Raw genomic sequence first — 72,089 nt, 5'->3', positions numbered from 1 at the left:
AGTGATGCTTGGACTTGTTTAATAGTATTTGGAGGTTGTGCATGTTTTGAGTGGAGCTGCTCATGGCGCTGTGTGCAGCCTGTTACCTGAGCAGTGGCAGCGTCCACCACCTTCTTACTGACGAGGTCAGACTTGTTTCCCACCAGCAGCCGGGAGACGTTCTCACAGGCGTAACGATCTATCTCGTCCAACCACTGCTTCACGTTGTTAAAGGACTCCTGGGGAGGGAAGAGAGAAAGAGACAAAAGATGGAAGGTGGGGTGGGGGGGGGTTCACGTTCAAACTCTCTCCTATTATGTTTCTGATGATGTGACAAAAACACACCGACCTGCTCAGTGACGTCGTAGACGATGATGATGCCGTGAGCTCCTCTGTAGTAGCTGGAGGTGATGGTTCGAAACCTCTCCTGACCTGCTGTGTCCCACTGACACACACACACACACACACACGCACACACACACACACACACACACAGTAAGATGACACTGAGCTCACGTGACACAGTATTTTCTGACTTTTTTTGCTTTTCCTCACCATCTCACCGACTAAACAAACTCTTACAATCTGTAGTTTCACTGTCTTCCCGTCCATATCAATAGTCCTGATCTTGAAGTCGACTCCGATGGTGGAGATGTAGCTCTCAGTGTAGGTGTCATCCTGGGGGGGGGGGTCATCACATATGATCACAACAGGCAGTAAAGTGTTTTGAATAAAGTACGTTTGTGTGTGTGTGGGTGTTTTGTTTTTTTACAGGCCTACCGCAAAGCGCAGCAGCAGACATGACTTTCCGACTCCAGAGTCACCAATCAGAAGAAGTTTGAACAGGTAGTCACTGGAGGAGAAAGCACACACACACACACACACACACACAGATGTACAAACACATAAAAACATCTGACTGTTCAGTGTCTTCCATGAGGATGTAGGAAGGAGGTGTTCATGTTTGTTATGTTCGTTTTATGCTTTAGAAAACTGTATAATTGTAAAACCAGTGGTTCTGAAGATACTCACACCTATTTAACAGATACAGACACAGATGGTGGCATACCGCACACCCAACACAGCCAACATGTTCTCCTCTCCCCTCCATGACAGCCTGATGATGTAGTTTATGTTTCTCTTCAGTCTAATCAGCGTCGTCTTTTATACATGTTTAAGGTTAAGGATTAGGAGCTGTTAGCAGAATGTAAGTCTCGAAAAAGTGAGGAGCGTTCAAAGTGTCTTCATGTGCGGCCAACTGAACTGGCTCTGAGGACTACAATACCCATCAGCCACAGGGGCCCAGTAACTGCAGGTTACCTTGAATGGTTTATTCAGAAAATGAACTAGACTTTTCCTTCTGTGACACTGGACGCCTGATTCGCACTGAAAATCTATTTTGTACTTTATATTCTATACACATACGCTTTGAATTAAAGCAACACATCTAGAGCTAAACATTAGCACTTACACACAAGTTTAGTAATTCAGTATTTAAATATAGGGAAAAAAGACTACAAATATATCTCCCTGAACGCTGAATATCCAGGTCAAAGACAAGCCTCCAGGACGTTACAAGGTCTTCAGCTGTCAGCAGTCGCAGTTAAAGAGCAGATGTCCGTGTCTTCCAGTGGTATACTGTATTATGTCTTGTTGGAACTGAGTATTTACAGCTCCATGACACAGTAGCACACAGCATACAGCAAGAAACAACACTTACTATTCAGGATTCATGATCGCTGAGGTGGCTCCAGGTGACACGACAAAACAAAAAATCCCTGAAATTGAATCCTGAATGTGAAGACAGTGAGATGATCTCAGACTCTGGGATGCTGTGTACTGTTCTGTGTGTGTGTGTGTGTGTGTGTGTGTCGCTGTATCTGTCCTTTGGAGAGCAAATGGCAGAATAAGCCGGAGCTACGTACCTCGCGAGCTGACTGATGAGCTGACTGGTTCAAATGCATTATTTATTAATAAAGACCAGCTCAGCTTACAGTGGGGACAGCACCTGGAACCCACACACACACACACACACACACACACACACACACACACTGCAATGCTGAATACAATCACCCTCTAAGTCTAAACTAAACTTCACCGTCAAATAATTTCATTCTGGTGATGTATTCACTCTGATCGGTCATTGCTGCTGCTGCTGCTGCTGCTGCTGCTGCTGCTGCACCACACTGTTCCTCTGCTTGTGACTGACATCACCTCAAACTGACAGCGTCTCCCGTGCGTCAAACGTCACTGGAGCGACCGCAGCTCTGAAACTTCCAAACAAACAGTAAAGCAGGAAGTCATTCTACTGGAACCACCCAAGAAACTCCAAGTCTTCGATCACTGGGCGTCCTGGTGGACCAGTAATTCTGTAGCACTGCGTTCTCCTTAAACATGCATTAACTGATTTTTAAGCCTGTTGGGGGAGGTGGACACACAAGACTGAAATATTAAGACCTCATGGAGTTGATGGTGAACTTCTTTACGCACGCAGCAGATACAGAGTTCAGGTTCAGTGTTCACTCTCCTTTTAGCTGTTCCTGGTCTCCACCAGCTCTGCCTGCTGTTTGGTGATAGGCAGGTCGAGTACAACTTAAGTACAAATAAGTGAGACAGCAGAGTCGAGTGATGATTCTCTGTGGGTTTGTCACCTCTTTTACATAGAAGTGTAATTTGATCCATTGTGATATGAATGTATTGATTGTAGCAGCTTTATAAAGTCTTATTTCTGTAGTTTTGGCCGTCATGTTTATTGGTTTTCACATTGTTCTCACCGCAGTAACAGCTGAGATCTGGCAACACAGCGACATCTAATAAAAAGTCAGATTGGTTGTCGTCAGAATTTAAACACTCCGTTTGGGTGTAAAACTGAAAGTGAGTGCACCTGAAATGTCGGATGTAGTTCCTCATTGTGCACAAGGTGAAGCAGCTTTTTTTATAGCAACACTGCTAAATAAATACAGAATTCATAGAAAATAAGTCTTCATTTTCAAACCCATACCATAAATCATATCACACACACACACACACACACACACTCAAACCTACACACAACCACAATCTCACTGTTACAAACACGCTAGCACTCGGACACAAAGTGCACTGATGCTGTTACTGTCGACACACACTGTGTCCAATGGTGAGGTTGATTATTCCTCGAATGAGTGGTGAGTTGTTGTTGTTTTCTCGGCCGTGTGTTGAAGCGTGCTGTTAGTGTTACATGATCACTGCACTTGAACTGCTGAACAGAGAGAGCAGTCCATGTTAGTCCGCTGAATCGCAGATAATTGAATATTTATCCATTAAACTGTAATTTATCTTTGATTTTCAGTTTACTGATATTCAGAATCTCTCCTCTGGAGGCTCTAACACACTGACACTAATACAAATCTGCGTGAAAACAATTTACAGATAATGGCTGTTGGAACAAACTATTATCTGACAGACACTTGTTGGTGTAAGTTGGGATATTTGTTTGGATATTTTTTTAGATATTAGTCAGACGTGTCTCTAAATGCATCAATTTCTCTCGACGCAGCTGGAACTTTCAATATATCTTTGTGGAAAAGCTCCCAGAAAGAGACATTACAGTTCATATTATGTCATCTCAAGCTTCTAGTTCTCTGTTCATCACACCCGCTCTGTAAAGTTGTAAACAACAAACGATGCTGCTGGTGATGGAGAAGAGGTGGAGCTCCAGGGTCAGGCCCCCTCATCAACAGAGAAAGATGAAGCTAAATCTTTCATATATATATATAAATATTTGTTATCCCCTCTCTTCTCCTATCCCCTCCTTGTTTGCTTTTACTCTCTTTAACTGACTCCTTTCTTTTCCCGTCGTCTCATCTCCTCTTATCTCCTTGTTTCCTTTCCTCTCCTCTTCTCTCCTCCCTTGTCTTCTCCTCTTGACTCCTGGTTTCTTCAGTTCCTCTTTTCTCCTTGTTTCCTTTCCTTTCTTTAGCTCTCCTCAACTTTTCTTTTCAACTCTTCTTGTCTTCTCTTAATTTCCTTTCCTTTCCTCATCTCCTCTCCTCTCTTCTTACTGTGTTGTCTCCTGTCTCTCTTCTCCTCATTCCTTTTCTTTACCTCTCCTCATCTCTTCTCCTCATCTCTTCTCCTCATCTCTTCTCCTCTCCTCATCTCTTCTCCTCATCTCTTCTCCTTGCCTGCTCTCCTCTCCTCCTTTTCTAGAAATGGACAGAGGACAAAGTGAAAGCGATGCAGTCTCATTCACTGTTGATTCCCGTGTGTGACCCCCTGGTCACGGGAGCGAGCAGGGAGCAGGGGATTGTGGGATATGCGATGGCTGAGCAGCTGTGATGGGGTCAGGGGTCAGCAGCCCTGACGACGGCCTGTTGCCGGGGCAGAGGCGGCGATGCGGTGGTTGCTAGGGCAGCGGCAGTCTTTGTGGTGCTCCCGATGGAGCATGGAGGTGGGAAAACTGGGGGAAGGGACAGAGAGAAAGAGAAGACATAAAGAACGAGAGGAGAAAGAAATTAACAAAGAGAAAGGGTTAGAAAGCAAGAGGAAGGGTGGGAACATGAGAAAAGGAAGAAAGAAAAATAATCTATAACTTCACAGAGATCGAGAAAATGGGAGAAACATGGAGGACAGGGGGAAAAGGGTGTGTTTTGGTTTTAACACACTCCATTTTTAAAAATGAAGTGCAAACTTGTGAAGGCTTTTCTGGCTCTGTGAGAACGTTTTTCGTACTGTACTGTAATGAATGGAAGAGAACGTTTTCTGAAGGAATTCTTACAATCTTTAATAACACAGACGAATGAAAGAAGAAGGGAACCTGCCCCTTAAACATAAACACAAAGGAAACCGGATCAGTCTTGACCAACCTGCACACGTTTTGGTCAAGTCAGTCACATAAACCTCAATCCAACTGATCGCATGTTTCACTGCGGAAGACCAGACTGAAGGCAAAAAGGCACCGAAATAAGCAAGAAGTGAAGATGGCTACTGTACTGGCCTCAAATATTAAATGTGATTACTTTTATACAAGTTTATTTAAAAACTTCAGTCATTGTTTTATTTCAAATGTATTGTGCTGGAGAGCCGACATGTTCACGCTGCCTCTGAACACTATGTCGGCAAAAACACACAACAAAGAGTGTTGATACACAAAAATAATGGACATCGCACAAGGAAAGACCGAAGGTCCAAAACTCAGTTGGTTCTTGTGAGTTTGGTAGTTTTACTTCAGGGACCGTAATGGTAAGATAACCATGAAGTAATAAATCAAGTAAGTATTCAACACTTTACTTGAGGGGACACAAAACAGTAACTTATATATGTTAGAAACAAAAGAGTAATTCTAGTTTTGTGCCACTCGGCAGCCGATTGAGAGTTAATCAGGAACGACTCAGGAGGTCAATATGTAGATTCTCATATATCTAGAAACTCATCGTACGTACTGCTGCAGTGTCTCAAAGTCTGCTCTCAAGTGACTCAGACAGAGAGCATCTAGTGTGTGTGTGTGTGTGTGTGCGCTCAGCAGCAGATGTGTGTGATACTGCATTTGTATGCATGTCTGAGACAGAATGAAGAGTGTGTGAGTCAGGTTATACAAAAACACCAGAGTGTGTGTGTGTGTGTGTGTGTGCGCAGGTCAGTGGATGGAGTTAAACCAGTTATTGTTCCTATCAGTGTGTGTCCCAGGAGACCTGAGGGAGCGGGGATAAATAGGTGCTTTTCACTATTCACCCTTATTTTACCACGCTCCCTGGCTCCTGCATGTGTGTGTGTGTTTGTTTGTCAGCCTGTGTGTGTGTGTGTGTGTGTGTGTGTGTGTGTGTGTGTGCCTTTGAAAATGTAGTGTTGAGTTTGCAAGAGGGTGCCTTAAAGATTATAGCTGGAAATAAACCATGTTTGGTAATAAAATAACACTATTTAATAAAACTAAGCAGATCTTCCAAAACCAAATTTGAGTAAATTGGATTAATGATTGTATAAAGAAATAAATCTCTGAATGCCCTCTTACCGTTTCTTTCTCTCTTTTCTCAAAGTAAAAACTTGCTGATACGTCAGGAAAAAAGCTAAAAATCTAATCTGAGGACTAAAAGTAAAAGCTGACATGGAAAAACTAAAAAGCTTTTTTCAGCTAAAAGCTAAACGCAGAAAGAGGCAACAGGTAAGAAAACTGAGCCGCAAATAAAACATTTGCATGTTGGTGTGTGTGTTTGTCTTCGTCTATGTGTGTCTACTGTTGTTGCTGTTGGCTGAAGATTTATGTGGAGTCACTTTGTCACTTTGCTCTTTTCTCAGTGTGTGTGTGTGTGTGTGTGTGTGTGTGTGTGTGTGTGTGTGTGTGTGTGTGTGTGTGTGAGAGAGACCGTGCAGGGACGGCCCTGAGGCCAATTAGGCGACAGATAATTAACCTCATTGAAACTGGATGTTGAATGAAGGCCTCATTGTAGAGAGAGAGAGAGAGAGAGAGAGAGAGAGAGAGAGCTGGACAGAACAAGAGCTGAATATTTTCAAAATGTCATCTTCATGCAATCATGGCCGAATGTGTTTGTTCACCACTGGGGTGTCCACCGACTCCACTCTATGAAGCTCTATAGTTTGGGTTTGCGGCACATTTACAGTACGGGTCAAAAACACTGCAGCTACATGTTCTCAGGAGCTGGAGGTGATTTTATGTCATGAAATAATATTTGATCTCACCAAAAGTGGACTGAGTGAGTTTGGAAAAACACCTTCTTCACTTTACTATTTGTACCGTCATCATATTCCGTCTATAAAACACTGTCAGTCCACATCAGTGATCTGTAAGTTACGTTTGAGCCACTACTCTTTGATTTAAATGCAATCTTATTTCTTTTGTTTTACTTAACTTCAATCGCATTGAAACAATAAATTAAACTTTGCTTTAGAGGCACTGGACCCAATGACTGAAACTGAAGAAGCTAAAATACAGAAGTTAGAAACTTCTTGGATGAAGTGATCAGATCATTTAAAGTAGGTTCAGATTATTTATAATTAGTTTGATAGTTAGATAGACTTATGTAAGCAATAATACACAGTGAGGTTAGTGTGTTGCATTATGTTTATCTATAGCAAGCTTTGTAGAGAAGGTTGTTAATGTCCAGTTAAACCAGTAAGTCTGTTTTAACTGACGGGGCAGTTTGCAGTGATTTAAATGATGCTGAGGTTTTTCTCTGCTGATTGTAAAGATGGTTTATCAGATCTCTCTGAGCATCCTCTGCTTTATTTCCTCTTTTATCTTTTTGGTGTTTCCTTCTCTCCATGAACCCGTTTTCTGTCTCTAGATGTTTATCTGTTTTCTTGTTCTTCCTTTCTTTCCATCTCTTGGTGTATGTAACCCCCCCCCCCTCCCCCGCTCTCTCTCTCTCTTCAGTGACAGCTGGCCTCTACTTTCCCGCCAACACACCAGCTGTCCATACTAACTAGAGGTATTTGAAAAGTGTGTGTGTGTGTGTTTTACATAACAGGCAGTTCCTTTCTGTCAGTTTCTATGTCTGTCTCTCTTCACTCACACACACACACACACACACACACTTCACAGACAGGAAGCAACATGACACTCATATTAAAAGACATCTCTCTTCTGTGACTGCAGCAAAGAATGAATACACACACACACACACACACACACACAGCCAACAGTATTAAGTTAGCAGACCGTCATAGTCGCTCTGTTAGCGCACCATTAAAGGTAAAGTTGTAGTCCCATCTTGTTCTCCATCTCTGCTAATAAATGTGACTTCCTGTGGGGCTCAGAGATCACCTGTCAGTCACACATCATTGGTTGAACAGTGACATCTTCTTCCTCTCTCCCCCCTGATGTCCTGCTGAGGTGTGACTCTCTGCAGTTGCCGCCCTTTTCTTTGTTGGCCGATGCTGTTCATGCTAACTGCCCAGTTCTTCTTCTACTTGTATCTTTTCAAACCCAAATGTAATATATATATATACAAATATATAAAATCCATCACTTTTGTCCACAAGAGGAATTTTGTGAAGGAAGGCCGACCAGACAGAGAGCGGGTTTTCAAACCTCTGTTGTTCAGTCCAGTTTAATCGGACTCTGCTTCGTTTTCACGCTTGGTACGACTTGCAGTCACAAACAAACTGTGGAGCAGTTCGTCTGTGGTGGGAATGTGATCCGACTTCAGTCTGAAGTGTAACTGTGACTGAGCTGAACGGCTCCCATAGCCAGATGTGCTTGGGATGACGTGGATGAGAGAAATCGACAGCTGCTCGCAGAGAGTGCGTCCAGGTCTGACCTGGACCAGCAACGAAGCACGTGGCCTCATGGATATCTGGGCAGATCAGAGCTTCTTTCTGTGTTTGCTTTCTCACAACCGACCCAGACAAATCTGACCAATGAGCGGAGGGAACGTTCCCACGTGGCTTTTAGTGATGCATTTTGGTTGGCTTGAAGTTTTTTTCTTTTTTCGGACTAGACTGACTCGGACCAGAAGAAGTGAACTCGCCCTCAGACGACATGAACTCTAAGCCATCCCGAAACATTTCATCTGTAGGTGACTCTTCCAGTAACTCCTGATTGTCTCAGTGAGTGTGTATTTTGAGCAAACGCTGTTCCAGATGCAGATGAAAGATTATCACATTGCAGACTTCTAGTGTCATAACTTTTGAAAAACAGCTCTGATGTGTAAAGTTGATTTCTAGATTCTGCAGCATGTTCACACACACACACACACACACACACACAGATACAGTAAACCACATCCACAGTTCTGGTTGTACACTCTAACTGACGGCAGCTGTGTTCGTTAATCCCTCGTCGTTCAAACATTACCACACAGCTAACCACACACACACACACACACACACACACACACACACATACACATACACACAAATGTGCAGAGGAAGCCTCGTAACACCCGTTGTGTCTCGTTAACTGCTCAGATTATCACTGTGAAGCAATGGATTTGGTCAAAGCCAGTTGCTTATCAACACCATGGGACAACACACACACACACACACACACACACACAGACACTGGTTCATGTCAATGGCAGACACATGAAAACACATTCACACAGGGCATAAGGACACAGTGTGCAAGGTGTGTGTGTATGCTTGTGTTTGTTTTTATGTCTGCCACCAAGGTTTGTAAGTGTACTAGACCACCCCTGAAACACACACACACACACACACACACACACACACACTCTGTTGACCCTGTTTCTCTTCCTGTAGTAATTATGTCACCGTGTGTTTGGTCTGCAGACCTGTTGACAGGAGACACGTGTAATTGTGAACACACACACATATGCACTGTTGCTTGTGTATCGTTCTCCCTTGTGTGTGTGTGTTTGTGTAAGAGCAAGAGAGAAGAGAGGTGAGTGTGTGTACATGTTCTCTCTCATGATGTTCAACCTTTTAGCAAGCATGTTGAGGTGGAAAAAGTTATTTTATTGATTAAAACAAAAAGCAACAAAGTGGAATGGAAACAGACTTGACAAACAAATAACTTGCCTGAAGCATGTGTTTTTAAACCTGGGCCCTGTGTTTGCATATTTGGGGGTTTAAATGACTAACAGGCACAAAAGGTTTCGTCTCAGCCGGCAGCCGACGTAATCCTTGTGGGCAACTCCGCCCGTCAAAGTCCGTCCACTGAAAGTGCTTGTGACCGGTGACAGGCTCAGGTAGTTATTCTAGGAGTCTGACGATGTTATGGAAAGGATCCCAACAGAGGCAGACCCTTTAATTAAACAATTTGTCAAGACGTTGACAAAGACATCAGATCTGTGTGGACCGATGAGGAGACTCAAGTCATCCCGTCGTGTCCTCTTCTTCTGCAATGATTTATTGACACCACCAACTCTTTATCTCGATCGATGCGCCCAGCTCAATATTCGCCTCACAGTAGGTAGGAGATATTACTGACCGTCGCAGTAACCAGGTTACCACAGTGCATGTACCTGCATAACCTGGCTTCTCTGAGTAACCTGATTTCTTGAGTGCATGTAAACGTGCCCAGAGGCTGCAGGTAAATCCTCTCCCTCAGCACCGACACCTGGGTCTTTGACGCTCCTCCTCCGCTCTCCACAGTCCACAGTCAAGACCTTTTTCCAAGAACAATAAAACACGGTAACAGTGACTGGACTTGTTGTGGATTAATTTGGGTCGGTGGAGGCCCCCGTGTGGAAAACAAACCAGGAACAATAGCAGTGGAGAGGGAACAGTTCAGTGGACTGCTGCATTAAATCTGTTGGTTTGTATTGTACGAAAAGAGGGCAGGAATTCCAAAGGGAATTAATGTTTGTTATGGTAATGACTCCATTAGTTATGGCTGGATGGCTGCATGCATGAACACACTTATTTCTCAGGCATGCAGCTGATGATGTTGTTGATGCTCTTACTGTAAGTTCAAAAGCACATTATGTTTTAGTTTCTTGTTGGGGCGCTGCATGGAGCGAAATGTGCCTGAAAAGTGTGAACACTGTATCAGGCACACTAGGTCTAACGTTTTCTCATGTTTTATACCTTGTGCAAATTGAAATAAAGCATCCAAATCGTGATGATTCTGATTCTGGAGCTGCCGGTACATGATGAAAAAGTACTAACTAGTAGGATCTTTCGAGATCTTTAGCCACATCAGACTTTTTTCCACAGCAGCTGAATGGGAGACTGACAGGGACAATGAGGCTAATGTTCAAAAATATAAAGGGATGATGACTTCTAACCCCTCTGACCTCATATTATACTGGTGCATAGCCAAAATTCCTACAATACCAGTGCAAGTTCTGCATAATGCACAGAAGGAAAAACTGAAGCTCAAAACTCATTTTGCTTCACGAGCGTTCTTCTTCTTCTTGCAGATCAAGAGTTTAATACCAACGTTTGTCAGAGCAAAACAAGTTGAGATACAGTAAAATAAAACAATGCATCTAGTGTCAGTTTCAACTCTGACTTTGTGTAATACGTCAGGTTCCTGTTTTTAGGATCTTTTTGAGCACAGAAACGTATTTATGACCGAGTTTAGTTCACGGGCCAAACAACTACATGTTCTGAGGTCAAATATAAACATACAGAACAGGTTTTATTAAGTTTAGCATGTAAATCCCATTTTATCAAATCTAATTAAATGTCCTTTCTCGTGCTGGAGGGAAAGTCCAACACTTGGGGACTTCCAAGTCTGTCTCTAAACAAGTCTGTCTCTAGACAGTGTCGCATTCACAAGAGGTTTTGTCTGTAATTCAAACCACAGCGACAGAACAAACTGTACCACGTGTGTGTAGCACAGGTGCCCGTTTTCTTACTGAAACACAACTTCACTCAATTTCATTTTTGATATTTGATGAATGTCGTTGTCAGTATTTCAATGCTGAAGACGTTTTGGTTTCATTTATTTTCTTAGTCTCAGTAAAAGAAACATTGGTCTTTCTTGAGATACTGACTTGCCTTTGCTGCTGTTGCTATTTAACTCCAATAAAACCACTAAAAGACTGGATGCCCTCCTCCTGTCTGTCTGTTCCCGACTATATGATGTAATTCAAAAACAAAAGAGCGTTGGCCACTAACAGCTGAGGGTTCAAGAGGTGCACACACACAAACACACACACACACACACACAAGCGACAGCCCCTGTTAAAATAACATAGCAGCAGCTGCTGAGGAGACTGGTCTCATTTAGCACCAAACAACACCTCTTAGACTCACGCCCAGACCCAATGAGTGTGTGTGTGTGTTACTTCACACTGTATCAGAAGACTGGGGTTGTCTGGAGTGAACAAGGTCCAGTCTGTCTCACACACACACCTTAGCAACCGTCCACCAGTTGTGGCAGTTGACAGTTTGGCATTGGAGGTTGTGTGTGTGTGTGTTTGTGTGTGTGTCGGGGAGGCTGGCATTTGTCCTCACAGACATTTGTAGTGAACATTTGAGAGTCTGCACAGCATCCTCAGCATGTTCTGCACAGTGTCACACTCAGAGACGTTTTCAGCCCTTCAGCAGGCTGCTGTTCACACTGATGCTGTGATGCAGGAGAAACTATTTGCACTTGCATGTTTTAGTCTTTCTGCTTCTTCAACAGTAGTGCTGCCAAACATGAATAAATAATTCTTGATACTTCCAACTTTGACTCGTACCCAGTCGCACCGCCTCCAGGAAGCAGCCATATGAAGCCATATGCTTGCACCCTGAAGGCTTACAGGAGAGACCACCTGGGGACTTTGGGGCTCACGAGACTCGTTCATGTACCAGAGTTACAGTCGGTTCTTTTGTGGCCTGAAAGTTGTGCACCACCAAACACTCAAACCTCCCGGCACAATTCAACATTTTGTTCCAACGTCATGTTTCCAGAAGTTCATCTTGCTAAATGCTAAGTCACATTTCTCTAAACTATTCACACAGCTCTCTCTAACACGCAGCTCAGCACAACAGTTCCTCTCACATCCAAAATGCAGTGATGCAACCAAAAGACTTCACGCACATCTCGGGTTCAGTGTACCAGAACACTAACAACAATAACAGCTAGCATTAGCATATCATTATATGTATCACAACTGTCTTTGAAGTATGTTTTATTTATTCATTTATTTAGTGGGTTCTTACAAAGCAAGACTCCATTGCGACAAAAAGAAAGGCACTTCTGTGTTGCAGGGATTGCGCTACCTTGTATGTCACAGAAATCAGTTTTTAGTTGGGTTGAGGAATGCAGACTAAGGTGGAAGGAAGAGTGACACCGAGGATGAGCTGTAAACCAGTCTGTGACTGGAGGAGATGGTGAAACTCCACATGGTCCCATACAATGAAATCTCCTACCTACAATCCTTTCATAAAGGTCATTTATATTTGCAGTATTAGATGTAAATGTAGCAGAATGGAGAATGGATTTCGGTGGTGGTGGAGTTTGAGTGAGAAAACAGTGCATGAGCTTTGAATGAGGTGGTCGCTGAGTGCATTTTATGACAAAGCATTAAAAGTGATCCACAGTTTAGTCCACATTGACTTCTGTTGTGCTTGTTAGCAATCATAAAAAAAACATTTCTATTTATTCTTCCATAGAGGACCTACTATAGTGCGGAGTAGTACAAGGCTGAGCGTGTCAAAAGTAATAATAAACTTGTTTTATTGTAAATACAAGAAAGCGTTCTGCTGGCTTTCTAATGTGAACGTTCTAATATAAAAATATAGAAAACATCTAAATGTGCTTCACTCAGGTCTTAGTCCAAACACCCCAACTACAGGAATAATAAACCACATGTTGAACATGTTGTGAGCATCAAAAACACTGACAGTCAGCTACAAATAATCTTTTTAGTATTGTCACAGGATGAAAAGGATTCTGCAGATTCTCTGTCCGCCTGTTTTTTAAGGCGATTTCTAAGCGATGTGACAAAATAATGTATGGATTATGTTCCCAGGGATTTGATGAAAGGAAGTCTTTATTAACCAGATGCCCCGAGGGCTTGCTGGTCACTCTGCTGTTGCATCATGGTGAGCAGCTGACACCAAATGGCCTCTGTGTGTGTGTGTGTGTGTGTGTGTGTGTGTGTGTGTGTGTAACACATCGCCAGATTCCAGGAAACAGGAAACTGACTGGCGGGAAAATTACAGCAGCGGGGGGTCCGGTCTTTTGTCAAAACATAATCCAGTGGACGCTCTTAACACTCTGTTCACCACCACCCTCCCCCAAGCATCCTCCCCCCAAACACACAGTCACACTTTCTTTCTGTGGACATGATATTTCTCCAGGAAGCAGAGCCGGCTGCTGCTTCCCTCCTCCAGAGACAACTGAGGAGCCTCTTCCACTGCTGTGACTTGAAAGCAGGGGTCTTCCCGGGTCTAAAGAAGGATCTTTAAACCCAGAGTTCAGAAAAAGTAAAACAAAACACAATTTCCTGACTTGTAGTTGGTTTCAAGACGTTGCAGCGAGTTTGGGTAAATATTTGGTTAAAAATAAATTGGCACATACGTGAAAAACTTCCATTATCTGGTTCACTGAAGCAGTGCAGAGGCCTTTTTGTGTTTATTATTTATAGGTTCCTCATTAGCTTCCACCATTGCAGTTGCTTCGTCCGGGTGTCCAAACGAAAGGGAACAAAAAGAAACTATACATAAGAGATGCATAAAAGAAACGGATTGTAAAAAGAAACAAAAACTAAACAAACTAAATGTTTAACAAATTAAATTGATATCAGAAGCCATGAATGAAATTTAAAGCTGAAAAGCTTCAGAATAAATGAAATGATACCCGTGGCAGCAACAGAGATGAAACAAATGTGTAAATGAAGGTCTCTATTTAAATTGATTGGGGCTGGCTAACTCCTTAAACCCTCTGAAAATTGAAGCACTTCATAAGTAATAGGCACAATCTCGAACTTGATAAACCCACTTTTAAGTCAGTAATTAGTTGCATAATTAGCAGCGAATTTCAGCTGCAACATGCATTGATCATACTACTAAACTCCTCCAAGCTTCTGTTAAACTTTTGCACAGAACAGAAAGCATGGAGCCAAACACCTGTTTCAGGTGACCTACAGTATATTTATCATCTTCTTATCTATCAGACTCACCTGAAGGGTGAGAGGTGGGCGACTTCTCTAAAGTCCCAGGAGCGTTGTGTGAGCAAAGCTGAGGTGTGCGTCTTCATTCAGTAACATTCATCTCCTCTTCCAGTCACTATCATCCTCTCCTTCTGTTTTTACAACACTGCAGATCTTTTCTCAAATCTACAAAGGTGAGACAGAGTGTGAATGTTTGTGTGTGAGAGAACAGAGAGGAGAAGGCAGAGTCATAATAATTTCTGTTAACCACACAGGGGAGCGTGTTTTCTTTATGAAATACAACTGAGAAAACATTTTCTGTGGCGTAGAAGTACAATTAGAAAAGAGGAAGCTGGCTTGATGGCTGGAGCGAGGCCAAAGACAAAGTGAAATATCCTCCTCCAGCAGCTTGTCGTGACACGGTTGTTTGTGCAGCCTCACCGGAGTCAGGTCCCTCCACAGTGATTTATCCACCTCTGTATAACAGTCGCCAGCAGCCTGGGGTCACCATGCATCTATCAGTTTCAACGACATGTTCATTTCTCAACTGTAGTCACCATTAATCTCTATTACATTTCACTTTAATCAGCCCTTTAAAACTGTTTCGCTTCTATCAGGGCTGGAAATATTTTTGGCACCTTAGAAAAGGACCCATAAATCACCAGCTTAAAAGCAGATAAAGTCGCTGTGGTCCTGTGTGCTTTCTTGGCACCAACAGAGTACCGTTTCTGTTGATGTTTTTATTCCCGTGGTACAAAGCGGGCAAAATACTCACTGTGTCCCAGCACAGAATGAGCATCATACATCAGGTTGTTACCAAAAACTCAGTTTTAAAAATGTCTTTTTGGAGTCAGCCGTCCTCACCTATTGTTGATTAGCGTTGGATGATTTAAAACCGATTTTTTTTAAACATAGAAGGTTTACAATAAAGATATATGATTATTATTGTTATTAGTACTAAAATTGTAAAACAGCACACCTAAAACATAACTGATCCACAGTTTAATCACCTCTCTAGGTGCTCAGGTGTGATAAACTGCAGGTAACAACAACAGCACTTCTGCTTTGTGTTACGTTTCCAGTTATTGCTGCCTTCAAATGGAACCTGAGAGGTCGTGTTTTGGACTTTAGGAAGTTGAACATGATGCTTGAAAAGAAATTGTCTGAAAACGTATTTGCATTGTTTGGTTTTGTATTTTAGAGCCAGGCTAATAACAAAAGAGACAACAGAAAGGTGACTAGCTTAGCATATTGTCACAATCACAGGTCTGAAGAGAGTGGGTCTTACTTGATATGAGCCTGGGCAGAGGGCAGACAGATCAAGACAAGAGGAAGAAGAGAGAAAAACTCTTTTGTTGAGACTGGGATGGACAACCAACCAATGCATTCAGTGTATGTGTGGCCCGTTGGTAGCTGGTATAGCTATAAGGCTCCCCTCATTTTCCTGTCGGCCTCTATACTATCTGCTAGCTAATAAAGGCAAAAATACAATCATCTTTCCACAAATGGAAAGAAAATAAAAACGTCAGTATTTGTCGAAAGTTTTGAACTTGGACTTTTCGTGAAATCTCCAGAAGTATTTGTGCCTACTCCGAAAGGCCAATCCGCTCTTTCAAACAGTCTTTTACTGGAAGACATTCATTGTGTTGCACTCAGTTGCACAAAAGTGATGTGTGAAGAATGAAAAAGAGCTCGGGAGAGAAGTTTAAATACTTTCTCACCTCTGCACACTTGAAGTGGGTTTGTTGGATTGTTTATATTAGAAGGTTACACAACTCTAAGCACCACAACTCTAATGTTGGGAAGGGGTGGGTGGAGGGGGTTTCAGATACTGTTGAACAATCTGCCAAGCACAAGAGCGAAGCATGTGGCTGTAGTGTAAGTGCAGTACAACACTGAGGTGTCCCGACACACAGATAACAGATGAGGTGGAGGAAACATGACGGTGGACATCTGATGACAATGGCCCTCATTCTCATCAATGGATGCAGGAAAGTGGGAGCAAAGTGCCACCATGGCAAACGAACACAGCAGGTTACAACAATAGACTACGGCTTTGCAAACAGGGTACTTGACGACCATTCAGATCCACTCTGAAATGGAAATGACCTAAAAGAGCCAGCATCCATGACAATGGGCGGGCAGGGAGGACGTGAGGATGAATATTAAAACCATGAATTGTTTTTATTTAAGAAGTAAACAAGTCATCGGCCTCATGTGGTCCTGCAACATTACGCGTAAGAGGATGAACTCACTGTCTGAAAACAGCTGAAAAATGTCTTATACCGTATGTTGTATCTTGTAAGTAGTAAAGCTGGCCACCAACCCAACACATCCAAGAGTCACTTGAAGTTTGGCGAGATGTAAAGCCGCATGCCGCTCCAATTTATAAAAATATAACCGCTTGTTTAAACTCTCGTTAAACAACTCCAAGTCTCGGATGGATTTGAGATTCTCCTGATTGAAGCTTTGTAGCTTCGTAGAAACCCCCCCCCCCAAACATATTCTCTGTTATACTTTTGACTTATGGATAAATTCAGCAACTATGATGCAGTGTTTTGCTCCAGTGGCAACAACTGTCCAATTCATCCACAGCAACAGTGGCTGAGGTTCATGGGTGTTGTAGTGTTTAGAGCCATTAGTAAAAGCAAAATGACAGAAGATTTGATTTCTCAGAAACAAAGTTGACATTAGTATCGTCAGATTGTATTCATTAATTGTTTAAAACGCTGATGGATGCTGTGGCAGCTCAGCCATGTGAGTCTCAGGATGAGCGCTTGTCCTTGGTTAAGCCACAGAGGACAGTTTGATCAGATCCTGTGTGCTGGTTTTGTCCATTAACGCTTCACTCTGGTGTATATGGGAACATATGGAGAAGCTTGTGGACAATGGAGCTCTTGTCATGCTGGCCTCAACAAAGAGGCCAAGACAGGCTCAGACAGGGGGCCGACAACCATGCTGGGGTGTGTGTGTGTGTGTGTGTGTGTGTGTGTAAGAGACTGTGTTTGCATGTGACAAAGAAGTCTACAGTATATTACACAATAATTACGTTTTCATAATGACTTTATTAACTTTACCAGCTAAATAAGTTTAGCTTTATACTTACAAGGTGTGTTTTGTGACAGTTATTCCAGGTTGAGGAGGTTTATTTCAGCAAAGTAGCTGATTCTTATCTTTTGCATGATTCAAGGGAATCGTTCAGCATTGTAACAGAAATGACTGCATCATGCGTCCATCCTCCATTAACCGCTTTCTATCCGAACTGCACACTTCGGTTTTCAGATAATTCGTGAGCTGTCTGTGTGTCAAAGTGTCAGCCATGTTGACTGACAGGCATTACATCCCATATTTGTCTCTATCTCTGTCAACATACTACAAACCATAAAACTTGTAACTCAGCCGGCACTGTGTTACTGTGTCGCAGCAGCCTCTGAAAACCTGCTCCTCCCTCGTCTCCACCCAAACCACTGCTAACTGACACAGCAAGGAACGTTTCCCAGCCAAAGTTACAGCAAACCGCCATCTTGATATGATCCATTTTCTGCAGACATAAAATTGCGGAGGTGGTGGAATGCACCCTGATGTTAGTCCCGATCCACCTGATCAAGCCTGCATCACAGAGGCCTTCCTATCACAGCTGATGAGGTGATCTGTGATCCAGTTGGTTCGGTTCAGCTGACACGTGTCACTACATTTTAACAACTAATTAAAGGCTTTTTCTCTGCGCAGTGTTGCTCAGGAAAGGAAAAGAATTTGCCAAACAGGCATGTCTCCTAGCTTAATTTAGTGGAAGCTATCTAAAGAACATTCAAATGCAAAACTTTTCACTGGCAGAAATAAAATATAAAATACAGGGTTACGTATCAAAAGTAAAACCAAAGGCTTGGTCATGTTCCTCGACCTTGTTTGTTTGTTCTGGTAAGATATAACCTGATTTGAATAATTGTATAATATTATTTTGTAAGTTTATTTATGGTTGTTAGTTTTAAGATTTAAATATAATCTAATAATGTGACACTTGTTATCAAACAGTAATACCCAGTCTGAGTAACACTCCCAGTGTGCACAACAAGCTTTCTGGCTGAGTCACACTTTGTGGCTTCAATCAATGGAAATAAAGACATTTATTAATATGATCATGTTGTGGGTTATTGGTTTAACTACCATAATGACATCAATGCACTGTACGAACACCCACATACTGCTGCTTATGTAAGAACAGATCCAGTAGCAGTGTCACTAGACCAGACCACAACAACAGAGAAAGATGCAGGAACATACGGGGAAGGGAGGAGGTGATGGACCGATCGCTCGACTTATATGTAGAGTGGAAAGAAAGAAAGAAAGAAAGCAAAGTGTAGAAGAGGGCAGACAGTGAAAAGGGAAAGAGGTAGAAACAAGGAAAGAAAAGAGAGAGACATAACGACAGTCAGTCTGTTACCAAACCAACCGACCACAGGGAGGAAACCACACTGGATTACAGTTATTTAACCCTGAACACACACACACACACACACACCACAGTAACGTATCAGTGAGGCGTTGTGATAAGAAATGTCTGTTGTGAGTTTTACAGTTTGGATTGTTTGTGGCTGTAAGAACTGAGTGACAGTTCATCGCATCAAGTTTTCATCTGCACGGTTACTTTTTAATATAAACGAAATCAATATTTAGTGTTATATAAAAAAAAAACAATGCACTCAGTGAAAGGTGAACTTTGTTTGACGGAGCTTTCGTCTTGCATGTGGAGAAAAAACTCAGCCCCCCCTTGGGTAGGGGTCCACATCCAGCCTGGTGGGGGGTTACTGTAATCTTTAAGGGCTTTAGGTAAAGTGTAAAACACTGAATTTACCAACATGTTGAGTGACTTCTTTGTAGAAGATCATTGAGGCGTCCATGTACTTTAATTTTTATTTCTGTGATCAGGATTGTGTCTGTCATTCCACCAGAGACCCCCCCCCCCTCCCCCTTTATCTGCACTTTGAATGTCAGTAGAGCTGTCATTTTTAAGGGTTTGCAGTTCAGTTATGCATCACATTGTATTGCCTTATTTTTCCCAGCTTGATAGTTTGATAGTTCCTGTGTTTCGGAGAGTAACTGACCTACCTTTGAGAGGACTCGGTCCAGGTGTCTGAGGGAGTCTCCTGGTGTCTCTTGGTCTCTGCGCTGTTCATTTGTTTATCTCATGTTTTCAGATTTAGTCATGGATGCACTCACACTCTCCATGTTACTTGTTGTCTCTCTCTCACACACACACACACACTTTCTAATTGTATTGTTTCAGTATTACCAGCTGAATCCCACAAACAGTAAACACTGCAGTGTTTACACTTCCTCTGTGTAGCTGCTGGACTCCTTGATCTGCTCAACACCCGGGACAACCTGGCCACAACATCAACACTGTCTGAAATGTCTCTGCAGCGTCCATACAGAGACACTATGTGTGAGTGTCAATACACAACAACAGGTTCAAACAACATGAGGTCACTGAGTTTCAGTTTCCAACAATCCACCAATATATTCTTTTAATTAACTCTGTGGACAATCCTTCTGAAGAAAATACACTTCCTGGTGTAACTGGAATGTCATTTCTACACACCTCCACTACTGCTGCACAATGCTTTAAATAGAAGAGAAAGATGTTTTATGTCTGTCCAAACCTTTTCAGTCGAGTCCAAAACATACCAAGGACTTGTGGAAGCTGAGAGAGTACTGAGAGAGTACTCCACTGTTGTGTTTTCCAAACTTAATGCCTGTCAGCTCTCCAGAAGAGCTACTTATTCTTGAGATTAGACTTCGTAGACAATCGTCTCCACCAACAGGTTGTTATCACTGACTTTTGTAAATGGTAAATGGCTGCATTTAAAAAGTGCTTTTATTCAGTGGTGGAATGTAACCAAGTGCATTTACTCAAGTACTGTACTTATTTTAAGTACATTGTGCTGATAATACATACTTTGACTTTGGGGTTCAGGACACTTGGACATATGGATAGGAACCGCCGACCTGTCCTAAAGCCCAGGTTGGGAGCACAATCATGGAAGTTGGAAATCCCATGTTGACCCATTCAAACCAACGGGCGTCTTTGTTTTGTCCCATGTTGTTGTGAAAGGTGTATTACTGGGGAACAGTCAACAGCTGACACTTCCACCCTGCTAGCTTTGAACCATCCTTACTGACCTGAATTTGCATTTCAACACCAGAGCAAGCTTTGAAATGGCGTGACGATGAAAACATCACTGCTGAGGGAGTGGTCGGATCATCACTGACCCACACCTCAGGACTTATCTCTCATAAATGGAGGCCATGAATATAAAATACACACTGAGATAACAGAGCTGTGAATCCATTCAGAATCTTGAAAGGTAAAGGAAGGTCAGCTAGCTAATGTAGACCGTTTGTGTGTATGGTTACAATACATATTGTTAGTTGGTAATGAGGCAGAAATGTTCGAGAGCTAAACGAGGGTGGGGTACACCCAGAACAGATCGTCAGTCTAACACATTCACACTCCATTTACACCTGTGGGCATTTTGGAGTTTGCAGTCGACATGAGTTTGGAAGACGAGTGGATTCTAAAGCAGGCTGATTCACCATGTTTAGTACTTTGTTTTGTTTTCACTGTACACAGAAACAAGAAGGCTAGTCCGGGTTAGCAGTTAGACGACCGTCAAATCTCAGTTCATTACTAGACTGAAGAGGATGGAGACCCATCCACCTATAATTTATGATGAGAAATAATAACACAATACATGTTCTAGATATTAATAAAGTAGTAGTAGATAGCATGTGTTGGAATTTAACTTTTCCATAATGTAGAAAGTGAGTGTACTCTTAACAATATGGCCAAAAAACATTCTTTCTTCTTCGCAGCTGAGTTTACTGCTGAGAGCTTGATTGTGTCCCATTAGAATATATTATTATATGTTATTATATAGTTATAATATATCCTGTTAAAGTCAAGAATAGTCCTCATGACAAAACATTATTTTAATAAATAATCAGTGGAGATGCAGCACGTTTATTCCCTCAGCCTGGCCACCCAGCTCAGGGCTGAATGCATTGTAGCTGAAAACACTTGGAGGAATAAAACGTACACGTACAAAGTTGTGAAAACTTTATTTTATACCCATGTACGTGTACAAATATACTTTTTAAACATTTCCAACAACTTTGCTGCCTTTTAACTGCAGCAGACAGTTAAGATGACAGTAAACGTGTTTGGTAACATTCGTCATTATCTCCTTAGCTGTATCGATCCTAAACAAAGTGAGGCGACGGCCTGTTGGAAGAAGAAGAATGCATCTTTAAGGAGTTGGTAATGAATGGGTAGAAAAGTAGCTTCATTCAGCTTCCTCCTCTTCTTTCTGTGCCCACCCTGCCCCCCAGCACACTATTACAATGCAGGACCCCATCCCCCCTAACACACACACACATTAACACACATTAACACACACTCCCTGCCCTGCCCCCTGAAGAACACAGGCAGGGGGTGGGTGTGTATGGGTGGGTTTCCCCAACTATTTAAGCAGATTCCAACAGATGGTCGAGGAACTTTCCTCCCGGGGTCACGTTGCTCTTTCTCCCGACTCCCTGCCTCCTTCACAACGGACCTGACTACTTCTTGATTTCTCTCCCGTTCCCTCCCCAAAGAGATATCTTTCACCTCCTGGAGCAGGCAGTTTCTCTTCCCCTTCCGTCTAGTAACAACCTTCAGAGGGTCAAACTGAAGTTCTGTGAGGTTTCCCCAGACCCTTCAGCCTTCTCTCTGTCGACTCAGCTCCCCAAAGACCAGAGTTTGTCCGTCTCTCTTCCGTCTCTCCAGACCCAGAGACTTTTCGTCCTCCCCAGCCGTCCTCCACTGTGGGATCAGACATCCAGCTCCTTCACCCAGCGAGGACGGTGGAGCGAACCATGCCCTCCGACTTTCTAACACCTTTCCTGGAACTGGATGAGGAGTTCTTCAAGGTGAGAATGACAATTTAAAACTTTTAACTTCCACCAACGAACCACAACTAACCATCTCCTCTGTGATCTGTGATGACTCTCAGTTAAGGGAATACTAGATTAAAGTATTAACAACAATTCTTTATGTGGGAAAAGATAATGAAGTGGTGAAAAGTTATAAAATGATTGCCTAATTAGCTAAACAGCTGAAGTGTTTTTCTTTGGATGCATCTCAAATTCATTTTAGAATATTGCCTCACTAATGATTTCAGTGTTTCTAGAAAAATCTAGATTTGAGTTTGTAAATTTCATCTTTACTGCAGCTTTTGGTTCAGAGCTCAAACATTTGGCTTGAAACTCATTTTTGTTTTAGTATTTTTTTTTATTTTTACGATTTCCTAAACCATAAAGTAAAATTGCAATTCACATGTTTATGTTTTATGGGTTCAAAAAGCACTTTTAAAATTTGGTTTTGCTCAACTAATTCTGTTTATGAAAAAATAGAATGTTTTTTGATTGTTTCTTTCATGAACTGTAAAGTAGTTTGTACATATAAAAGTATAATGGCTGAAAGTATAATATGATAAAATACTTTTTGTGTATTTTGACTAAAATTGGAATAATTATGCTACTTAGCAATCCAGTTAAACCCAGATTCAACATATATTTTACTATTTAAAATGTGTTTTCTGAAACATGAAACTGAGAATGAACACTCATTTAGTACATTTTCAAGATAAAACATGGTCCAACTTCTTGACTAAATTTCTCCGGTCTAATTCATCAGCCCTGTTGCTTTAAAATCTCCTCTCAGCTCACTTTGGCCCTGCCAGTCTCGCTCCAGCGCTCCAGGAATGCAGAAAGCTCACATCTATTCTTCTCCTCTCTCCTTTTGTGTGACAGAATTTCCGCGGCCTGGAGGCGACAGATGGCTCGTCTACCGGCTCACAGCAGCAACGGCAGCAGCACAGTCTGAGAGTCCTGGGCTTCCAGCGCCGCCATTCTCTCTGCCCCGTGACCCTGCCCAACTCCAAGTTCAACAACAGCAGCAGCAGCAGCAGCTCTGAGGTGACCGACTCGACCTGCTGGGGGCTCAGCGGGGCCTCCAACCAGCAGTGGAGCAGGGAGAGTCAGTTTCCCCGCTCCTCGCTCAGCCACATCCCCTTCAGAGTCGACCGCTCGGTCAGCATGATCGAGGGCAACGTCAGCAGCTTGGGAGGCAGAGAGGACAAAATGGCTAATGTGTCCCCGCCACTGCTGCTTCCTCCACCAGGCCTCTGCTTAAGCAACACCTCTCTCTCCTCCACTGCTTCCTCCCCTGCCTCCAGACCCCCGGCCCCCTTGCCTCACATCTCCACCCGGTACAAGACCGAACTCTGCCGCACCTATGAGGAGAGCGGGACCTGCAAGTACGGCGCCAAGTGCCAGTTCGCTCACGGCATGGACGAGCTGAGGGGCCTCAGCAGGCATCCCAAGTACAAAACAGAGCCATGCCGCACGTTCCACACCATAGGCTTCTGCCCGTACGGCGCCCGCTGCCACTTCATCCACAACGCTGACGAGCTCAACGCTGCCGACGGCGCCGTGCCTCCGCAGAAACAGAAGCCGAGGCCTCCTCTGCTGCGTCACAGCTTTAGCTTCGCAGGCTTCTCGTCCTCTCCACAGACTTTCCAACCAGTTGAGGAGTCACAGCCTTCCTCCCTCCTCTTCACCCGGGCCTCCTCGGTCTCCCCTCCTCCATCCTCCATAGGGAGCCCAGAGCTTCTCTCCCCTCTCTTCCCCGAGCCGGGGTCACTGAAGCATTGCCACTACCCCTTCTCTGGCATCACTGAACTGGCAGGTGACAGCGGTGATTCGGCTCTGCGCTTCTATGCTGTGACCGATTCTGTCAGCGCCAGGTGTCCCACCTCCAAAAACCCAAACCTCCCATACCAACACCCCCAGAAGCTGCCGGTCTCCCTGAACGCCCCCCCTGGCCTTCAGCGCTGCTCCTCTGCAGACTCCCTCTCCGAGGAAGGCTACACCTCCTCCTGTTCCCTCAGCTCTTCCTCCAGCGGCACAGAGTCTCCAAGCTTCGAGGGCCGGCGCCTGCCCATCTTTAGCCGCCTGTCTGTTTCAGACGAGTAGGGAAGGGGTTTACTGTAGGGCTGAATTTGATCAGGGATAGATGGTCTAAATGTTTTACTCTATGTGATCAGGATCTGATGTAGGGGTTTTGTGTCCAGTCCAAAAACAGAAGAGCAGCTTTGACGCACGTAATCTCCACAAGGTCTAAATAAAGCAGGAACTCCATTATTAAAACTAGACATTTTAAACCAGAGTTCAGATACCAGTCACAACGGATTAAAACATTAGGTTTTCAGTCCCTCTCTGAGTCCAGCCGGGTAAACGTACCTAACTTTGTGCATATTGCATTCCTCATCCAAGCAGTTGTAGCGCTGCTCAGTGTTCGTCCAGTTTTAGCTGACCTCTTTGTTTTTGGTTTTATCGTTATTTTTGTACGGTTGTTCTTTTATGCCATTGTTACTGCTGTATACTGTTGTATACCCATTTTTAGAGACTACTGGGGGGGTTCTTCACTAAGCTCGGCATTCACCCGAATGCTGGTCCTGCTCAGTGGGAAGTTCTGTGTGAGAATTTCCCGTACCCTGATTTCAGAAGGATTTTAAGATTAGTGCTGTTTGCCCTATGTATGGCTGGTGTGCTATCCACTTTTTTAATACAACAACGTTGTTTTTTACAGATCGTATTTCTTGTTTTACTCCTTAAAGATAGTTTCAGTGATGCCAGCCTGCAGCACTTCTCCAGTCATATTTAGGGCTCTCCAACTGTATGAAACCAACCTCTTGTCTGTGAGTAAGAGGGTTAATTAACTGTATGCTGTCACTGATTGATTGATTGATTGGTTGTATGGCTGTGGCCACTTGATTGTATTTGTCAGCCATGTTAATTGCCTGGCAGAGGTTCAGCTAAACTGCCTTAGCAACAAAAAATAGCAGAAGTGTAGGCAACCCACTGATTCTCTCTAGTTACCAAAGTTGATGCTTGAGTTCCCGTAACCTACTAGTACTGTTAACACCTAGCCTAGCCTTTAGCCATGACAGTGTTATGATTATTGTTATTATAGCTTAACACTTTTTTAGACTTATTTATTGCTTTGTTGTTTCTGTCAGAGTTTGCTTTGTGATTGTGTTCATGATTTTTTTTTTTTTTATATAATACCAGAGAAATGATGCTTTACTTATGCATTCATGATGTCCGTCTGCTTGGTTTACGCTATCCAGTAGCTTTAAGAAGGCTCGCGGAGAGGAGAGGAAAGGAGGAAGAGAAAACATTTTGGCATTCTATATGTATGTTGCCTTATTGGCTAATAGGCCTGGCAGAAATCAAGACGCACTGAGTTTTCACATCAAAAGCAGCTCGATAAGTTCTGAATCTGAACTTTCGGGAAACATCCTCGATCAGTAGCATGAGCACTACTTTCTGCTGTTGGTGTGAGCACACAGTGAGTCTACTCTCCTCTCCATTCAGCCTCACGCCTCTGACTGTAATAACCTTTTTACAATTATTCAGTGCTGTTATCTGAATACCGAGCAAAACTGTGGTTTTGAAGAGGGGTTCACCACACGTTCGTGGCCTCAGTGTGAGTCAGCAGTGGTGAATAAAAATGTGACCATCAGTTTGGGAGCTCCACGACCATCAAAAGAAAGAAAGAATCTACTTTAATGTTAGAGAAGAAGAGAGCTAACGTTTCATCTTCCACGTGTGACTAATCTGAGTGTCGATCAGGACCGCTGCATTACTGCATCGTGGTCGTAGTGTGTGGAAATTCCTACCTGTTTGAAATGTTTAAAATGTGTGCGCTGTCTTCCTCTTCCGTGATGTAAACAAACAGGTGAAAAGATGACCATTGTTTATAGTTGATTTTTATCTATCAGAGTTGCCTTCATGACAATGTGTTTTTAGGTCGACCTCTGTTGCACGCTAGCTAGCTAGCTAACTCTCTGAGTGGCAGGTGAAATCAAGCGAGTTCACATGAAATCGACTCCCTGACGAGCCCAGAGACGCTTCTTGTTGCTGTAGCTTATTGTTAGCTTGACTTGACAGCAAGCGGTTTTTGTAACTTTTGTTAACTTAAAGTCTTATTTATTTTGTTTTTCAAAGCAAAACCTATATTGTGTTGTTTGATATTGTGTTTTTTGTTTTACATAATTTAAGTGCATTTATTGTTTACATTCCATGGGTTATGTTGATATCCTAGCTCTTTATCTTAATATATTTGTCCATCTTTATTTCAAAATAAAAGTCCTTGATGAAATAAGAGCTTATACTTTTGTGTCATTTTGTTATGGATCGCAGTCTGAAGCATTAAGATTAGACTAGATTCAACTTTATTGTCATTGCACAGAGTACTGAGACAACAAAATGATGTTTTCAGAATCAGAAATACTTTATTGAAATTATACAAAATGAAAAAAAGTTGCTGCGCGACTGTACGATGTTTGAATGAAAGTAATTCCAGGGTGAAATAAGTACCAGAACTTTCTCCACCAGCATGTTGATAAAGGAATAAAGGAGGAAAGTAAGAAACATAAGAAAACAAACAGGAGCGACTGTAACAGGCTGCATGCACGCTGCAGCGTTTTAGGATTTAAGATATTTCCCCGTGAATTTGGTCATTTTTATCTTGAGGAACTTATGAGTAAAAAAAGCAAACTAGCTACATAAATATAAAAAAAGACTGAAATCCAACACTTTACTCTTTCAGTCACATAAACAGCTTTAATTCTTTAATTCCACACTGACAATGTATGTCTGCTGTAGTATCCTCACGCCCCCGTGCCCATACTTACACATAACCTGTCTCATATTCTCACTCTCATCTCTGCTAAAACACTTTCATTATCTCTCTCTGACTCAGAGGGAAATGATCACAACTCGCTCAGCAAGATAAGCAGTGCAGTTAAAGGCAGTTATACCTTCTGCAGAGAAGACCACTGTGGACAACAGCTCTGTGTATTGCAATATCTGGAATATGAGGAGATGCACAAACATTAGAGGTGTTGGATTCAGTGAAATCTCAATACACTACAGTGTTTGTTTGGTTTTTCTGTGTAAAATGTGAGTCAAATTCATCGTTGGTGCAGTAAAAGTTAAAAGAAAGAAAATGTTGAGCAGGAAACCTTGTGGTTAACATGATGGAATAACACAAATGTTCACTTTTGGGTAAGCGTTCCCACGAGCATCACTTTAAAATGCTGCCGCTGCTCCTTCAGCCTGTACGATCATCTGTGTCTCATTGACACACAAAAGGGACAAAGATTAACTCTTTCTCTTACTTGCGTTTAGGGAATCTCCCGGCCCTCCTCTGTGTGTGTGTGTGTGTGTGTTTATGTGTGTGTTGTGTGGGAAGAGGAGTGTGTTTTGTTGCAACTCGTCTGAACAGACCAATTTAGAGTGAGCGACACTGAGGAGAATGTTTGGGCAACAGATGCTCGAACAAAGACTTCCCAGCACACAATGGGACACGGAGATACTTGTGACTGATTTCCATCTATTCACACAAAGTGGAGCAGAAGTTGACGTCCTCCCCTCTGTGTGTGTGTGTGTGTGTGTGTGTGTGTGTGTGTGTGTGTGTGGGTTGTATAAAAACTACAATTTCAAATACTCCATTCAAAGTAATACTTGTGTGCAGAAATATTATCAGCAAAATGTACTTAATAAATATACTAGCAAAACTTAATTCAGAGTATTACGTTATTATATATACAAACAACATTTTGATGTTGTAGATGGAGCTTATTTTATATACTGTTATAACAACAACATATCTTATTTTATAAGATGATTGTGTGTTTTTATGTGAAACCGTAATCTGCAAAGTAACTACAGCTATTAGATAAATATAATGGAGTGAGAAGTACTATACTTCCCTGCGAGATGTCGTGTAAAAAATATTAAACTTACACTTACCACTAAAGATCAAAACACTGAACTGGAACCTGCTGTCACTCCCAACTCAATAAAGACTAACACTGAACAACTAAAGTTATTCGTGTTTTATGATGCTGTTAAAAGAAGCAATAGGAAATCAGTTGTTGGTTGTATTTGTGAATATACCAGTAATTTATATTAATGTAATATGAGAAATAATCTCATCCAGGAACTTCTGCACTTCGTATTTAAAATGAGAAAAAAACGTTTTGTGTTCGAGAAGCTACAACCAGCAAGTAGTGTTAAAAAAATATGTTCACGCATGTGTGTGCAGTTGGGTCAGCCCTGTGTGTGTGTGTGTGTGTGTGTGTGTGTGTGTTGGCATTCAGCTGTGGGCAGGCTGAGGATTTCTCTCTAGTGAATGAATAACAGTAGAGTGAAGCAGGAGCAGACTCCCACAACCCCCATGGCTACTTACCATTCAATACCCGTGCTTGTGTGTGTGTGTGTGTGTGTGTCTGTAAGACCTTAAAAAGGCCAAGGGCCATCCCTGCGCAGCCCCTCGACCCCTCCCTCCCCTCCTGGTCATGCAGGCCCTTTGTGTTTCCCTGCTTTCCCTTTTCAGTCTAACATCTGTATGCTAATGCAACTCAATGGGAATGGACTGGAATCATCCTGGGAGAGGGTGAGGGGCGGCTTCCCTGTGTGTGTGTGTGTGTGTGTGTGTGTGGATGGAGATGGGTGAATGAAGTGATTTGGAAGAATTCAGTAGCAGGAAAGGGTTTGTGCCGGGCTTAGAGAGAGGGGAGTGAAAAGGAAGAATTATTGATTAACGGGCAGCTCAGGAGGGAACGAATGGGTTTGGGGTTAAGTTTAAAGGAGGTGTGTGTATAAGTGGCTGCATGTGTGTGTGTGTGTGTGTGTGTGTGTGGAGGGGTCTCTTTGAATTACAAATGTCCTTAAATACCCCTCAGATAAAACAGCACAGTTGTGTTGAAGTTTAAGTTGAGGTAGAAGCTGAAATCAAAATGTTTCCCATGTTAGCCTCCAACTCAAGGACAGCTGTGACGTTTACAGTCAACGACTTGCTGCATGAAGAGAGACAGACGACATGAAGCGCAGAGTCTTAGACTGTGGACATGATGAGCTAACAAAGGGTTGAAAGGTATTTGTCCTGAAAGTGATTGGAAGAGGTGGAAGGTACATTTAATAAAGTTCTGTGACTTGAGCATTTTGATTTTGTGATACTTGTACACCACTATACTGTTTACCAGAAGGGGACCTTGTACTTCATTGTTTCTTTGCTACAGTTATGCTAAATTAGTAGCTTGCTAGTAGGTGCTTCCCAAACTTTCCAAAACTTCTCATGTCAAACTGTAAAAACGGGCCTTGTTGATGTGTAAATCGACTGAACTTTTATCAATATTATTTGGGAAGCCAGTAACAAAAGAAGCTGAGTTGACTTTCATTTGAAGTATTTTGCTTACTTCACTTGGATGTTTGACCTAAACTGTGAGGAATGATGAAACGCTAGAAGTTCATCTGCTGAATTTAAGACGTGTTCGAAGCCGGTGAAAAACATACCTGACCTAAATTATCATTCAAAGGAGAGTATTTTACATGTCTTCAACATGTCTGGAAGGAATCTTTAACTGCATGTTCATTTTCACACATTTCTGACAAGACTTTCTGTTGTCCAAATGAAAAATGCTACTTGAACTCTGAACACAAGTTTAAGACACAATGGAAACACAATTTTGTCAGATATTTTCATAATATTTTTCAGATATTTGTTGATATTTTTTCGGACATTTAACACACATTTTCTGCATATTTCACTACATTTTTTTGGATTTTTTTACTGATATTTTTGGGATTTTGATATTTTGCTCAAACAAAAATGAGCAGAAGTGCGAGTGAGACATGAAACACTGTGTAGACAGCTGGATAAATTAAAATGGGAACGTAGCTGTTCCATCAGACATGCGTGAGACGGACGACTAAAGCTGAAATGCTTTCTTTGTAGACACACACAAGTGATAGTGTTGACATCTTTAGGATTCACTTGCTGGGGACGATGCATGTCTATTCCAAATGTGATTGCAATACTACAAATAGGTTTTTGAGATATTCCACTCTGGATCAAAGTGCTGGAGCAATACACCGACTGACTGCAGCTAAAAACACAAGAGGAATCAGCTGTGAAAGTTTAGAAAGATGCTTGAATAAAAAAACACAACAACAAAAGCATAATCAAATGTTTCGTTGTCATCTCAAGTCAATAGATGGAGCGGATTCTCTCGTGTTCCTGTTTACTGTTGATTTGTGTTACCGGTGTATTTTGGCCTGATTGCACTCCTCGGTTGTATTGCGTCTGATTGTTTGTTGTTTACAGTCTGTCTGATTGTACCTCCATCTGCACTGTGCCACTTTCAGTCCCAGCGGGAATCTCCTGCTGCAGAGGAGCAGTAAAGTAACCCTGCTGCTCGTGAGAATCACTTTCTCACATCCAGCGCATGAAGATTCCCTCTTCGTGTTTCCACTGACAGTGTTTCCTCATTAAGCTGCGTTGGAGGGACAGTAAGACAACGAGATCATTTCATGCTAAAAATACAAGCTCAGCACATTAGGACCAGATCTTTTTACAGCAAGAAAAACATGTTTCAGTGTTCATATGGACACCTGACAACTGTTTTAAGACAGACTTGAAAAACCTGTGAACCTACCCTTTAGAGCTGCAGAGAGGTGATGCCATCTAGTGGAAGCTTTAGTGAAATACACTAAAAAGTGACGTTTCCCCTCTCGGATTAGTACTGGAGTCTTCAAGTTGTAGTTTTTTGGATTGGACAGCAGATGGTGCTGCAGTGCGGACATTTTGCTTTGCTTTACTGAGTTTAGGTTTAAGACTTTGCAGTTCACATTTTTATTCTGTTGTCATATTTTGCAGTGCTTAAAGTTTTGTGTTGCAGTTATTGATCTGATCACACGTTTCTGTCACAGCTGGTGCCAGCAGGGTAACCGGGATACAGAAGGGATATGATCCAAACGTGTGCCCAAACCTCAGGCTGAGCTGATGCCCTTATTGATTCACTGAATTTATTAACATAAAGAGGCACAAAGGAATCCATAAGGGGAAGGATACACATCCAGAATAATCATAATGCATACCAACATTAAAGATTTGCAGACATTAGAACTAATAACTGGTATTAAATATGAAAAAGATCTTCCATTAAAATATCAAAAATATTCCATAGAAATCGTACACTTTTATTTCCACCTTTAATAAAGGAAGTTCCTCTTTTCACAGGCCTGGAGACACAGTTGGTGCAGCTGTGCAGTTCTACAAATGGAAACTAGATGCAGTGCAATTTCAGAGCCTTTTGATGTGATTACAGGTGAAACATCAAGGGAGGAGTAGCAATATTCACACAACGCTGCATGAAAACAACAAACAAATGAGATTCTTTGACTCCATCCATTCAGATCTAACTTTACCAATCAGATTATTTCTGTTTCTGAAGTACTTCTACCACCAAGACTTGATTGATGAGCCCTAAAGGCCAGAGGCTCACTACATGTCAGTTTGAGAATCTGAAGCAATCAGGGCCTTAAAGGAATAGCTTGAAATTTTGGCAAATACACTTATTAGCTTTCTTGCCAAGAGTTAGATGAGAAGATCAGCACCACGCTCATATCTGGACGGTGTGCCAGACTGCTCCTTGGCAGGGCGCAGTAACAGTAAGAAAACCGGCTCCAGTAAGTCATGGCGCCCGGCCAAGAAATCGTCTTACCCATAACCCCTTGAAAAGCCGCAACATGTTGCAGCTTCTCTACGGATTAAACCAACCAGATATCACATGTTAGTTAGTGGAGCTTTGTTTCCTTTGGACAGAGCCCCTCCTTATGTGTTAGCCAATGTGGACAACAAGAGGCTGGCCCAGAGTTCGGACCACACTGTATCAGGCCACCATGAGGTGCACTGAGGTACAGCTTGGTATCAGTGTGTGTGAATAAGACATCTTATATGGCATGTATTAATGACATCTTTGCATGCTGTCACTGTGTATTGCAGAGGTGAAGAGCTCTGCAAAGCTTGAGACTATGACTATTCTGAGAAAATCCTCTACAAAATATTGCACTGTGAATGATCACATCTCGCGAAGTCCCTGATTAAACAGTGTCCCAGCTTCAGACTGGTGTTGAAAGACCTCCGAATTGGACTTGAGAGTAAAAGTTGGAAGCAGCCAAAAACAAGCTAAGCTGCTGAGAGCTTTACTGAATCGTGTAAATATGTACAAATATGCATAATCCTTATTGAGAATCCTGACTTCTGACTGTGCTGTTTTCTTTTGATGCAGTGCACAAAACAGCAGAGGCTGCCAGGCTTCCCATCACAAGACTCTTTGTTTACATCATCCATACTCCCTCAAAATTACTAAGCGACTGATTCATCAATGTCAAATTAATAGAAACTAATTCTAGCGTCTCCTTGCTCGGCTAAAAATGAGTTAAGGACTCAACTTCAGCAGAAGAGCGGAGACTTATGGGACAACTCTCAGAAAGCTGAGCTAAGATGAAGAAGCAGAAAGTGAATGATTAGCATTTTTCTTCCTTCATTAACTACTGTTGAGTACGAAACACAATTAATGTTAGCTGTCACCTAAAATGATTTAATGTGGTCCCCTGAAGAATTTCAGTGTCCCACAATGGCCAAAATGCAGTTTCAGTTTATAGGACACTAGACTTTAACGTAGTGATGAACCAGTGTGTGCAAAAGGCTGATAAGCACTTGTCAAACCCCCAACATTTCCCATGACATCCAAAGTATCATCATATTAATCATAGTATTGAGGCTTGTATCGTCCCGTACAAAGACAGGAGAGGAGGTTGGGACCATGTTTGAGGCAAGACCAGGACAGGTACATGAAGACTTTCACAATAGAATAATCTTAAACTTGGATGAAAAGTGGATGTTGTGGATGCTTCAGTCTGCTGTGTCAGGTGTGGATGGACTCTCAGCAGGTAAGTGTCTTTGCTAATATTGTTTAGTCAACACAGGTTTGTCCTGTCCTCTTGTGTTGCCTTTGTTTTGGTTCAAGGGGAAGCTTGAACTTCTAAAAGAGGATTCAGCTCCTTGAAGCCTCTGAAAGCTTGAGGCTCGTCAGCAGAGCGCATTAAACAGTTAGACCTCCGGATTTGATGTGTAGGAATGTGTTTGTCTTTATCTATTGAAATATTTAAAGCCCCAGTGACATTTAGAGAGCCATGGATCTCTAAAAGCCTGTCCCTTCTGATGAGTGGAGGATATTTTCAGTTGCATAATGGAGCTACTGATGTTCTCAATCAAACGCATCTGACTCAAATTGTTTACTCATGATCAAACAGAATAAAATATTCTATTGATGTGTTTAAAATGGACAAAGGTGGCTTTGGAGTCACGTTTCAGTTGTGTGTGTGTGTGTATTTTAAATGAGGGATTTCATGTCCACCGGTGGGTTTTGAAGATTACACTGCTTGCATTCATTTTAAGACTTCGAATTAAAAACATCCGTGTCAGCAAGCTACAAACAAAACTTTCTTACTTTCTGAAAAGCTGACATTTTGTTTTTTGCTTGAGGAAAAAAGATTAATCAAGCTTGAACAACATCACTTGTGAAAGAAGACGCGCTGCATTACATTAGATGAAATTCTCAGTGTGTTTTATCTGGTTCAACACTGCAGCTGTAATAAAGTTGCTTCACTCCAGCAGGCTAAAGAGGTAATTAAAACAGGATTAGTCCATAGAGCTACATGGAGAAGACAAACACATCTGACTCAGGGTCACAGTTCTTACTTTACATCCAGACAGACCACAATGATGAGGTCAAACGTGGACGTAACTGAACTGCAGTGGACCTGTGAGTGTGTGCAGAGGGCCGTTTGCTGCCTTTGTTGATATTGTGATGTTTGTCTGAGGATTTTGTTGTCTGACATCATATAGATTGTGAATCTTGTTTCATCACACTACACGGAAAGTTCAAGAGTTACCAGTCAGACCAATCCCATCGTCTCATGCCTCTTGGGTCCAGGATCATTTGTTTTCAAGGAGATTCCAGGAGAATTCCAGGAGACTGACGACTCTCTTGCATCACCTTAATTTACAATTGATCCTGAGGGGTGTTTTAAAAGGCTGACTCAGAGCTTATTGGGAAAAGCTGGGCATTAAATGAGTAAATGAGTGGACATTAACTACAGAACATTTAAAGAGCGAACACATAGTCTTACTATGAGGCTACTGCCACGGGTCAAAATCAGGTATTAACTTCATTGTAATCGTGAGCGGACACTTTAAACCAAAAAGAAGTATGAGTTCACAGTTTGAACACACAGGAAGAGCAGCCCATGCTGCAAACTGATGCCTGTTTACAGAGCAGAAGGAAAGAGGGAGCAACTGCCTGGCAGATTGACTGTAACTGGTTTAACTGGTAAGCTTGTTTTATGAAACACCTCTCTGGTTTGCTGCTGTTCTACTGTAAATGTATACTTTGAATCCTGCTGGGTTTTGCAGGTTTTACTGCACAATTTTGAGGTACTTTTAATTTACTTACTTACTGCTACTCTATACTTCCACTTCACTACATTCATCTGACAGCTAGAGTTACCCGTTACAGATTAACATATGATTGAACATATGATCAGTTTATGAAGTATGATACTGTGCTATACATTAAACTATTCTATCAGCAGTACATAAAGTACTTCAAATGTGCTCCAGTTCAACCAGCTGTAAGATTAAAATGCTGCTCATCTGTTCAGAGCATCAGTGATAATATTCCAATAATATGACATATATATATATATATATATATATATATATATATATATTCCCAACAAGTACTTTAATACTTTTTAAAATACTTTTTTAATACAATTTTTCTGTAAATACTTTTACAGAAAAAAGAACTACTAGTAACTTTTAACTGTGAGTATTTTTACATTAGTAATAGATCTGTGTATTGCACCACTGTAACCGACACAAAGAGAAGTAACGTATATCACACACACACACACACACACACACACACACACACTCGCCTGGACACAGACTAAAGCGACATGACACAGTGATCCTTTGTATTTATTCAAACACTGAACGGTAACCAACAGAGAGGAAGAGATAGCAGCCACGTGTGGAATAGCAGCTGTAGAGTCAGACGTGTGTGTGTGTGTGTGTGTGTGTGTGTGTGTGTGTGTGTGTGTGTGTGTGTGTGATGTCCTCCGTATATATCGATCAGAATTGAATGATGGTCAGAAACATGCATTCTCATCAAAACCCACTGTACAACCATAACATCTGATATACTTCTCCACTGTACAAAGATTTTTTTGTTCTTTATACAAAAGTAATTTTTCAAAATAACACTGCGTACAAATGTATGATTCTCCATCTACCGTCGCTGCACTTTCTTATGTACAGAGTGTTGGCTTCTGTTACTTGGTGGGTTAACTGTGAATATACTGTATGACGTGACCTCACGCTCTCCCTCTCACTGTGTAAGATAATTCACAGTTCCTCAGGAAACACATGGACTCTCAAATCAGCTCACCAATTCCAGTGAGGAAAAACATTCTTCTCTTCTTTTCTTTTCTTTTCTTTTTATTATCCAGTGTTGGATAAACAAGCTCCTCTGTGATTGTTCTGTAAGTCGAAGAGTTGAATGTAGTTAGAGACACGGAGATCCTCCATTTGGCGCTGCGCTTTGCTACAAATCCTGAGAAAAAACATCCACCGTGAGTCCACCTTCTTTTTCTAAAAAAGTTGACAAATCTTAAAAACCGTACAAACACTCACAGCAACAAGAGACCAAATGCAGGCAAACAACACGACAGTCATGATGGTAGAACAGTGACCATTACTCTGTGCAGCCACAAGAGCGCAGCATCGCAACACATATCAAACTCTGATACCAAATCGAAAGAACACCAACATGTTGGCAGGCACGAGGATGCTACTGATCTCCGTTCATTTTAAATTGGTCCTTGTCCAGTTTACATTGGGGACTGAAAGCACTGTTGCTGCCGATCTTTAATCTTCTGATATGCCGAAGTTTTTCTCTAGTTGATGCTACAAAGAAGAGAAACAACTGAGGAAACATGTCGATTAAATAAAAACCAAGTAGCTTATGAATCCTACGCTTAACGTATGTGATATATCTGCTAAAATAGAAAAATAGATGATTTGAAAATAAATTTAAACATAGAAAAATATATTTAATCAAATGATATATATGTACATGATCAATGGTCATGTGACCCATGCTTAGGTTGGTTAGTACAGACAATGGACAACTGTATAAACTGTCCTAATTGAAAACATGTGTCGTGATTATGCTGAAAAGATACTTCCTGTATCCTTTATAGGCAAGAATAGGCTTTATGTGTGTCCTCCTGTTGGCTCTGATGAATGTGTGATGTAGGACAGGTTGTGTGTGTGTGTGCGGGGGGGGGGGGGGTTCATCCCAAGGTCAACAGGCAGGCGGCGAGGTCACCATACGGAGCATTTGTCCACAGGGTTCATGGGGGAACCCTTCGGACAGTGGAAAACACGGGAAAACTCGTCAAACTGGGAGACACTGCCAATCACTCTGCAGGGGGCCGAAACACAGGAACGTCATGAAGCATTTGTGCACGTTAGTACCAGAGTTATGTTGTAGTGTTATATCTTAAATCTTATATCAAGAGAAGATTATTCTACAGTTCTTCTGCGCACTCATGTGACACACTGAACTCTCTGGGTGTTTGTGTGTGTTTTCTGATGTGAGTGTGTGTTGTGTACCTGTAGTGCTCTGGTGCATGTTTGTCAGTCAGCAGCTGCAAGTAGATGGACTGAGATCTTCTCTTCATGCACCAGTTCTGAAAAGACAACACGTGTGACCCAACCTGGATACAGTTCAGCCACTGTTACTCAAGCACTGGACAATTATGAGGTACTTGTATTTTAGTTGAGTATTTACATTTTCTGATACTTCCACTTCAGGGGGAAATATTATACTTTTTACTGCACTGCAACAAATATGATAAGCTTATAAAATGTATTGTTTAATTGGTTCCCAACCTTTCTGTGACCCCTTAAAAAAGCAATGGGAGCCCCAAATCTTTCCTATCCTAATAATCCGTCAATAATAATAAGATTTATCTTGTGACCCTTTGAGGGGGCCCAAACCTTAGATTGGGAACCCCTGGACTAAAAAACAAGCTGTATATAAAGTAGTTTAAACTCGCTCCACCTTGACCAGTAAAATGCTACTAATGCATCGATTAATTAGTATTAACAATCGCTGAATGTAATATATAATCATTCAGGATCCTTTATTTCAGTAGAGGTTCTGAATACTTCTTTCACTTCACTACCGCTCGACTGGTGGCATGTTAATGTCTCATGTTTCACAAGATACTGTTTCTGTCTTTTGGCAGAAAATTAACAATTGTGATAATTGATTGTCATTTCTCTTTAGGTCTCCTCAGATGTGAATATTTGCTCATGTTCTTCTTATATATCTTTGGGTTTTTTGGACTGTTGGTCGGACAAAACAGGACATTTTAAGACATCACCTTGGACTCAATAATCAGCAGATAAATAGATACTTAATCGTTAGTTGTGGCCCTACGTTTGTCATTAGTTGGATATTTAAGAAGTCATTATGTTTAAAAAGCATGTCTGTTGGCCTGCTGTGCAGATTTGCATACTTAACCACATTAATTCTACATGAACACAAAGGTGGTTGAATTGCCTCACGGCTAGTGTGCTTTCCATTCACCCTGGACATGCATGTGTTTCAAATGAATGTCCGCACGTATACGTGGTTTTCATATCACTTCCCTGTGGCAAGACTGTTAAAGAACGGACTAAAACACTGCAAATTGCATTAAAAAGTGTGTCTCGATTTTGCCACTGTTACATTAAGCCACGAATTTCAATGAAATCATAGAATTTCAATGATAGTCGTAATAGTTACGAGGAACAGGGGTGGTCTAGTGCTTAGAGCTACTGAGCTGTCATCAACGCTGCTTTTTTGGGTTAATGCATCCATCAGCTAATGTTGGGATAATATAAACTCCTACCTGCTCTCTGTGATCAGTCGCTCCAGCTGAGAGTGGCAGCTAAAGTGATTTAACATGGAAATGGGATGAAAGACAGCAGCGTGAAGCTTTTGGGAGGCGTCTGCTTACCTGTGCGAAGGCAATGAAGAGCAGCTGTTCGTGTGTGTACCTGAGGCCGGGCAGGGGCCTCTCTGGACCATGTTCCCTCACCCACTTCTGATACGCCTGGGCAGCGACAGAGAGGTGTGCAGGGGGAGTGAATAAAGAAAGACAGCAGACACAAATGAATTTATGATCCCTCTCCTCATGTCTGAAGTATTATCTTCTCTCTAACTTAAACTAAGATATGAAACCGAATGGGACATTTACAACCTCCCCTCGTAGACGTCCCTGAAATGCGATGGAAGCGTTATGTTTACCTCAGCCAATCTGACTGATTGCCACGACTAACAGGCATTGTGACTATTGCATTTTGATGTTATCATTTATTCAAAAGCATTCACTCATTCCCTTTGTACTTTCGTTTCTGCACGCACAAAACACTCCTCACTTTAATACAGACCACTGACACACTCAATATGCTGTCCAGACACACACACACACACACACACAAATACACACTGATACGAGCAGAGAAAAGGAGTTCAAGTAAAAATGTTTATCTTTTATCTTGGTTCTGGGGAACTTCTGCTCTTGCACTTTCATGCAAATACAACTGAGTGGTTTATGAGGAATAAAGAAACAGATTTTCGAGACAGAAAATGGTCAGAGGCACTAATATTTAGATTTTTGTGAAGCCACATAGTCACAGTGTTTGAACAACGATGGTATCGAATATTACTTACATAGTACGACAGCTTGAGTCCTCCCATGTCGGCTATGTTCTCCCCCAGTGTCAGACGACCATTCACCTGGACACACAGAAAGGTCTTAACATCTCTGCCTCTATACTTTTCTGCTGGTATGTACACGTACTTCAATCGAGGAACTGGCATTTGATTAAAAGGCCGATATCAAACGTCAGTATATTTTCAGTGCGCTTGTTTGCTGATCTCGTCTTATGATTGAATTATTTTAAAAGGAAAGTTCTACAAAATGTACAAAATGTGCTTATTTGCTTTCTTGCCAAGAGTCTGGTGAGAAGATCAATACCACTCTCCTGTCTGTTGGCTAAATCTGAAGCTGGGGCCAGGAGACCGTTATCTTAGCTTAGCATAAAGACTGGGAACTCTCGTGAGTTTAGTCTGAATAAAAAACCAAAGTGTAAAAAGCTCAAGTTGTAATTTTACTGGGGCCTGACTATTTCTTCAATGATGGTGTCGTCACCGTGAGTTTGCCAGGCAACCGCTGGAGACTCCAGACAGAGCAGGCCAGCTGTTTTCACCACTTCCAGGCTTTATGCTAGGCTAAGCTAGCTGGTTTTAGCTTCATATTTACCATACAGGTATGACAGTGATATCAATCTCCTCATGGGGAAAAACTGAATAAGCATCTTTCTCCAACATGTCAAGCTATTTCTTTACATTTGAATTCAAATATTCAGTGTTTTATAGACTGAAATACCACCACAACACTGAAGCTGTTAAACTTGTACTTCAGCGATTTAGTGTTGCACTTCTTTCGAGCTGGGGGGTGTGGGAGGGACAGATTAAAAACAGAAGCTGAAATATGACTTTTAGTTCCTATCAGTGGTCGAGCAAGGTCCAAAAACCATTGATCTACATTTCACATAATAACTCTATAGCGTCTTTTGTAAGAACCTGGGTAAATGTACATATTTTTCAAACTCCACTTTGTAAATTGGTTTTCAATTTAAAACTTATAACAGTCCAAAATATCAGCGAACCCAATGTATGTAATGCTATCATCAGTATCTGTCTAATAGTTTTGCAGTGTGTGTGCAGGCCCACCCTCTGGTTATAAACAGTGAAGTTATCGTAGAGCTTGACGATACATTCAGCCTTCGTCTGGAACTTCCTGTAGGAGTCCTCCGTCCACCATTGTTTGAGGTTTCCATGGCGGTCGTACTGGCCCCCTAGGGACATGAACCATTGCATCACTAAGATGAGGGGCAAAAGGGCAGGGGAGGGGGGGGGGGTAGTGTTAGCATGGAGACAACCCAACCTGCAACTTTCCTTCACAGTCCAAAGAGCTGCCCAGCATGTCATCTTTTACACTTTTTGTAGTTGTGGGAGTCAAACCATTAGGAGGCAAAATGTTGACCTTGGCTGATGTTTCCAGTTCAAGAGCCAATGGAGCTCCTTTTGTAGCCAACTACATTTGAACAGGGTTTTTTCCTGGCTCAGAGTGGGCCTTTGGGGGGGGGGGGGGGGGGGGGGATCCGCGTACAGTATGAGTCTGTGTTATCTATGCATTTTCCTGGTATTGCTGACCCTTTGATAAACAAGTAAATGAAAAGAGCAGGTCTGTAGGAATCACTGAAGCACTTATCTTTCATTTTCTTTATTTAGGAATATAGCCAATGATTGGCTATTCTATTAAACACCTGTATCCCTCATCTTCATCTCTTCATGATCAAGCTGAAAATAAAACAAATGCTGAAATGTATTCAAATATAGAATTATAATTTTTAATTTTCAAAAGCTTTTTAAGAACCAACTAAAAAAAAAAAAGGTTGACTTTCCAGTACTTGATTTTTTTTGTTACTTTAATGAGCCGTGGCCAGCAAGACAAATCTGACATTTTATCGCCCAAGTTTCAGAATAAAAGATGTATACATGTATACATATACTCACATTGATACATAGAAAATGCTGCCACCTACTGTTTCACTATCTACGTGGAGATGCCGCAGGAGGAGGCGGCTAACGCGGCTAAACAACCCAAAACGCTGGACACTACAGTCCGACTGACGAGAGGCGAATTGACTGCTGGAAGTAAAAGAGGACGTATATTTAAGTTTATGTTCGGCTGGTTCGACAGTTATTTGATAAATTGCTATTAAACACATCCAGAGAGGATTTTAATTGTTATTTTTATTCTCAATTCTTATCATTTGGGCGCTCGTGATTTTCCTTTTGAGCTGGTTAAAACCTCTTTGGGGGTCGCCAGAAATTCCTCTATGCAGGAAAAACCCTGTTGTAGAATAAAAATGATGTCTGACTATCTGCCAAATCTACCAGTCACACTCAAAGTTATTCCAGCATTTGGTAGGTGGCTGGCAGAAATGTCACACCCTCATTAAATTCTTTTGATGTATCTTAAAGGGCAACACTTTACACTGGAAATGAAAGTTAGAGATTGTGGCTCAAAGTAGTCTTTGCTGTTCAACAAATGTCATAAAATTGTTCTTTCTGTGAAATAGTTCCATGCAATTGCGTGAGTATAACTCAAAATGGTGAAAACGTGAGGGCGTATGTGCATTGCTGCAATGGATTATGGGTGAGGAAGGTTGTCATTCTTACCCCAGTCATCATATCCATGTGTCAGTTCATGGCCAATGATCGCTCCTATTCCTCCATAGTTCAGAGATCTGGCAGCAGGAAGGAGAAACATGGAGCATTACATGAAACCTTGTAAAACCCTCCACACCCAGGAACCTTTGCTGCTACAGCTGCTCTTGGTCTGGTCTGGTGTGACCACTAGATTAGGATGTTGAGGACATTACTGAGTCAGTTTACTGACGTCTGTATGCATATCCACTCTCTTTAGAACAAAGCAATATGCCTTTTGATTGATTCGAGGTGTCTCATTACAGTCAGCTTTGTGGCCATCTTTCCCTTGTTTTGTCCCATTGTCCTCATCGCTAATTCTGCTCAGCCCAGCCGGATAAAATACGAGTTGCACTTGGGACATAATTTTGGATCCATGTGGCTCAATGCCAGATTTTTCTGTACTGATTAGAAAACATCAGATTTCACACGTGAGGGGAAAAGAATCAGCACTGGGACCTTTCAGCTGCAGTGTTAACATAAATCTCAATTTCCCCCCCCCCAGTGCCCCCTGCTTCCTTGACCCTGGGCCCAGTTGGAGAGATGTCTTTGCAGCACATGCAGATATAGAGAGCGATGAGAGGGCAGACTCGGGGCTATTCACATGGCTACGTCTGAAAATGACTTTCTGACAGCTAGTCGATATGCTGCCTCACACCGGCCCCGACACCCCCGCTAAACTAACTGGCTGATTGAAGCTTCATTATACTCGACTGGTAGCGGAGGTGTGTGTGTGTGTGTGTGTGGGAGTGAGAGAGGAAGAGTTTATGGGAGGTTAGGGCTACTGCAGTAATAACTTCAGTGGGACAGGTACACACACACACACACACACACACACTTCACTACATCATTAATTAATATTGATTAGCATGCATGGCAGCAGGTTGTGGAAATAGTGGTGATCACCTCTAATGAAGACATAGAAGTGTTAGCTAATGTTGGGTACACAAACTGCTAATTGAGGAGTGTGTGTGTGCGTGTGTGTGTGTGTGTGTGTGTGTGTGTGTGCTTACTCAGGGGAGTTGGTATGAATGCAGCTATTTGGACTGTATTGTACTGGCTTAGAATAATACTCCACGCTGGCAGCTGTAGGTTTGCCTCTCAGTGAATCACTTTGGTTAACAGAGGGTTGAGTGTTCACCTGCTCATTCCATGAAAACCAACTTGCAGAGCATTGAAACATACTTGAGTCATCCATCACTGTAATCAATTCGTTTTCTTTATTCTATAAAGTGATTTTTTGGCACATTGTCTTCTAGATTCATTTTGATTTTCCGGGGGAAACGACCACGAAAATGTTTTTCTAAACAGTTGCATTACCTCATGTTAATAGCGTAAAGAGTCAAGTGGATTTTCACACACTGAAGGAATGAATGAAAGGGAAACAGCGGCCACCTGGGAGGTAAGGAAGTCAAACTATAAACTTCTGGTTTGCTTTGATAAATAGTCGAGAGTAATACAAATTATTCATAGTTGTAAATGATTAATTATAAGTAAATTTTATACACAGTTTATAGTTAATGGAGGAAAACACGTAAAACTGCTGCACGGTTCTTTGAAGCGACGAGTAGAAAAGGTTAGAAATACAGTGATTGCTTTGCAGATCCAGTGGCCAACAGAAGCCTTTTAAAAGCCTTTTTCACTGAAGACGTTTCGACATGTCACAGTAGGAATAGCACCAGTGTAAATAATACAATTATATTACTGAATATAACAAGTGAATACCTCATTTTGAAATGTAATCACTGCTCAATACTTCATGTTGAAATTTAAACACTGCACAGGAATATTTCACTTTGAAAACCATCTGCCTGGATTTATGTGGTCTGAATTCAAGATGTAAAATTTGAACATTTCAGAATGAGGTATTTCATTGCTGATAGGATTCAAATAATCATGTCAATAATTTGCTTTGTTTTGGTATCGGTGTCGACACTCAGCACTAGTATAAAAACATTTCAGCCCAGCCCTAGTACTTTAGAAATGTTCAGAAGTGTGGATTTCGGTGCTTAATGGGTCCTTGTTTGGCATAAAGATGATAGCTTTTCAAAGATTACACTATATATTGTCACACAGCTGTATTCCAAGAAATATGATTGGCTGTGAAATACCACATATCTGTCAGGCCTTTGTTAAAAATACAAAGCACTTCTATCTAAAATGTCCAACTGAAGAAGAAATACTGTCTGACTTAAATGCTTGAGTAATTTAAAGTTATGAATAGTTTTGTCCAGTAATGCTGTGACTCTAATGCATGAATTTCTCATCACAAAGAGATTTTTTTAAGAGCCAGAAATGAGAACAAGTGAGATAAATGGAACGGATAGAGACAGGCAGGGAGGCTATCTACTTTCACTCGCCATCAAATCACTCGATGGACTCAAATTTAGGGAGGCAACTGCTCAATGACACCTGTTCCATTAGCAAGACCTTGCTCAGTAATTGAGCTCTTGGTGGGTAGTTAAATTGGTTTAATCGGGTGTGCTGGGGCTTCGGGATAGCAGAGGCTTGCCAGACTAAGGCAGCCTTTAATGACCTTTGTTGTTGTGGCCGTGGTGATGTTGTTGCCTCCCTACGGACAGTAGCAGGGAAAGGCAGGGACCGGAGGAGGGCTACTTACTGTGGGAACTCAGGGTTGTAGAGAGTGGGCTGAAGGATGCCGGCAGGAAAGACTGAAGGAGAGATAAAGGAGCAGCATGAGGGAAGTGGAAATGTCCAGATGCAACTGATATGAATATCTCACACTCTGGTTTCAGTATAAACAGGTAAAGGCAGCATTTGCTTTATCAAAGGCAGCACACACCGAAACAGTCTCACTCTTGAACACCAATGGCTTAAAGCTGCTAGCCAGGATGCTAATGTACAATACAATCATCCATACTACCATCCCAAATCTGATAGTGCAGCTGCTATAGAGGACAGTGACAAAAAGTCATGCATTTCTTTCAGCACACAGAGCAACATACCAGTCAGTTCTCACTTCATCCAGACAAAGCTGAATATACCAACGATGGTTAAACCTCTTAACCTCTAAAGAAGACATTTGGTTAATTGGAATCATTACCATCTCTTCAACACCACTTGCTGCTGCCAGTATTTGAGGTTTCCAGGTGGAGCTTTAAATGACCATATACAGTATTTTATCATTGAGCTAGTCACAGGATGTCAGCTGCATGTTGAAAAGGGGATAATTAAAGTGGAAAATTACAAATACGTGTCTCATACCAAAAGACAGAGCATAATTTAGTGCTGAAATAATTAGTTAATGGACAGAAAATGAACAATCTATATCTATATCTATCAAGCATTGAGTGAGTCCAGCTTCTCAAACTTGAGGATTTGCTGCTTTTCTGTTTTATATAATTGTAAATGAAATATCTTTGGGATTGGACATCACTTTGGCTCTGGTAATAACAATGGCTGTTGGTCACTTTGGTCCAGACTGAAATAAGTCAACATGCATGGTCTCCAGAGGATGACTCCTAATGACTTCAGTGAGCCCTTGAGTTTTCTAAGATGGTTTGGCAGAAGTTTTGGTAAAGACAGTAATATTCCCCACAGGATGAATTGTAATGAATCCTAATAACTTTGGTGATCCCCTGACTTTTTTCCCATTCATGTTTTATACATATACAGATGTACCTTGTATTAGTGCTAATTAGCAAATGTTAGCATGCTAACATGTTAAACCAAGATAGTTACAGGTGTTATCTGCTAATCACCAGCATGTTGGCATTGTCATTATGTGCACGCTGGTATTTAGCTCAACGCACCACTTGGTGTCTCACTGTGTCAGTGAAATCAGTCATCTGACTGTGAGCCAATTAAATCAAAGTAAAAACTGACTCTGTATCAACAAAGCTGCCCGTGAAGAGAAAGAAAAAATCACTATGTTAGGGAGCAACTTTTAATTAAACCTCTGTCCTTGTCTCTTAATCTTCAAACAGAACCTGATTCTAGACATGAAATAAAAGAAGTCAAAGAGACGGAGGTACAACTTAAGTGGGCAATATTAATTTGATTAAAATAAAAAGAGCGTGGAAATGAATACAGCTGAGAACTGAAGTGGCTGGGCTAAGTGAGAGAAATAATGTGTTTCTGTAAAAAAGAAAAGAAAAGAAAAGAAAAATGACCCAGGAGGCTCTGATGACTGTGTTTGTCTGACTCCTCCTGTCCTCCAGCATCAGCTTGCGAGCACACCATTGATTTTTCTGTGAGAGATTTAATCCAGCAGGCAGGCAGACACAGACAGCGGGCTGATCCTGGGAGAGGACGAGGAGAGGAGAGGAGGGAGGGAGGGAGGGAGGGAGGGGTGACATCGCAAGGCTAGATTTGTTAAAACTCGGGAAGGTGTTACTGCTTGTTTTTCCTCCAGGGGGGTATTAAGTATGTGAGGTGGAGATGGAAGCAGAAAGTGAGCGATGAGAAGGAATATGATATGAGGAGGTGGACGCTGTTTTTCTGAGCGGCTGCTGCGTTTGACATGTTGAAAACGGGCGGCAACACGGTGTAATAGCATGTAACTAATGCACGGTGCATGTCGTGGTGCAGAATGGCAATGGGGGAAGGATTGTGTGTGTGTGGGGGGGGGCAGATGACAGAGAGAACACAAATATCAGTATGTACGATAAAGAGTCAGGCACTCACCCATTTGGTTCTTGTTAGGGAGGTAGTAGGCATTAAGGGCCTGAGGGGGGAGAAGCCACCTGAGGAGAAAAACAGTGTCAAACAAACAGGGTTTTAAAGATGGGATCCTTCACACACACACAAACTCACCAATCTACCTACTCGAAACACACCCCGATCCTGAACAGAATCCCAAACACCTCTGCCCGCCCCCCCTCTCTCTCTAAACCCCCCCGGTGAGAAATATTCTGTGTGTGTGGTCCCACGGCCAAAGTTCCTCTCTGCATATGAAACCGCGGACAGTTCCTTTATGGTAATCCACTTAAAGCCAGACCCATCGATTGGCACAAAATCCCCCAAATGACTAACTCTGAAAGTGTGAGATGCCCTTGTTGTAGGAGTGAAAGACTGATGGCTCTGCATGGACTGTGGAGAGACGGAGGGGAGACAAACCGGGAGGGAGGAGGAGGAGGACGAGGAGTGTTTCTTTATTTATTTCCCAGAGACAAGACAGAGTGAGTAATGAAAGGTTCACTTTTTGGTGATAAAGGGGGAGTGTGTGATTTAACTCTTCGGGGCGCTGAGTGTGGGCTAATGATACAGTTGTTTTGAGCACCTTGGAATACTAATGTGACTGTAATGTGTTGTCATAGCAGAGAGGCACTCAATCCAGGCGTACACGGCTGTATATTAGAAAAATGAACCGCATGTCCCACAGCACTTTGCTGTTGCCTGGCTGCTATAGATAAGTAAATCAAATGGATTTTCTCCAGCTGTGTGTGTCGATTTGGTATCATGTTGGTTTAATTTAGAGGCGCATCTACAAATATGTCAAACTAGAAAAAGGATTCCAGGGACACATGTTAGACACGTCAAACATATTAGAGAGACACACACTCCCAGTGGTGTCACTGCAGCGTCCGGTGTGAGCCTCAGCTGCATGAGCCCGGACTGGATTTCAAATATATTAATCTTCTTTAATTGCTTTGCGCCGCGTGTCAGTACGCTGAGATGGCTGGAGTGATGTGAGGAGATATGACACTCACGTCGTCTTGTCCACTTCCTCGTGGATCTTCTTGACTGACAGCTTGATGTTGAACTTGATGCTGTTGAGGATGTTCTTGAAATAGGTCTTCTCGTCCACATCGAACTGCAGAACCACAGACGTGGAATGATTGTGTATTAAAGGAATAGTTTGACTTTTTGGGAAATGCACTTATTCGCTGTCTGGTGGAGAGATTAGATACTACTCTCAAGCTGGTTAGCTTAGCTTAGCATAAAAACAGAAAGAGGGGGAAACAGTGGTTACAAAGTCGGCCTACCAGCACCTCTAAAACTCAATAATTTGTGTTACAGCTTGCTTGTTTTATTTTTAGATAATTTGCCGTTTCCAGGAGGACTCCAGGAGGTTACTGGTCCCATCAAGAAATAGTCACATAATCCCTCGTAAAAGAGTTTGTATGGATTAAAGAAACCAGATATAACATGGTAAGTACTGTTTCCCTTTGTCTCCAGTCTTTGTGCTAAGCTAAGCTAACCAGCTGACGGCTGTAGGATAATATTCAACAGACATGTGGGTAGTTTATTCTACAAAGTTTGAAAACTGGTTTTGTTGACTCCATCCTTTAAACTGACAGTAAACACGTCATCTTTCTTGTTTGCTTGTTTAGTCTCACAGGGCCAGATGTGCTCCTGCCAGTTTGTGACAAAAACACACATTTGCACAGAGCACTATTTAAAACTGTGTTAGCAGATGGGGGACAATTTACCACTAACAGAGCTTCCACAACCACCTCCCACCCCCACCCTCGAGTCTGTGAACTTTTAACTGAGGGAGGAGAATCAGTAACAGGGGGGGGGGGGGCACTCTGCTTGTGAGTAAAGTTGTGATTAGGGCAAGAAACATTCTTCAAAAGCTTCAAAAGTGTCTCTCCACATCAAATATGCAGCCGTACTGTAACAACTGGAAACAGCTGAGGACACAATGTTTTGTTGAATTTTCACTCATCCAAGCCAGTAAAGAAGTATTGTGATATTTTATTTAAAAACAGAGCAATGCTTTTATGAGTGGTCCCCATTTTGTTTGTACACACGCACAAGGATGCATTATGCACATGCCAGGCATGAGGGCGCCCACACACCTGGCCTCACCGTAAAGCTGTGGGGTTCACGTACCCTCCAACTCAATGTGGCTAACAAGCCAGCTACGACTAAACAACAATTAAAACTTAAACTTGAATTACAGAGAGCGGCATTTCTTCTCTTTTGTTAGAGGCTAAATCACATCACGGACCAAGACAACGAACAAGCCGACCCCCAAGTGTCACAGCAACTAATTTAATTACTGAATTTCATATTGTGTTCCCTTACACTACTCGCTACTGAGAGACATTACTGCAACACGTGACTGAGTAATGCTTTACTGCCCAACACTGCCAGCAAGAACACATGAACGTAAACAATGTAGGTTTTAAAATATTCAAATATCGTCTTTGCAAATGTTTTATAAGGAAGGAAATGCTTTCAACACATTTGTTAGACCTTAAGGATACACACACTGAGTGTAAATAGAAACTTTTTTCCATAGGGTACCTTTAAATAAAAGCGGTACACAATGTACAAATACTTCATCACAAGTAAAAGTCTTTAACTCATTAGTTTCTTCAATAATAGGTACAGACACATTATCAAAATAGAAGAACTCATAATGCAGATTAGACCTTTTGTGATTGTTACAGAGTTATTATTACTAATGCCTTTAGTAATACATTTACACAACTTTAAGCAACATTTTAATATTTCAGCTGGTTGATGTGGAGTTAATTTTATCGCCTTGATATAATATTGGGTAGTTTCCACTAAACGATGCATCATATTTAACAAGCTGATAATAGGTTTATGTAAACCTGAACTTGCAAACTGTAAGTAAAAAAGTACTCATATTTTCCTCTTACATGTGTAAAGTGAAGTATAAGCACCTCAGAACTGTATTTAAGTATAGTACTTCAGTAAATGCACTTTGTTGGAAGAGCAGGGCTGCAGTTTTTTGGTTTGAATCACCTAACACCACCTTCATGATGCACCCGACCATTTTACAGTTTTCAAATGTGGATTACACTTTCATCCTTTCGACCTACATTTAAGCAAAAACTCATCCCAGTTGTCCCCAGATGTGCAGTACATACATCTGTTCATACAGCTGCCCCAACTAGTTTCCGTCAACAAACTCTTGATTGTCTATTTTGGACAGCTGAGCTGCCGGCTCCCCCGTTTTACACATGCCTCCTGGTTGTATCAACATACTTAAAGTATATTGTTTATTTGAACAGTCTCATCAGCGTATTTCGAGTTCATTTACTCCGGCACAATGTATTTCTGCTCCATCTGAATCACCCGGGGTGCGTGAAAATGTCTGATGGAAAATCTTTTCCTAGAGACAGAGAGAGAAAGGGATGCTGGGAAATGGACCTTGTTCGTATGTTGTGTGGGGGCTTGTGTGCGGTGAGGATGACTGGGCAGCGCAGAGTGAAATAGGAGGCTCATGACTCACCCCATATTCTTCATCTATGAGCTCAGGTTTGAGCAGGAAGTCTGGATATCCTGTCATCACCATCATGTGCTTCAGCTGGGACAGAAGAAGATAAAGTGTGATGGAGGGAGGGAGACAGTGGCGGAGAAACAAGTGGTCCGACATCCCCCCACATCCACTTGCAGTAACTAATAACTACTCATACGCTCTCGTTTTTTGGACCCGAGCACACAACCATCCGAGCACACACACACATGCATCAACTAATCAAGCAAACTCAATGTAATAGGATTACAGGGAAGCTCTTTATATTCAGCATGGCCCTCTAAAAGGATTATAACTTCAGATTGTAAAAGTATTAGAAGGGATATCTTGCAGTGCAGACCCTAAATCAGCACCACAGAGAGATCCGGATTATGCGATCCTCACTTCTCAATGTCAAGCCCTTGATGTATTCTATCACACACTTCCATCTAACCAAGCAATCAATCAAACCCCCGGAAAGAAAGGAATTGCAAAGAAATAATTAAATCCTTTTCAAATACTAATCGGATCTGGCAGGGCGTCGTGTTTGTGATGCAGAAGCCGAGTTAGGCTCCGAACCTTTGCTCTGGCAGCCTCCTTGGTGGCTTCATCCATCCAGTCCAGCTCGTGCAGCCGGAGGTCCAGGGAGTGCTTTATGTCCTCTACCAGCTCCTGTACCTGGAGGGAGACCACATCATATTGCAGGACGTTTTAAAGGCCCTGAAAACATATTTTTTACTATGAATTATGGGGTCCGACATGAACTCACTCTCTCATTTATCCAAAGTTGGAATAGTTTTTGACGCATCAAAGGTTTCGTGTTTTTGTCGAACCGTTACTCACCAGTTTGAAGTGGGCTGGAAAACTGTGATTTAGTGCTAACTTACTATTTAAAGTCTAAATAGATAATACCCAAAGTTGTTTTTAACTTTGATTGTTGCTTACTGAGTGATGAATATTTGATGTTAAAGAGAGATTTCAAGTCACGTTCAGGGGTTTTAACTTGTTCGATAAATCCAAAACATTAAAGGTGTAATTAAAGCATATAAGGTCAAGCACGAACAACGTCATCAGACAGTGCTTTTGTTTTTCTGTTGCTTGCGTACTAACTGATGATATGGATTTCTGTTGCAGACTCTGTATCAGACTGCCTACAGTGGTGGATTCTCTTCCACCTTCGTCGTCCCATTTCTGCAGTTTTTGATGTCAGTTGTGTGTAATGTGAAATCCCAACGTCCAATACGTAATTACCGCTGACCCTGATGTGCTGCTGAAACACACCACAAGTCGAAGCGTTCAACCATCACTGAATTTTGCTTTCATTTCAGAAGCAGCATGGGACACGTTTCTATTACCCAGCCGCAAGCACCAGCGCAAGACAAAGTGTCTGAAATGGGACGCTTTGACTTGCGGCCTGTAATGACACAGGGCTTACAGCTGCAGTGCAAACATGCAGGGGACCGATGAAACTAGCTGTAGAGCGCGAGAGCAGCAGGCTGAGGTCAGTAAAGAATTTGGTCAGCCTTAATTTAGCTGATACAGATCCACTAACACATGTCCCTGACACCGATCCTTATGTCAGTGCAACATGTAGTGTGCCCTTTGTGTAGCAAAGCAGGACGTAAGGTGTGGAGGTCCGCTGGTGGATGGGCGCGTTGGGCATCTGACTATTGTGTGAGAGACCAGAGTATATTAATCAATGTTTATTTCTGGCAATAGTTTTGAGGAACATTTCCTGTCCAAACCTCAAGTAACTTTTAAAGAATCATACAGGTGCTTTCTCAAACTACTCCTAAAAGACACTGGGACATGTTGTGTCCTTCTGACTCAGGATAACGAGAAAAAAGCCTTTCCCGCTGTCTCCTGTCTCTCAGCTTCAGCTCCTGAGACTCATTAATTCCTGTTCATGCTGAGGTAAGCAGCATCAGTGAGTCAGTCAAGGCTTCACACATCGCCACCGGCTTCGAGTCCAGTACCTCGTGTTGATAATGAGGTCTCCAACCTGCGTGGACATGCCAATGTAGTACAGACTGAGATCTACCAGCAATGTGAAATGATCAGTGTGAACATGGAAAACACAAAAAACGCAGTAACTCTGCAGGAGTCTTTCTATCCTGCCCACATTAGACCCTCTACTGTACATACAAGGAAGACAAACACTGTTGAATGGGGTTTAGATGCTGATGGGATTACACTTCATCTGGCAAAAACCTGCCAAACTATAAGCTTGATCCTAAAAATTCCCTCTTCTCTATTATTTTATTAATCAGAAAGGCTCCACTAGCTTGAAGCATTCTTGAAATTTACACTTGGTATCTTATTAGAATCTTAAATGCAAGATTAGGAACTTGGGAACTTAAATTTCAATTAAGGTACTGTACATAGAAAGTAATTAACGCCCAGAACTTATCCAGTTGTGTCAGACTTGCTTAATGCTTTATAGTCCCGAGCTTTGGCAGAGATTTAAAAGTTTGCAAGGGAAGAGGAAAGGCAGCTCAACGTAAGATAAAGCATGTTGGGTGAACTGCGAGAGTATAAGAAGAAGAAGATGAAAGGGAGATGATGGAGGGCTTAAAGAAAGAGCACGGGGTTACAGAGGTTAGAAATCCCATTGGGAACCACATCCCCATGTCCTAGAATGGACATGAGACTGATATAAAAATACATATGAGGGAGGATTAAGGTGAAAGAGAGGGGGGGCCAAAGGGCAGAGGTTAGGGATTAGTAGTCACTGACCTAGGTAGAGAGCAAAATAGAAACAAAAAAGCAGTGAGCGAGAGGCGGAGACTAAAGACAGTTCTGATTGGCATGGATAGTATTTCCAGATCCCAGTACAGGAATCAATCAAAACCGTCCAGCCATGTCAAAAAAGAAAAACACAGCTGGACCCCCTTCACTGCCACCGCGGAGCCAAAGAAAATGATGAACTAGAGAAGAAAAAATAAAGAGACAATGTCAGAAAAGCAGTGATGAGTTCCAGTGTTGACACAGTCATGGAAATTGTGGAAAATTTAATTTCCCAAGATTGGAAACGTCTCAGATGATTAAAAAAAAATTCAACTCAAGGCCACGGACAGTTTTGTGGATCTTCCTCGTGCTGTCTTTGAAGGTCGTGTGGTTTCACACAGATTGCTGTCCAACTATGCATCTTGGAAACTGCAGATAAACTGCACATTACTGCATGCATTTTTAGTCTAAGTAGTGATGGAAACGCCTTCATTAAGTAAGTACTGATAGATCTGGCAGTTACAGCTTGATACACGGTTCAATCTCACAGCTCAAAGTGAGCTCTACAAAATGTCTGTCCACTACAACCTCCAAAATGTTTGTACGTTTTAGGAGCCATAGTGACTCATACACTGGTTCAGACTGTATGTATGTAAGTGTTGTGTAGATGCACAATGCCACGTGGGAGGAGGGAGAAGGAGATAGATGTTGGCATGCTAAATGCATACAACAGTATACTAACAGGAAACTATACGTGCACTGACGGACATCAATCACACTTGGAATGCCAATTTAACTCCAAAAAGCACGCTATGTTAGATTTAATACTTACATACTTTTGTTTTCCTACATCTTTCAGCAGTAGTCTTACCCCCAATGTGCTTTTGCATCATGTCAACATCAAATCATGCGTTTTCTTTAGTATAGTTACTGACTTTTTTGAATATTGTTGAAGCTGCTCTAATCAGCTAATTTTATATTAACAATGGTTTAAATAACTGTGTATGATGTAAAAGTTCCCCTTTTTAGCAGTTTAGCATCTCTAAGCTCATTGTTTTGGTTTTTACGACCCACAATTTACTTGATTTTAGCAAAAATGTTCTGATAAACCGACTGCACACTACCTGCCCGGCACAGCAGACAGACACAGGCAGCACTCGCTGGTAGATACATAGTAGATCTACGAATTTCGTTACTGCAAATCTGCTTCCATGAATCCACCCCCATCCATACCTTGGCCTTGCTCTGTGAGGAGAAGTGTTGCTGGACGAACAGGGCTCCCAGGGCCATGCCGAAGTGTTTGTTGGCCTGAGTGAGGCAGAGCCTGCCCAGCTCCAGCTGCTGCTCCGTGCCGTCAATCTCCCGAGAAAACTCGTGGATGGTGCTGCGGAAGGCGGTGGACAGGTGCTCACTTAGCGCCGCCACAATGCGCCACAGCATGTAGTTATGGAGAACCCTAGGACAGAAGAAACAAGAGGGATGGGTCAGTTTCATTGTCATAGATTTGGTTGCGCACACGAGAGACAGATGTGTTTGGATCAAAAACTAGAGGCAATAGAAGTAGCAATAGTCAGCCAATCATCTACTTGGTATGTTGATCATTTTGGTGTCTGATGTTCTCATCATTGAATACGTAAGTTGACTCAAAAACCAGAGGACTCTTTTAATAATTCTTTAAGAGTTCCCCACAGAAACACGTTGGAGGAATGATTAAGCAGCAGAAACAGTGTCTGCTATGATACGAACACAAAGAACCTATTCTCAAGCCAGAAGAACCTTTAAAGTGAGATTATGTAACTAAGCAATGTCTCTACCAAGCAAGTTCTCTAACATTAGCTAACTTTACCTACCATAAGATACTGGTCACACCAGACCAAGCTGAACAAAGGTGCGTTTTATTTCATCTGAACTCAACTTTTCAGTCGTAAGAGGAGGAAAGTGCTACTTTTACTTTCAAACATTACATAGTCTGGCTTTAATGTAAGACTGCAGCACACTTCCTCTCTCTTTGCAAAGCGACATCAACTGAGTCTCGCTGTAATCTTGTTCCATCTGGTCCAAAGTTCAGTTTTTTTTCCATCTGCCCTCTGAGCCACTTAAAGAGTCTGAAAAGTTAGAGAGAAAACAAGAGGGAGACAGTGATCGAGAGCGAGCGGCGAGGAGTCAAGAGGGCCCAACAGTTTAAAATCCAGAGTGACTCACAGCGGAGAGGCAGCAGAGGGGTGAGGAAAAGCGTCGAGCGGGAGGAGAGAAAATGGATCATTCATTTATGTATTCAAGCTGTGTCTTCTCCCCCAGACGATGGAGTGCTGGTGTGTCCCCGTGCCCCCACTGGGTGCACACATCTAATCCGCCCTGCAGGGACAAATGCCCCGCTCTCCTACTGCGAGGCTCCATGCGAACCTCAAGGCATGTTGTTGTTGTTTTCCCATTTTTTGTTGTTTTTTTTCCCTATGCATGACAGATATTAAATCAAAAGCGCCTTGGCAACAGCACCCCGAGGTCCCGCCAACAAAGCACTTGTGAAGTGAATTTGATTGACGAGAAAAGGGAGAGGAAAGCAGGAGGTGGAGGAAGGGAGTATAGCAAATAATAAATGAATGAGAGACTCAGGTGGTGTCCTTGATCATCAGTACCATAAACGAATCAACATGTGTTACAGATGTGGCTGCTTCGCTTGATTAGCTGGTCCGTGTGATTTTGTTGCCACCTGGTCGTTGCAGATTATTTGTTTGTATCGTCATAACAGGACAGGTGTCAGTTTATATATGTGTGTGTGTGGGAGCGGTGCACTGAAATGCAGCTGCATGTATGTGAGTCATCTATATGATAATGGTAAAATTACAGCATTTCTCTACTGTATGTGTGGGAGAGATGAGCAACATTTTTCTTGAGGCATCTTTGAGGAAAAGTATTCATACTTGACACAAGGCGTTAACGGGGGGTTTTGATTTCCCCCGCTGATAGCACAACCGCAATTTTAGACGGATGTGTAGTACGAAGGTCAGGCAGCATCGTGCTTTAATTCAATTTTCCACAGTAAATGTGTTTACTTTCCTGGTGTCATTACTGAACAGGAGACTTCTCCTGTGCGATCAGTGTAGTTCATGCATTCACTGCGATAAACTAGATATAAAGAGAAGATTACTGAGCCTTTCTTCAACGTCCTTAACGCAGCAGCTTCAAAACACAAGCAGCAAATCACAGTCCTTGGTGTCTCCGCAGCCCTGACGTGGAGCTAAATGTTTGAGGGGCTTCAGGTCAGCTGTGGCGTAAGACTGTGGCATGGCCAGCTACCGAGTCTACACACTTCAAATCCATCCGACAGAACCAATCTGATCCAGAATCAGTCTGGCACTGCCAACCCTAGAAACACGCGGCTAGTGTGGCTAAAATGTGTGTATGGTTGAAGACAAAAATTGCGCTGCCGATTACTTTTGTTCCTGTGATTCACCTCACAGAGTGGATTATTCAAGACTGTCCAACCAAACTTTTTTATCATTTTGGAAGGTCCAGACAAACAAAACAGATCAGAAAACGCTAATATGTGTTGTTTTGGACGGCATGACAAATGACCTGCAGTACATTTAGGGTGGAAGACTAATTGGATTATTCTGCTTAAAGCTTTTTAACTTTCTCACATCTCCTTCAACATAAAACCTTCACTTGGAATGGCAACAAACTTTTTCCTAAACTTTTTATTACATGGTGACTTAAAAGGACTTCAAAACATGTAACCCATGATCAATTTGTCTTTGCCTCCCTAGAAACCTCCCAACAGTCTCAAATCACCCCACTCTCCCCGACATGGTCCAGGGTGTGCTTCGTGCCGTAATGGAGTGAGAGTGAGAGCGCTGTACAGATCAAGCGGTGGGTCTTAATCACCAGAGGACTGACTGAAGGCTCATTAGCTGAATGGATTTTAATGGGGCTAGTTAGGGAGATGAAAAGACACTGTCCCCGTGCACTGCATCAACACATTACCACAGGTAATGACCCTGTAGGTAATGGAGGAGGGAGGGACACCTCTATTCCAAACCCCGCTGGCGTTACACTGTAATTTCAGACTGACAGTAAGGAGAAAGTTTGATACTTTTATAAGTTAAATAACAAAATGAAAGTGGAATAATGGGACATAGAAACAGACAAACTACACACACAAGCTTTCAAACTGCAAACACAAACACCACAGAGACAGAAAAGCACCTCATAGTAGCATGACTGCATATATTTTCAGCCCTGCTGGGAATCAAACCCACTGCTGAAGGCTATAGCACCGTGGAATCCACCATTTGGTGAACAGCCTCATCTGAAAATGCTTTACAACTACCTTGAGTGTACATCTTTAAAAGCAGTGGACCCAGCAGGAAGTGAACCCCCGACTGCGACTGTTTCACTTCTATGGGTTACTCATGAACACACATATTGTATGCTGTAACACACCTACATTGCACCGCCCAAACGCACACACACACACACACACACACACACACACACCCTCGGGAGTGACGGATGAACAGAGGGAGCAGACGGAGAGAGCGAGTGGTGAGAGAGACGCTGGTGTTGTCATTATGCTTTCCCCTTCATTGGAGGCCTGTTCATCTGGCTAATGGGATTGGCTGCAGTCATCGCAGTGCGCAGGGACTGCACACACACACACACACACACACACACATATGCACACACACACTGGAGGGAGAAAGAAGAAAAGAAAGATGGATGGAGGGTGAGGAGATGGAGGTGTGACTGCTCTTGTCAGTAGACTTGTATGATGAGAAAGCCATCTATATGACAACATGGGAGGGGTGGAGAGCGAGAACGATGAGCGATGAAGATGAGAAGGACTTGTTCAATAGATGAGGTACTGATTAATTGAAAAGACTGAGTTGCAACCTCAAACCACTGAGAACAAAAGAGATGATATAAAAGGACAGCGATGGGCAGTAAAAGGAAAGATGCACGGATGGATGCATGAAGAAAAATGTTTTTAATAGGAAGGAAGAAGACAAAGACGCAACAAAGAAAGAATGGGGGGGGGGGGGAGTGGAAGAAAGGGAAGATTAGGGAAGAAGCAAGTCAAAAGAAGGAAAGCAGGGTGGTAGAAGGAATGATGATCCATTCATTTTTAACCATCCGTCCGGTCATCATCCTGAAACACACAACTGTCTAACAGTCTCACAGTCAGACTAACAGTCTGACAGAGGAAGCACCTGTCTGTGTGTTGTTTTTACTTGTCTGTCACCTTTTTCACCTCTCCAAGTGACGAGGTGTCAGACAGCTTCACACCGCTCCTCCAATTTAACAAGAATCCAAACTTTCCTCCTGTATTCATACAAATGTCAGTCTGTACCAACCTCTTCAGCTGTGTGTGTGTGTGTGTGTGTGTGTGTGTGTGTGTGTGTGTGTGTGTGTGTGTGAATGAGTGACAGAATCCAGCAGAGTACGAAAGAGTACAAAAGAGTTTTCTGTGGTCCATTAGTGGCCTTGAGAGGAAATAAACCTCCTCTCCATCTGCTCTACTGGACAATGATACAACGGGCCAACACCTCTGCCACGACCCCTGACTCCCCCAGCATGAAGCCAAACAATGTGTGTGTGTGTGTGTGTGTGTTTACGGGACTCTGGATACTTTCTGTGTGGTTAGATGCGCAGGAGTTAGTGGAAGTGTCATGACGACTGCGTGCTTCGCTCAGCTGGATCAGCAGCTGGGCTATCGTACGAGCGGGCTAATCATTCTAGTTTCATCTTTCATCTTAGCTAAACTAAGAAGAACGAAAACGTAAAGAAAGTATTTTCAAATGTTGCCTTTTTTTGAGAGAGGCTCAGATGGATTTAAATATTATATATTAAACCGTGAAAACGAGGTCAGATCTTTGGAGTTGTATTACTCAGTATTGGACTACTGAGTCACAGAGCCACTAGCATGGCGGTCGACTGTTGTTGATATTACTTTGTTAGCGCTGTCTCATATATAGAAACTATGCTAACAAAAATAGCAATTTGTTTTTGATATTGTCACTTATATGTTTCACAGATTATCATTATTTATATATATATATATATTTTGCACCGTCAGGTTCATATTCAGTCCTGGTGTTATCCCAGTGTGAGTCATAACTTCAGTTTCCTGGTGTCTGTATTTGTTTTTGTGCATGAGGGTTGTTGCCTGCAATAAGCTGTGTGAGTGGCGAATAACAGGCAGCCGTGGCGAGACCCCTTGGTGTGAGGAACCGGGCCTTTCTAACAGAGACCTCATAAGCTATGCTAATGAGCAATACCCCCCAGGAAATGGAATAGCTCTATTCCTCCATTTGTATGTGTGTGTGTGTGTGTGTGCGTATGAACTAGCAATGCCAACCTTTGTTTAAACCCTGATAATGAACTTCCTGGGAGACAACAGGGAGACGGACTGGAGGTGGGAGGAAGATGGAGAATGAGAAAGCGAAAAAGAAAAGAGATTAAAAAGAGAAAGAATGGCGAGAGAGGAGAGAGAGAGGGAACAGGTGAGGAGGAGGATGGCAGGAGGTAGAGAAGTGACAGAGATGGATAGAAAACAATGGAAGAGGTGCAGATGGAGAGAAGCAAGAGTGGTGTTGGGGGATCGAGGCAGAATGACGGGAAAGAGGGGGTTATCACGCAAAGCTGAGAAGGGGAGATTTAGAGAGCGAGACAGATGGAGGGAGCTGGGGAGCAGGGGACTGAAGAGAAAAGAGTTTGGTGAAGGAAGGATGAGAAAGAAGGACAGACAGTGAGTCAGAAAGTTACCGACAGAGACAGAGAGAGAGGAACAGCTACCAGCCACTGTCAACGTATGGAGGCACACTCCCGCCAGGAGATTTATTATACAAAGTCACACTTATGATAGGAAATCAAAATGATGACTAAATGATTTCTTAAAAGGGCTTACTACCACTTTTACACAAAAAGAATCATTGACTTGTCAGGAATACTACTCAGTGTGTGAAAACAGCTGTATAATGTCCTTTGAGGCTCTGAAGGGAGCTTTCTAAAGCCTGAGAAAATAACCCTGATGAGACTTAAATGTATTTATTTACTGGGACAAGGCTGGGAAAGACACTATGGAGTTGCATTATGTGTGTGTTTTTGTTGTTGTCATACTAGCGACTAAAACTCGGGCAGTTCTTTTTTAAATCTGTCTCTTGTTCGACTTAATGAAAGTGCAATGCTAAATGCAAAGTCAGAACTATGAGATACAGTAGTGAGTAGCTGGGAGGTCAAGACTTGATATCTCATAATTGTGACTTAGTTGAAAGTTTTGACAGCTGAGTATCTCAGTAATAAGTAGCTAACGTTTCTGTTTTTTAACCTCCTCTTCACCTCAGACTATTTCCCATTTTTGATTTAAAAAGCCTTTGTCTTTCTTTATCATGATGATTGTGATTTAGTTTAGCTAGTTGTCAGTATTGTTGTTTTTATCATTTTAACTTGTCCTTTTTTCCTTTCCTGGCAGAAATAGGCTTTGATATGATTCACAAATGAGCAACATTAACCTGTTTAAAAGATTATTCAAACACACAATTTTATAAAGTCTAGGTTTCAACCACATGTTCGAATGTTTTTGTTTCGTCATCTAAGCACAATGTTGTTGAACGGCAGCTGTTTATTGTAACCAGTAGAAGGTGAACTGAGGCATGTTTGCCAAGATAAATACAGCATCTTGCTTAATACCAGTCACATGCTTAAGACGTGCAATTACGCAGCACGAAATACAAGTCAGAAATGAGAAGTTGATTCTCCACACTGAAGCCCATATCAGCTGATAAAAGGGAGAGAAGACAGGATGTCAGATAGACACAGGTGGAGGGAACAAAAGACAGGGAGAGAGGATGATTGAAACTAAGTGTGGAATCTATTTCTAAAGCCATCAGGGGGGATGGATGGACGGACAACTCAAAGAGAAGATTGGTAAACAACAAGCGAAGAGACAGAGCATCAACCCCGGCTTCTGCAGCCTGAGGAGAAGTGAACCCGGGCAAATGGATGTGACAGTGACGATGGTAGCTGTACTTTTACAAAGGGGATTACGAATCCCTTAATGATGTGACCCTAACTCCATGCTTATGCGTGTTGTGATTAAAAAGTACATTTCACAAAGACGGGAGAACAGCAGGAGACCAGATAAAAGAGATAAAGCAAAACAGATAGAAGAAAATTTGATATGGAAGAGATATTTACACTGATGGGAGCTGAGCTAAATCACTGCAAAAAAAAGAAAGATCCTATCTTTTGTTGTGGCTGATAAAATGAAGCAGTATAAAACATTTTAAGGTGCAGAATAACATTTATTTGTATCCTATAAAAACGTGAACGGAGAAAGAAAAAAGGAGCAAAAAGCAGGCCACAAACTGAGTAAAGAAAAATGTCCAAAAGCCAATCTGCATTTTGCATGACGCCACAGTGGACCAGGCTGATGTTATACAATAAGGAAGTGATGAAGTCACTCCGGCTCTTTGTTGTGCAGAGGGGATTGCTGTTAAGCCCACATCCAAGCACAGCTTTGCTCTAATCCAGTTCTTTTTTTGTAGGCAGGACACCTTCCTGCAAACCGCTGTACGCAGCACTCACTGCTTTGTGAAAGGTTCGGTTCTACCTGCTGGATATGTCTGGAGCTCTGATTCTGTACTCAGCACAAAGTCACGTCAGGGAGGCTCTGAGGTCTGTAGATGGGTCGTCCACACTTTTCTCGCTTTGCAGTGAGGGGACTGGTCACGCCAGGTTATGGGTCTTTCTCTGGGTTTGTGCTTAGCTCTACAAACATTAAAGTCTTACAGGTTAAGGCCCTGATTGGTCAACCTGAGGGACAGGTAGAGGGTCAGCAGTAACCTGGGTATAAGTAGAAGCAGTAGAAGTTGTTGTAAGTCGACTTAGAGAAAGAACACCTCTTAAACATGTTTCTTTGAGCGTAGTAAAAAAGTAAAAGTTAACTGCGCCCAGCAACTGCTACCACAGTTTAGGTGTCGGCAGGACGAATACGTCAGTTGCCAATGATTTTGGAAGCACACCCCTACCCCCCCCAAAAAGTTCATAGCCACCCTGACGTCACCCATTGGTTTGTGGACTACTGTTGTGAAGCCTCCAGTTTGGCATTTTGGCCGTCGCCATCTTGGTTTTTTGGAACCAGATGTAACCATATTTGGATGAGAGGGTGGAGCTGGGGATCTGAGGACCTGAGGACACTACGCATGCCCACCAATACCTTTTTTTATTGGCTATGCAGTGCGAAGTCGCTGCTAACAAAGTTAGCTTCTAAATGTACTTACCAGAAAAAATGAACAGCCGACTCCTACAGTGTCTCTTACTACAACCGAACGGTGCTATCCTGATTGACAGGTCACTATGGTAGCTTTACCATCTGTTTTACTCAAAATGGGACCATAATTTACAAAATGAGCATCATGCTGTATTGAAGAAGACTGGAAGCTAGCGATTGAGACATTAAACTCCTTAGGAAAATGTTTACTGAGGTAATAAATCAAGTGAGAAGTCGGGTCATTTTCTCATAGATTTCTACACAATCTGCAACCAGTGGAGTCGCCCCGTGTTGGCCATTAGAAAGAATGCAGGTTTATGGCATTTCTGCATTGGCTTCACTCTCCAGACCCGGAGTTTGGTGCTTGGTTAGGCGGCAGCGCGGTTTCATATTGAGAAGCACTGATTCACATCATGTCTCACTGGCATCAGATAGCTCGACGCCTGTACTGTTCAACGAAAATCTGCTCCCATCGATCCATCCCATCAACTAATCTATTCATGCATTCATAGATTACTTAGTCAGAGAGCTGTCTCAGTCAAATAAAAGCCAATCACCTCCACCATAGTCCCTTTTGTTCGCAGCAGGAAACCCATGTAACTGATTTCACAGACACACGCTTCACAAGGAACCAATCACATGACCTTATCATCATATCAAAAATCAGATTTTTGTCCATTTGGCTCACCTCTCATCCACCTCTGATAAAGTGAATGCATTGCATTTGCATTGACTAAATGATTACTTATCTTGTGTATGATCAACACTACACTGGTGCGAAGTGGTGAGAGGAAGTAATAAAATTACCAACACAGAAGGTACCGTAATGTCATGAACTGGTGAGTCATGAAATTAGCTAAATGTCTGAATAGGTTATGCTGCTATACAGACAGACAGACAGACAGACAGACATGTATCCAGTCTCAGACATTAATGACAAGCAAGTAATCCACCCGCCAGTCATCCGGCCAGTCAGCCATGCATGAGGGCTGAGTGCTGTTGTGTATTTGTGTGGAGCACAGTGACTATTGGCGAGCTGTCAGCTGCTGTGACACACATCCTGACGTGCAGCAGCCCTCTGAGGCCCCCCCTGGAGTCTGTCAAGAGGAGGAAGGGGAAAGAAAGTGTGTGTGTGTGTGTACTGGTCCATGTGTGTCTGTCTGAGTCTGCAGGTGGTAGAAAGGTGTGGGTGTAGATCAATAATAATCAGCTGCAGTAGAACTGGAAGTTCACCCAACAGTGACTCACCTCAAACACACACAAATGCGCACACAAATACATGCACCGCAGCACTCAAAAACCAATCCATACACCTCGTGACACTGCGTTGTAGCCCCAACTATAGTGACAGCCCTAAACTGAAGGCGATACACACACACACACACACACACACACACACACACGAAACAACCTCAAACAAAAGCGCTTACTCACGCTCAAAAAGTATAGACTCAAAAATGCATGCGTCTAATTTAATCGATGTTCCATACACCTCAGCGCCCTCATCTTCCTCTCTCTCTTCCTCCCCACACCCCCGGCCAGCCACCCGTGCTCTCTTTCTTTACCTCTTCGGCGTGGTCTCGATGATGTCAGAGACTTTCTGTATGTAATCGGTGGCGAGCACCACGATCTCTTCGTCTTCGGAGAAGTTGTCGTGGAAGATTCTGTCCAGCAAGCGTTTCCAGTGAAGCTACGGTGACGGGAGGAATGACACGGTTTTAGTTTTTATAAATCAAATACATTTCGCCCTTTGAAAAAAAACTGTCCTGAAGTTGAACCTAACCCCAACCTAACATACAAACCATGAAGCAAACCATGACTCTGTTATATGACATGGAACAGATCTAGACCTTGACCAGGATTACCTCAGAGCAGAGGTTCCCAGTGTGGGGACTCAATATTTCGGACTCTAATCTTTGATTTTTAAATGCAGGATACTTTTACATACTCGCAGTGCCTCCAAATCAGAGCAGGCCTGTGTCAGCCACCCAATCCAATCCAATTGGATCCACAATTAAACATCCAGCATGCTTTGAAAAAACAAAACAAAACATGGCACTACTGAAAATGCAACCTGTACCTGCCTCACACCCCCCATGTTCAGCACCAGAAATGACCTGCCACAGCAAGGCCCTCCTCTATAAGTAAATTCTAGACCCAACCCTTTAATTTAAGACCTGTGACTCAATCAGGGCTTGCTGACTGACAGGAAGAATAAAGCAAGCGTGATCCACATTGTCAGCAGATAACTTCAGTGAACACTCACTACAGTGTGCTGTAGAGTAATAGGAGGAGCAGGACGGCAGAACAAGTTTAAATATATGAATGATCCTATATTCGTAGTTTGTACAGATCCATGCAGATTCATTTAGCTGCATTTTCTGTGCACATCTCACCATCACTATTTCAACATGTAAGGAAACTTTACAGGATAGATAATATAGAAAATACTTAGCTTAACATTGAGACCTCGCTCACCAATTACGTTTTGTGGTTGTCAGAGGGTCTAAAGTGTTCATTAGACCGCCTATATTTCACACACATGTAACTAGTTTTACCTGTCCAGGCATAAGAAATGAAGCATCACTCTTTGGATGAACAGTTTACAGTGAAACGTATGAAACGTAGGACCAGAGATTGTGTGTAGAATTTGCTTCGCTTTAAAGGGAAAAGGTTGGTACCAACAGTCATTTCATCATTTCACTTTTTGTATTTACTTTGCTTCTTGGGAGTAGTGGGGTTTTTTTGGTGGTTATTTATTTGCTTGCTAGCATGCTTGTAATTTTTACAGTGAATCCAAATGTTGAGCGACGGAGCTCCAGGGTTTTAAATGCATTTTGGACTCCAGATCACAGCAACACACTGAAGCCATTTATGTTTTTCTGGTTGAATCTCTGTCCTCTAATCTGCTTCTGTCCGTGCTTCTCTCTCTCTTCCTGTCAGCATCTCTCACACTCCTTTTATTCCCACTCACGTTCATGCTGTCTCTTTTTCTGTGCGTGAAGTTTCTTTTTTTGGCCGAGAAGCTAAAAATCTTTATCTTCCTCGCGGAGGATGCCCAGTTTCCATCTCTCCTTCGTCCCTTCATTCCTCATCCATCGCTCCCTCAACCACCAAACATCTTGAGGATTCCTTGTCAGTGTTCCCGCTGCTTCAGAGAAGAGCCTCCTCCCTCTTCTCCCCCCCCCTGCCTGTGTCTCCAGTGCCTTCCCCTCTCCTCTCCCCTCCCTCCATCATTTCCAACACCCCCCAATGTCTGCTCATTTTCTCCTTTTCTTCCTACCTACTTCTTTCGTCCCTCAATCTCCCCGTCTACCCCTGCAGGCCGGACAGCTTCTGTGAGTTACTTAGGCGTCTGTGTGTGTGTGTGTGTGTGTGTGTGTGTGTGTGTGGCACTTCACTACCCCCAAACCTACACACACACACACACACACACACACCCTTCCATTCGCCACACTACTTAAAATGCTCAGTTGGAGTTCAAATCTTAATCCATCACGTCTGCTTCTACCCAAAATGCATGTGCACACACACACACATACTTGTAAATGATGGGTATTTATATATGCTGTGTGTGTGTGTGTGTGTGTGTGTGTGTGTGTGTGTGTGTGCAGGCAGCACTCACTCTGGGAGCGATGCGCTGTAGCTGCCTGAGGGTGATGCGGTTATACATGGTGCTGATGTCCTTTCTTTGGTCATCATATTCTGACACAGTGATCTGGAGAGAGAGGAGATTTTACTCACACTGCACACAAGGACATGCAAGCGTGCACATGAACACACACATGAACACACACACACATGCACGCGCAATCAGCTCACATTGGCCAGACGGGTCTCCAGCTGTATAATCTCCTTGGACTTCTGCGTGGCGTTGAGAGCTCCCAGCATGCTCAGCAAGCGCTCCATCAGGGCCTTGTACGCCGCCAGGATCTGAGAAGCACAATGACATCAGCACTAATAGACAGAAGGAGCTGCGACACCATCAGTAACGGCCGGTGACGGGGGGGTGACATGTGGCAAAGTGGACAGGATAACAAAAGCACAGCGGGCGACAGGGGAAAACAGGTGGATTGATGAAGAGGAGAGAGGGACGAGTCAATAGGACAGATGGAAGAGGAGAGGAGTGAAGTAGGTTAGGAAGTCAAATGAGGTAAATACAGGAAGGGGGGGATAGGGGGAGAAAATTAGGCAACAGGAAGGAAAGAGAGACAGGGAAGGGTTGGATAAATATGTGGACCAGAAGGGGAAAGGAGGGAGACTGGAGGACGTAGGAGGACGTACGCATGTTTACCTTCACACTGTCCTCGTCCTGCCCCAGGTAGAGGCTTCTCTCAGGCAGCGTGAGCCCCTCCTGATCAATCTGCACAAATACATGCACAGTGTCAAGCTCATGCAATAATGACATGTTTATTATGATTATTGCATGAGCATGTGCACACATGTGCCCTCAACAGATGCACATTCGGAGGATTGATTAATAATTTAATAATCTGTAATAATTCCATCATTTACAAGCCATTCACCGCACTGTACGCTAAAGATATGAATTATTTATGACATTTATTAATAATAATGCCCACACGAGGAGTCATTCTGTGTGTCAGACTGATATTCATCTTATATTAAATCTCAGATATTGGCTGAACTAATGTTACTCAACTTTAATATCGTCGCCGTCCAGTGCAAACCATGCATCTCTACATTTGTTGATTTTGAATTTTGAATAAAGTGTTCCTTTATGGACTGAGAGAATTATCCTCCTTCTTAAGCCAAACAAACCACAACAAAGCTATTTTGATTATCTGAAAAAGACATTGTCACAAAGCTGGAAACAGGGCTGTTTTTCACAGCTCATGAAAAGCTGACGTCTACATGGTTACATGGTTTTCAAAGGCCAGCGACAATATTGGATGTTTCCCCTGATAAGAGTCAGTTGGTATGTTTTAGTTATTATTACTTTTTGTCAACCAGATATCACAAACCTCAAACTTTAAGTTTCAACATTCTGGTTCCCTTACTGGCTTTTTTCTGGGGCTTTCAGCTTGTTCAGGTGTGACCACGTGGCCCAAGAACAGAATTTCAGCTAGCAAGCAAACCTTGAGTTTAGAATATTTCACCACAGATGTGTCCCCAAGGTGAGCCTCCGTGCTCAGGTTCACTCTCTCACACAGACACTCAGATACACCTGTGGCCTTACGAACCCTCACGTCATGTTCCCCAACACCTTTTTTTCTCACCCTGATTGCGTTCCTGGAGGAGTTTTTGTCGTCCACGTTGACAGTGAGGGAGAAGAAGACGGCGGTGCTGTACACCCCCTGGGTCCTGTACAGCAGCTCATTGAAGTCCAGCCTCTGTGGGGCGCCCTCACTCTCCCACCCAGCAGCACCGGGGGGAGCCCCCACCAGGTCCCATCCCCCACAGCTGTCTATCACCTCCGTCATGGGGTCAGAGCCCAGCTTGTCGATCTCCTGGATGTTGACGCAGGATCGATAGAACTCCTTGACCTTGCGCTCTGCTGAGTTGGGCCCGCGCCTCCGTATCGGCTCCAGCAGGAGGCGCTGTAGCTTCTCCTCATTGTGCTCTCCAATGGCGGTGATGATGCCGTAGCTGAGCTTGTCCTCGGGGATGCCGTGGCGCCTCAGCCAGCCGCCGCAGGCGAAGGAGTAGAAGTCCTGGCAGGGTTGGATGGTCGGGTCAATATTGGCCTGAACGAAGCGCGCCGCCCGCAGCAGGGAGCGTTTGCGTTGGCAGTCCTGTCGGCACTGCGGGTCCTGCTGGGCGTCCAAGGAAATGTACTTGAGCGCGAGCATGCTGCCCAAGATGACGCACATGCCCGCTGCAAAGACCAGCGCCGAGAGGAGGCAGATCTCCCTCCGGCTCCATCGAGGGAGCCCTCCGCTGCTGCTGGTGCTGCTTAGATCTCTGTTTCGACCGTTTGACAAGGTCCCTCCCCGGCCACGTGCCATGTGACGGTCCAGACTGCCCCCCAGGTGAAGGGTCATGCCATTGCTGAGGATGTCACTGCTATAGCGACCGCCATATTTCACTTCCTGGAACTCATCATAGTGGGCAGTTAGTGAGTATGTCTTCTCCATGGCAGTGGACGGTCACGAGGTAAGGAGTAAATAGCAGAAGGGCAGAGATATGAAAGATATTTCTGTTTTTAGTGTACAGTCATGATTACTCCAACTGAGACAAAAGGGAAGGACTCCCACTACAGGGCCGAACACTGGAGTGATAATCCTGTTGGCCCTCTTTAGGCAAAGTCTCCTTTATTCTTTTCAAATGGGAAGCCGGCAGAGCGATGGGCTCTCACTGTGCATGAGGAATCTCATGGGTCCTGCTCTCTCTCTGCCTCTCTCATCCTCTCTCTCTCTGCTCCCTTTCCATTTGTTCTCCTCTCCTCCCTCTCGCCAACCAGCTACAGGTCACCTGTCGATAAAAATAGAAATCAGATAGGGGAGGGCTGTAAGTCGAGAGAGAGATGGGAAATTGAATCCACGATTACAACAGCAGAGAATGACAAAACAGCGCAAAATGGCACATTTTCCCCACTTTGTCTCGTTCTGTTGTTTGCTGGCCAAAGTATTGATCGGTGATAGTCATCCCTCAGGGACACGACGTCCCACAGTGACTTGCGGCTTTGGTTGGATCAATGGGGACAGGGGCAGAGAGCTGAGCATCAGCTGGGCATGGAGAGGTGTGGCAATCACCATAACTTAGCTTGTGTCAGTCCAAATTGATGTAAAACTTTACATTATTACAGAAGGACAGGGAGAATTTATGTGTTCTGTCTCACCAAACTGAAGAAACACACACACACACACACACCTCAGCACAGAGGGCCTCAGCTGATCTCATATGGAGATTTTAAAGCAATAACAAGATATCACAGTACAAGCAGCTGCCAAAATAGAAATCATATGCGCATACATCCCGAAGTGTTTTCATTTAGACGGATGATAAATACATTTTAACCTACAATACGCTGGATTCACAGCACGTACATGCATTCATTTCATGCGGCGAAAACACCCAGACAAACACAGACACACACACAAGATATTTTATATATATTTTTTAATATTTTTTAGCTGTTTGCATTCTCTTTTGCCTCTGCTGATGCATTCTACATGTAGCCTGTAGGCAAAATCACAAGCCTTTAGACAGAGAGACTGACTGATAAACTGTTTTTTGGATGCTGTCCCAATGTGACTTTGTGTGTGAGTGTGTGTGTGTGTGTGTGTGTGTGTGAGTGTGTGTTTTCAGTGGCTAGGCGCAGTGAACTCGCTGAAAGCTGTGAAGGCGATCTGTGAAAATTGATCCTTGTTATCTCCTCTGAGAATAGCAAACTTCAGCGCTGATGTCTTTAACAAGCTTTCCCTCGCCTTATGGGAGTGCTGTATGTAGATAAGACAGAAAGAAGAAGTTTAGTGTTTACAGGTAAACAGAGGTATCTCATCCTGAGTGGGTTTTACACTATTATACAGTTACAGGTGGGAAAGGGAAGGATGACAGATGTCTACCACTGCAGACATCTGGAGCTCGAGTCCCTGTGGCGATACCTCTGGCTTAGTTGTGCGTTCCAATGAACACAGTTGACTGTTTGTTGGTGGGAAGCCAGAGAGGGGTTCTCCTTTTAAAAGCCCTGAGAGTAATTGTCATATTGGTTTTTGCGTATTTTAGCCCATTTACTGCAAATCATATTACAGCTAGCCATTTGGAAAAAACTGTAGCGTTTTAGAAGTGTGATGCATTTTTTTCTACCACTCCAGACATCCATCGCTTGCTGATGAGGGAAGATGCAGCATTTGGAGGAACGTTTACATGTTGTTTAATGTTGTTTTAGTTGCCTAACCATCCTGCAGTGTACTGGCTATTGTGAAAATAAATTATAGAAATATAATATTAAAAAAACGGTGGCATTCAATATTCAAATAAAATAAACTGACAGAGTTGCCACGGCTCTAGCGACCCCTGCTGTTTGGTCGGGGGAAACTGGAAGCTCGTGGCTGGCCGGTGAACAGAAGCGGCTAGTGGCAACATGAAGCACACGTCTGCCTGCACTCGCCAACTGCAGCAGTGATGAAAAGTGCAGCGCAGGGGCGACTGGGCATTTCAAAGTGGGAGAAAGTGTGTGTGTGTGTGGGGGGGGTGAAAGGAGAGTGTGTCTCTGTGAGGTGTCATTATCAATTCAACTTATCATCCATCAATCCTCTGCCTTGTTACACACACACACACACACACACACACACACACACACTTCAAAATATGTTGCTGTATCTATGAAAGCATGTCCGGTCACTATGCACTTCATGCATGAGCACATAAACTGAACATCACTGAAATATTATTTAACTGCTGCATTCGCTCCTGCCAACTTTTCTCCCTCTCTCTTTCAAATGCACATGCACCTTCACATATGACACAACTCCTTAAGCATTATGATAAATGACGATACAGGCACACACACACACACACACACACACACTATCACACTCTGAGTGGACACCCAGTTTATGGCTAATGGATTGGATCTTGTGGGCACCATCGCAGGGAAAGGCATGCGTGATGAATGGCTATTTACCGAACATGACAGGGCCTAATATCTGAGAGTTCTACTAATACTGCTGCACACACACACACACACACACACAAACTCTCCCTCTCTCACACACACACACACACACAGACACTCTCACACACACGGCACATGCATGGACACTTAAAATGCATCAGAAACACTCCCCTGATGATGCATAGCGCCTTGTCAGTCGTCAAGCATTTCTCATACATCTTTCCAGCAACAGACAATCACTTATTCAATTATAGCAAGGGTTCTCAAAGTGTGGTCCGGGGACCATCAGGGGTCCCGGAGGTGGTAGCCAACAGACAGAATGTCCAATTATATCCAAATGAACTACGAGCTTGGGGTGGTACGAGTGAAACATGAGCCGGTACTATATGCTTTAAAGCAAGAGGTACGCACGTAACTGTGATTCTATAAATCCTTGGTGAGCGTCAGATGTTATATCTTGGCATTAAAACGTCTGAAAATGGCAGAAACATGTTTTCAGGGGGAGTTTTAGAGGATTCTTTTTTTTCTGTGAAAGGGGGGTGCATCTTCAAACTAAAACGGGGAGTTTGTGTGCTCTAGAGGTATTTGTGGTGTCAGATTGATTCGGTAAAGTGAAAGTGAATATTTTATTGGTGTATATTTGTTTCCATAAAAACTCCAATTCCTCGAAAGTTCCTGATGTGATCATATGAAATGCTCTTTGCAAATGAAAGCTATGTCACACGTGACTCACAGGCTTCAGCGCTTTGGGAGTTAACACGTCAACACATTAAAAGTGTTCCCCGTGGTCAGAGAGTAGTGAGGTGTAAAGTCACTGGCGGTTGCAAAGTTGCCAATGACTGCTAGCGGGCACATTAAAAGACTGTGAAAGATAGCTGTTAATACTAACTGTCAGTGTTGTTTACTGTTGAATCAATAGTACCTCTCCACGTGTGTGTCCCTATAGAAACTGATCTACACAACACTGTGTATTATACTCTGAATGTTGCCGTCACTTTCCTGACTAACTTTACCACTCACCGCACTTCACCATGAATTCACTGAGAGTAAACTCTTCTTTCTCCGCTGTAGTTTGTGATGATATTTGGTGGCAGCCAGAAATAAGGACTTAGCGGGAAACTCTCTGCTTTTATCTCCTCTCAGGCGAGTTACGTCACCTGAAAGCCCTCTATAAATGGGTTTATTATCCCCTAATCAAAGTGGTCACAGAGCCTGCCCCAAAAGCTTTGCGGCACTCAAGAGGGTTCAGCGTTGGGAGTCAGCCCCCTCGAGCCTTATCGCCGGTCGCCAGAGGCTGCAGTAGAGTGCCACGGTGCGTTTGTATGGGCTACAGATTTGGACTCACAGCTCATAGTACCAGGAGATACTGCTTAGGCTTGTACCAGAGCAGAACCCCCTTTGTGGTGCTATTAAAAACTATCTATGTAAGTGTGTGTGTGTG

At 42.7% G+C, this 72,089-nt stretch overlaps 3 protein-coding genes across 3 annotated transcripts in view; 1 reads left to right on the top strand and 2 right to left on the bottom strand.

Moving 5' to 3' along the window:
* The window catches only part of LOC139285182 (ras-related protein Rab-1B-like), a 2,599-nt gene extending 886 nt beyond the window's left edge, over positions 1-1,713 (bottom strand). The window contains exons 1-5 of the mRNA XM_070905677.1: positions 1,700-1,713; positions 760-832; positions 562-657; positions 329-424; positions 87-218 (exon numbers count right to left, since the gene is read on the bottom strand). Of these exons, the coding sequence (XP_070761778.1) occupies positions 87-218; positions 329-424; positions 562-657; positions 760-832; positions 1,700-1,713 (411 nt within the window). The remainder of the gene's footprint in view (positions 1-86; positions 219-328; positions 425-561; positions 658-759; positions 833-1,699) is intronic.
* A 20,675-nt stretch (positions 1,714-22,388) lies between these two features.
* On the top strand, positions 22,389-24,548 carry LOC139285851 (mRNA decay activator protein ZFP36L1). Its single transcript, XM_070906518.1, has 2 exons — positions 22,389-22,442; positions 23,325-24,548. The coding sequence occupies exons 1-2, from the start codon at positions 22,389-22,391 to the stop codon at positions 24,546-24,548; spliced, it is 1,278 nt and encodes a 425-aa protein (XP_070762619.1).
* A 12,307-nt stretch (positions 24,549-36,855) lies between these two features.
* On the bottom strand, positions 36,856-68,165 carry LOC139285569 (endothelin-converting enzyme-like 1). Its single transcript, XM_070906151.1, has 18 exons — positions 68,099-68,165; positions 67,308-68,029; positions 66,362-66,430; positions 65,890-66,000; positions 65,693-65,785; positions 63,633-63,757; positions 54,030-54,252; positions 50,649-50,747; positions 50,067-50,141; positions 47,563-47,666; positions 46,538-46,596; positions 44,511-44,562; positions 41,864-41,931; positions 40,349-40,473; positions 39,284-39,349; positions 38,568-38,663; positions 37,174-37,250; positions 36,856-36,982 (listed from the first exon to the last, which is right to left on the bottom strand). The coding sequence occupies exons 1-18, from the start codon at positions 68,163-68,165 to the stop codon at positions 36,883-36,885; spliced, it is 2,331 nt and encodes a 776-aa protein (XP_070762252.1). The 3' UTR covers positions 36,856-36,882.
* Between the last annotated feature and the right edge of the window lie 3,924 nt (positions 68,166-72,089).

The sequence above is a fragment of the Enoplosus armatus genome, chromosome 5 (genome assembly GCF_043641665.1).
Source record: "Enoplosus armatus isolate fEnoArm2 chromosome 5, fEnoArm2.hap1, whole genome shotgun sequence".
NCBI lineage: Eukaryota > Metazoa > Chordata > Actinopteri > Centrarchiformes > Enoplosidae > Enoplosus > Enoplosus armatus.
This window is presented reverse-complemented; position numbering and strand designations above follow the sequence as displayed.

Excerpts from the sequence above, each read along its gene's own strand:
- LOC139285569 (XM_070906151.1), bottom strand. The coding sequence starts at position 68,165 with ATGGAGAAGACATACTCACTAACTGCCCACTATGATGAGTTCCAGGAA. Across the intron at positions 68,030-68,098 it reads AGTGAAATATGGCGGTCGCT|GTGGCCGGGGAGGGACCTTG; the intron begins ATAGCAGTGACA and ends GTCACATGGCAC. Across the intron at positions 50,748-54,029 it reads CCTCACAGAGCAAGGCCAAG|GTACAGGAGCTGGTAGAGGA; the intron begins GTATGGATGGGG and ends GTCTCCCTCCAG.
- LOC139285851 (XM_070906518.1), top strand. The coding sequence starts at position 22,389 with ATGCCCTCCGACTTTCTAACACCTTTCCTGGAACTGGATGAGGAGTTC. Across the intron at positions 22,443-23,324 it reads TGGATGAGGAGTTCTTCAAG|AATTTCCGCGGCCTGGAGGC; the intron begins GTGAGAATGACA and ends TTTGTGTGACAG.